Source organism: Phoca vitulina, unplaced genomic scaffold (assembly GCF_004348235.1).
Source record: "Phoca vitulina isolate PV1807 unplaced genomic scaffold, GSC_HSeal_1.0 scaffold16, whole genome shotgun sequence".
In the NCBI taxonomy this organism is placed as follows: domain Eukaryota; kingdom Metazoa; phylum Chordata; class Mammalia; order Carnivora; family Phocidae; genus Phoca; species Phoca vitulina.
In genome coordinates this window covers 22433936-22505314 of record NW_022589719.1, presented here as the reverse complement: position 1 = coordinate 22505314, position 71379 = coordinate 22433936, and the positions used below count along the sequence as shown (strand labels likewise).

At 49.1% G+C, this 71379-nt stretch overlaps 1 protein-coding gene across 1 annotated transcript; it reads left to right on the top strand.

The window, feature by feature from the left end:
• The first annotated feature begins 25037 nt into the window (after positions 1-25037).
• On the top strand, positions 25038-68336 carry SYT13 (synaptotagmin 13). The gene is made up of 6 exons (XM_032413969.1): positions 25038-25342; positions 54395-54620; positions 57558-57692; positions 59192-59493; positions 62828-62957; positions 64640-68336. The coding sequence occupies exons 1-6, from the start codon at positions 25160-25162 to the stop codon at positions 64942-64944; spliced, it is 1281 nt and encodes a 426-aa protein (XP_032269860.1). The 5' UTR covers positions 25038-25159; the 3' UTR covers positions 64945-68336.
• Positions 68337-71379: the final 3043 nt, after the last annotated feature.

The window sequence follows — 71379 nt, the reverse complement described above, 5'->3', positions numbered from 1 at the left end:
TGCTTCGGTTTCTTTAATCCAGTGTTTCCAAGCTTTCTTGACCTCAGAACAATACTCTCCTTTTTTTTTTGTGGAACATAAATTAAGATCTTGAGGAATATAAACTTTGACAAATTACTTTGGGAAACAATGAATGAAGTGATCCCTAAATTCCAGTTAAACTTTAAACATCATAGTTTTGAAAAACAGGAGTCCTGAATTAGGAGATACGATCTCAGTTTGAAATGAAGTCATTCTAAGATACACGGGCCAGTTGAAAACCAGAATAAACATCGGTGCAGAGCCCAGAGCAGAGCCCTCCAGCAGGCGGCAGGAGACACTCAACCCAGCTTGGGGGAGAGCAAAATCCAGCCCACGTGTCCCAGGTCCGCTCCTGGCATCCCGGCCCCCCAAGTCCCCTTCTCAGGCAGGAGTCTGGACGGGGGAAGGAGAGAAAGAACTGCCTTTGTTTCTGCCCAGTGCCCTAGAAAGTCACTTCCTTTCATTTCATAAGAACATTGTTCTAAAAGACCCCTCTTTATTTCAAAGATGCTTTTACAGAGTTGATCTCAGCTGGGCGTGTTCCTAATTGGGCTTCTTTTTTCCAACTGCGAGCACTGTTTTATGCCGATGTGTGAACTAGACCGCTTTCTTCGCTTGTGTCTCTTGGCTTTCTGTGTCGTTGATTTTGTTCATTCCTTCATTCACAGGGAATACTTAATTAGATGTGAAACAAATGGAAAATCATGATGGCTTTGCAGAATCGGGTGGTTGGGGGAGTTATATATACCTTCTGGGCATTAGACGTGAGGACTCAGCAGGAACTGCGGCGGCTAGTCCAGGGTTGGACGTTTTGGTCTGTGATTTAAATCTTTGCCTCTCCCTTGTGTCCGTAGCTCCTCAACCACATGGTAAGTTCCTGGAGCCAAAGCCGGGTTCCTCTTCTCTGATCTCCCACAGTGCCCGCCACAGTGACCTATGAAGACTGACACTTGCTGGTGCTGGGTACAACACCCTCACAGCTGCTGGCTGAACGAGGGGAAAAAATAAATGAACACTGGGCCCCAGCCGACAGCCTGTCCAGGCTTTGACATGAAATCTCTGTCCCAAGAGCTGTGGCCAAGCAGATCTTTTATTGTCCCCAAAGTGGATTTTTGACAGTTACTTGCTTAAAAACCCAAGCCTTTGAACCAGAAAATGTGAGCCTGAGAATAAATTCGAAGTCACTGGAGACAAATTCTCAGATGCCCGCACGGCCTTGTGAGCACGTTATCCAAAATCTGGGGCCTGAAACCCCTGCGCATGCGTAACTAGTGATCTTGGGTGCATTGCTTCATTTCTCTGTCCTTCTGCCTCTTCACCTAAAATGGGGATATCGGTAATCCCTCCACGGAGATTATGGAGAGAATTACATGAGGACTGTGTACAGAAGAGTCAGCATGTTGCATGGATGGGGCATATAAATTCTGCAACTGAATGAGATGAGCATACCAAAAAAGTCGAAAGGAGGGCATGGAAAGAAAAATGCCTCTCAAATTAGTATAAAAATATAATGCAAAAATAGAACAATATAATAGTTCTTTGGAACAGGAAAAGTAATTTAAAAATTCAGATGGAAGGGGGGCGCCTGGGTGGCTCAGTTGGTTAAGCGACTGCCTTTGGCTCAGGTCATGATCCTGGAGTCCCGGAATCGAGTCCCGCATCAGGCTCCCTGCTCGGCAGGGAGTCTGCTTTTCCCTCTGACCCTCCCCCTCTCATGCTCTCTCTCTCTCTCTCATTCTCTCTCTCAAATAAATAAAATCTTTAAAAAAAAAATTCAGATGGAAGAATAAATATTCAAGAGTGCCAAAAAAAATTTTGAAAAATAATAGTAAGGAGGAATTAGCCCTAGGAAATAATAGAACTTAGGTCTAAAGGTACTACCACAAAAATAAGTCTGATTTTGGCACCAAAGTACACAAATATATCACTGGCTCAAAATTGAGAGTCCAAAAATAGACCCAAGGGTATGTGAGCACATAATGCATAATTAAGGTGACATTTCAGCTCACTGGGCCGAGTTGTTTATTTACTAAATGATGCCAACCTAATTGATTCTGCACCTGTTTTGAATAAAGTTAGATCCTTTCTGTCCACTGCCTACGATAATAAATTCCACATGGATTAAAAACTTAACAATCTAAAATTTTTAAAAATTAAATGAAGTGTAGGTGTGGATAATACCTTATTTGGTAAAGTATGGATACCCAGGAACCATAAGGAAAAGACAGACGGATTTAATTTTATAAGTATATGATTTTTCTCTATAAATACTGATACCACAAACAAAGTTGAAAGACAAAGACAATGCTTGGGAGGACAAATCTATAATATATATGCTAGATAAAAGAGTAATTTGTAGAGATTTCCTACCAATTGTTAAGAAGATGACAAATAACCCACTGGGGACGAGAGGAAGAAGAGACTTCCATTTTCAGAAATGTTCTGGAACAAGTATCCAAAAAAAACCCTTTCTCGGTACACAGAGATCTAAAAGTGCTTGAGAGAGTATAAGTAAAACATTTTTTAAAGCATGATTGAGCTGGCAGTAAAGTCAGGGAAACGCCCAGAGGGCAGAAACTACCAGAACATGCTAACCAGAGGGGAAGCAAATGCTGGAGTCAGTGTTTGCTCAAAGTTTCCTCAAAAACTGAAAAATAGAACTATCATATGATTCAGCATTGCCACTCTGGGTAGGTACTCATAAGAACTGAAATCAGGATCTCAGAGAGCTATCTGCACTCCGTATTCCCCGCAGCATTATTCGCAATAGCCAAGGCATGGAATCAACATAAAGTGTCTGTAGGCAGATGAATAAGTAAAGAAAATGTGGTATATACATACAATGGAATATTATTCAGACCTGAAAAAGAGGGGCGTTCTGCCATTTATGACAATATGGATGAATCTAGAAGACATTACGCTGAGTGAAATAAGCCACAGAAGGACAAAAACTACACAACACCACTCATATGAAGAATCTTAAAAAGTCAAACTCATAGAAGCGGGCAGTAGATGATGGTTGCTAGGGGCTAGGGAAGGGGGACATGGAGTGTGAATAATCAAATGGTACAAAGTTTCAGTTATACACGATGAGCAAGTTTTAGAGATCTCCTACACAGCATGTTTCTGTAGTTAACAATGTTGTATTATACATTTAAAAATTGGCCAAGAGAGTAGACCTTTTGTTGTGTTCTTATCACACACACACACAAAAAAGTTAATAAAGAGGGTGGGAGGAAACTTGGGGAGGTGATGGATTATTTATGGCATAGACTATGGTGACGTTTTCATGGATATATATTTTTTTCCAAACTCATCAAGTTGTAAGTACATGAATCATGCACAACTTTTGTTTGTCAATTACACCTCAATAAAACGGCTTAAAAATTCCATTAAAATGATTTTTAAAAAAGATATCTTTTCATCCGTGGTGGCTAGAGCCTGGGTTTTAAGAGGCCAGAAGATGCCCAAAAACAGCCTGGAATCTAGCAAAGAAGTCACATTAGAGACCCCACATGGAGCCAAAACTCCAGAAGGGAGTGTGTGAACCATAATATACCTTCAACATAAGGACACAGAGAGTTTAAATGGAAAATAATTGAAAATGATACAACATGCAAATTGGAACCAGATGAAAACTGATTCATCAAAGTCTATATGTCAGACAAAATATACCTTACAAGAAGTGCTACCAGAGAGAGGGACATTATATAGGATAAAAGGGTACACAGACCAGCAAGATATCACAGTCCTAAATCTGCATGTCCCCATTATCATAACTTTAAAAGGTAGAAAGCACAAACTGACAGAACTCAAAAGAAAGAGACAAATCCACAATCATAGCAGGAAGCTCTGTTGTACCTTGCTCAGCTGCCGATAGAACAGTTAGATAAAAAACCTTAAGAATATAGAAGATCTGGAAAATACCCTTAACAAACTTGGATCCAGTTAATATATAGAGAATACTGAAGCTGACAATGACCAAAGCCACACACTTTCCAAGTGCACATGGAATATTTACCAAAGTTTCACATAAGCTGCTCAATTTTAAAAGCCTAAAAGCATTCAAAAGCTTGGAAGCATTCAGAGTACATTCTCTGCTAACTGTAGAATTGAGCTAGCAGTCAACAACAAAGACAACTAACAAAAAGACTGCTAAGTGCCTGGCAATTAAAGAATAGGTATATTAGAAATAAGAAATTCCCTTCCTGGGTATATGTATCTGTTCACCGAGAAACATGTACCAGGATATTATTAGCCATACTGTTACTAAGAACAAAATACTGGAAGCCACCCAAATGCCCACCATTAACATGGGTAAATAGATTGTGGAGGACCCATGCACCATAGAACATTACACGCCAATAAGGAAAAATGAACTCTTGCTACATACAACAGGATGGGTGAAGCTCACATGCTGATCACTGAAAGAAGCCAAATCAAGAATGAAGAGAAGGACAGGAAAAACTCTTCTAGACTAGGGGAGGCAAAAGAGTCATAATAGCCAAATCTGGCGGGTGGAATCTGATTGAATTCCAGATGTTTTAAAAAATCATATAATAGGTTTTGGGGATAATTGGAGACTTTGGAGTCTGAACTGTATGTTGGATGAAATTATTAAATTCATACCGATGTTCTTGGGTGTGGTAATAATGATGAGGTTGTATAGAAAAAGTCTTATTCTCGGGATATGCATGCAGAAGTGTTTGGAGTGAATACCTTGATGTTTGCAGCTTACTTTTGAATGGTTTGGTAAAGAGGAAGTGTGTGTGTGTGTGTGTGTGTGTGTGTATTTATATTCATAGAGGTGGAACCTATGTGACAAAATGTTAACAGCTGGTGAATCTAGGTGAAAGGTGCATGAGTACTCGCCATTCTGTTCTTTTAACTTTTCTAGAGGCTTGAATTTTTTTCTGAAGAAAATAAAAGGAAAAATGAGCATAATGCATGCCAATTACAGAAAATGTGTAAAATAAAAGACAAAGAAAGAAAAAGGAAATTGAGAATCCAAATAGACTTTTTATGGCTATAACCTGAAAAGAAATTGCATCAGTAGAGAATAACTTTATTCAATATTCAGTTGGAGGTTTTAGCCACACAGTAATGAAAGAAAAAGAAATGAAATAAAGATTGAACAGGAAGAAATAAAATTATCTACATAGAAAACCCCAAGAGAAGCTACAGAAAAATTATTAGAACTAAGAGTTTGGCCATGATTATTGCATAGACGATCAATAAGCAAAAATAAAATGCATTTCTATGTCCTAGCACCACTGAGCTAGAAAAAGTCCTTTAAAAAAATTCCGTTTATAACAGCAACAAAAATAAGTCAACAAAAAATAAATCTAACAAAAACTTTACAAGATCTTTATGTAGCAACCAGTCAGACTTGATTAAAAAGCATTAGAGAAAGCCGCAGTAATGGGGAGAAAGCTATGTTCATAAATGGTAAGGTTCAACTTTATCAGTTTCCCCCAAATTAATTTCTAAGTTCAATTCAATTCCAACCCAAATCTCCAAAAGGTTTTTCACTGTACTTGACAAATAGATTCTAAAAATACATACGGAGGAGCAAGAAGAGCCAAGATAATTTCGAAGTTAGTAGAGTTTGCCCTGGCAGGTATTAAGACTTCATTTACAGCCAGTGCAATTAAGATAGTGTGGTATGGGTGCATGGACAGAAACACAGATCAATGGGACAGAATGGCTGACCCAGAAACATATACAGAAAATTTATATTCCCGCACGAACATGGACACTTTATACTCGCCGAGGTGGCATTGCAAATCAGTATGAAAGGGACAGGCTAGTCAATGAATCAATAACCTAAATGGAAAAAATCAAATTAGATCCTCACCTCCTACCAAACATATAAATAAATCCCAGGTGGATTCATGGCTTCAAAGTGGGGGGGGGGAGTTTAAAACTTCTAGAATAAAATATAGGAAAATGTCATTATTATTTCGAAGTAGGAAAGGTTTTCTTCAACAAAACACAAAAAGTATAAGCCATGAAGGAAATAATTGACAAATTCGACCATCTTAACATTAAAAATGTTTGTGCACCAAAAGCCACCATAAATAAAGGTTTGAAAAGATGATCACTAATTAGGAGAGGAAACCTGCCATATAGATAGATGACAGACACGGAATTAGGATCAGGGACATATAAACAGCCATGAAGCAGGAAGAAAAAAACACAAATTCAACAGAAAAATGAGCAAAATCCATAAAAAGACATTTCTCAAATGAAGCATAAGGGGCACCTACGAAAAGATGATCCGTCTTGTTGGCAATTAAGGAAATACAAATTAAATCTCACTATGAGTTTCCAGTTGACTCCCATTATTAGCAAAAATTAAGATGCGGGTAACACCAAGTGATGGTGAAGATGAAGAGGCAATGGAAGCTCCTCCCCTGCTGTTGGATACAACCCTGCCAGACAGCATTTCACAATAGCTGAAGGGGTGCATATCTTATGACACTGCCATCCACTCCGGGGTACATTCTAGAAGAACCCTTGTGCAGGAGGAAGACACACAAGAATGCTCAACTCAACATTATTTCTCATAGCAAAAATCGGAAAGAACTTCACTGACGATTCACTTTGTGACCAGGAAGGTGGAGAAATAGTAGCAGGTGAACCGAACATAGTTCTTGCTGTCAGGAGGACAGGCGGGAGGGGAGGAGATGAGCCTTAAGCGAGGGAGCAAAGAAATAAGTATGTGTTTCCAGATCGTGACAAGTGCTAGGAAGGAAAATCATAGGGTGCTATGGGAAAGCCTACAAAGGAATGCAAATCGGTTTGGGGGGTCAGGAAAATTTGCTGAGGGAGGGACAGTAGAGCTGAGACACGAAGCTTGAGAAGGAGTCAGCCCAGCAAGGAGCAGACTCAAGGATCCTAGGCAGGGGGAAGGAGGTAGCACCCTGGAAATTGTGGGGGGAGGGAGAGGCAGAGATTTAGCCTGGAAAAGGGCAGGGGCCTGAGGAAGAGGAGAAGGCTCAGAAGAAAACCATGCAAGGTCTCCTGGGATATGTAAAGATCTTTAGCCTAAAAGCAATAAAAAAACAAAAACAAAAACCAAAAACATTAAATCATTCTGAAATAATCAGGTTTGTATCTTTGGAAGTCCCCCCTGTTGACAATATCAAGTGCTGGGCAGGATGCAGAGCCCTAGAAGCCTCCTCCACTGATGGTGGGAATGCAAAATGGCACAGCCACTCTGGAAAACAGCCTAGCGTCTTCCTGTCAAGTTCAGCAGACACTCGCCATATGACCCTAGAGAAATGAGAGCTTGTGTCTGCACACAAACATGAATGTTTTAGTCGTAACAGCTAAGAACTGGCAACAACTCAAATGTCCTTCAACGGATGAATGGACAGTCTGTGGTACACACATACAATACAATAAACAGAATTAAAGGCACAAAGGACTGCTATATGTGATGACATGGATACATCTCAAATGTACTTTGCCGAGTGAAAGAAGCCAGATGCACAGGGCTTCATTCTGTGTGATTCCATTCATATAACATCCTGGGGAAGGCAAAACTATAGGGACTGAAAATAGACCAGGGGTTGGGGGAGGGGTTGATTACAAAGGGTCAAGGGGGGACATTCTGGGGTGATGGGGATGTTCTTTTTTTTTTTTCAAGTAGGCTCCATGACCCTGAGATCAAGACCTGAGCTGAGATCAAGAGTCAGACCCTTAACCGACTGAGCCACCCAGGTGCCCTGTTGGGGATGTTCTTTAGGTTGTGATCATGGCTACACAATTTTATGCCTTTATCAAAACATATAGATAGAAGTGGACACCAAAAGGGGGGAATTTTACTGTATGTAATTATGCCTCAATAAGAAAGTAAGGAGGGAGGGAGGGAGGGAGGGAGGAGGGAAGAAAGAAAGAAAGAACAAACCACTCTGGCCTGCCCATGGGGAAGTGATTAGAGACTTCTGGTCAGTCTGGTGGCCTGAATCCAATGGGATCTCCCCTCGCACTCCACAATCAGGGAGCAAGTCAGAGGAGCCGGTGAGGGAGAACAGAGGGGATGGAAGTGCTATCCAGGAGGCCTTGCTTTATGCTTATTAACCAGCTTCACAGGCATCAGGGGTGGGGCCTGGTGGCCAAGGGGTGTTTACAGGCTGCAGTAAAACTGTTATTTTATGGCTGGGGTGCAGGCAGGAAATTGGGGGTTTATGGTTCACTAAGCATCAATAGCGGTTAATCTCAGAAACTCCACGGCCTTTCATGGGTCCAAAGCACTATACAAACACTAAGTAAGAAAGTCATGTGCTCCACCACCCACCTAGAGAAGCACCTCTGCCAAGCACTCTAAACCTAAGCTTTCCTCCTTCCAGCGGGAGCCGCAAGGCCTAAGTCAGTGTAGTTAAGTTCAGTTCGTTTTTGTTTTCCAAAGAAACAAAGATTTAGCAATTCTTTTGCTTAGAAGAAAATAAAAAGAAAAACTTGACCCCACCAAAGGGTTCAAATAAAAGGATGAATCATTACAATGTGAATTGCTTACATGTTATAGATTTTACAGTTTTTAATAGGGTCGTCCCACTCAGCTTCTCACTTGGCCCTCATCCGTGTCCTTGAGGGAAGCAGGAATCATCACCCTCATTATCCAGATGAGGAGACTGAGTTTTTTTAAAAGGTGGAGGGATTTGGTTGTTGGTTAGTTTTGTTATTTGTTATTTTGTTATATGTCTTTGGTTGCAAGTAACAGAAATTTTTTTCAAACTGGACAAGACAAGGAAAAGAAAATGTAGTGGCTCATGCCATCAAAGACCGGGCTCACTTCAGACATAACCAAATGCAGGAACTGGTGTTTCTCTTCATCTCTGGATTCTTCCTTCCCCTACGGGCATGTGTCCCAGGCAGACTCCCTCTACATGGTGGTGTCTGGCAAGTAAAGATCTGCTTTACTATTATAGACATCTATCCTAGTATAAGGAGCTTCTTTTCCCCTTTGGTTCCAATGGAACCTCCAGAACTGAGTCTCATTGAACCCATCACTGTGGCCAAGGGGTGGAAAATGCTGATGGCCCAGGTCTGTGCTGTGGCCACTCATGAGATTGGTGGGCTCTGCAACCTAGCATTCTGGAGCCTCCCAGTGCAAAGACTAGCTCCTTGACCCATGACAGTGAGACCAGGTTCACCAGTCAATAAATTAAGTATATAGCTCCCCATCAGCTTTTTATTGCTTCATCTTAAAAAAAATAATGAGTAAGCCTTCAGGGAGGAAAAAGAGAAAAATTTATAACAAGGAAAAACAAGTGTAAAATCAGCGGTAAAACTGACTCTAAAGGAAGTAGAGCTAGTTCAGGGGATGGATGGTTTTCAAAACTTCTGCAGAAAGCTTTGAGAATATGTCACAACCAGGAAAACGAAAAGTTGCTATGAAGATGAAATAACAAAGAGCATTTGAAAGGTAAAAGGAGAACTGCCAAAATTAAAAATTCGATGACAGGTTTGAAATAGAAAGTCAGGAAAATCTTCCAGAAGATAGAACGACAACAACAACAACAAAACAGCAGAGACGGAAAATACGAGAAAATTAACAGACATGAAAGACTGACTGAGGAGATACAACATCTGACTGATACAAGTTCCAGAAAGAGTTTTGGGAAAGTGAGGAGCACAAAAACATTCCTTAGGGCTAAGATAACAACTATTTAGATTGAAAGCACCCACAGAATGCCCAAAGAGTGAATGGAAATTTCCAAACACCATATCGTGGTGAAATTTCCTAACACCAAGCATAAAGAGTAGATCCTGGAAACTTCTAGAGAGAAACAAACACACAAAAAGTTGCTATCAATGCAATGGAACTGAGACTGGCATCAAAAGATGCAATTAGAACACTAGGGAAAAATGGAGCAAGCCTTTCAAATGGTGAGAGGACATTAGTTTCAATTGGGAATTCCATGTCCAAGTGGTCAACAGAGTTTAATTGAGTCTGAAGGAAGGAAAAAAGTCGTTTTCAGATTTACCAGGACTCTGACCATTTGTCTCCCACACACATTTTTTTTCTGAGGAAGTTACTTGAGGATGTGCTCCAGCAAATCAAGTCCTCTTTCTTGGACTTGATAAAGGGGAAAATGTGGTGCCCGACCCATGAGAGGAATGAGAGGAAGTTCCAAGATTCCAGCAACACCAGGAGGCCTGGAGAACAATTAATTTGGTTGGGAAGAAGGAGATGGAGGATCCCAAGAAGAAGATACCTGGAAAAACAGGGATTGGAGAGGTTCTATATATCCTGAGACTTTGGTACCAAGTAAAAGGTATATTACAAGCAATCAGTACACAGTAAGAAGTAAGGCAATGAACCATACAAGAACTTTAGGAATATAAACCCCTGAAATGTTTACTATAGATGCAGGAAAATGAGTTCAGAGCCAGATTGCCTAAACTTGTAAAATCCAGTTCTGGAACTTATCAGCTATGTGATCTTACATAACCTCTTTGTGCCTCAACTTTCTCATCTGTATAATGGGGATAACATTAATGCATCATAGGATTGTTACAAAAATTACATGGATTCATACATGTAAAGTGGGTAGTGCAGTGTCTGTCCCATCTTAAGAGCTCAGTAAATCTTAGCCATTATTATTATGGGCTTTTCTGAAAGAATCTACTTGTGGATAAAACCAACCAATCAAAACCAAAACAAAACAAAACAAAACAAAAAAAACCCACACAGAATCAGAAAAACTGTAGTGATCATGGTGTCCATTTAGTAGAACAAAGATACTGGTTAAGGTCATGTTAACTACCTTAACAAGCACAGCCAACATAGATAAGGGCTCAAACATGATGGACGTTTATTTCTGGTTCATATAAATTCCAAAATAGTTGTTTCCTGATTGGTAGGCGGCTCTCCTCTGAGTGTTGAGTCAGGGCTCCAGGTGTCTGTCATCCTCTGGCCCCCGCAGTATCCAGGGGTGTTGGGTTCTCACGCATCCAAGCAGCAGGACGGGAAGGAGCACAGAGCATCACACACTGAGGTCTTCACCTGCCAGGCCAGCGAGCAGCACACAGCAGGGCAGCCCGTGGGCCATTGTCTAGGGCGCAGGCGCCTGTGATCGCAGAGGAGGCTGGGGACTGTAGTCCAGCAGGAACAAAGGGTGAACAATTTGGTGAACAGCTTGTCACAAAAGGCTTTGTGGTGTCAGAACAGGATGTCAATGCTATACACTTGGACGGAGTAAATAAGAATAGTATTCAGAGGTAGGAAGGAAGGTGGGAACATCAAGGGGGCTTAATTTCCTTTTCTGAGCAGAGCATCCATCTATGAGGCTTCAAATAAAAGCGTGTTGTTAAAAAAACAACTCTAATGACTCCAATCTCCTGGTTTTTCCACACTCTGTTTTTTCATCTTCGAAGAATCTTTTAAATTAATACCTTATAGAGAAGAGCATTTATCTGAAGTTCAGATAGCACATAGCCTAACCTCAGTTTCCTTTCCTTCTGTTCAAGTAAGATGAAATTTAGTGCTTCTTGATTCTTTCAATGAATGCACACCTTGATGTCAAAGCTTACTTGGCACTTCCCAAAGCCCGGAAGTCCCAGCTCAGACCTGCATCCCGGAATGAGATCCCATTAGCAGCATGGAAATCCCTCAGCCATCACTTGGCTGGCCGATGCTCCCCACTTCTAAGGCCTCTCCATCAGCAGCTGCACTGCGGACTCCTCAGGAGGGTCATGAAGGTGCGGTTTCCAAGGACAACCCTTGTCTCCGCCTTGCACCCTCCCCATGTGCTGGGTTTTACTGCTCTGTGGGAAGGAACAGTGAATGTTCTCCCCCAACAGGGAGAAGTTGGGGCTGGGAGGACTCAGGCTCTCTGCCGGCTTGGATCCAAGAAAGGATGCGGGGCCAGAGTTAGGGGGTTGCTGGAATTTGCTGATGTGGATTCTTTTTGTCTAAGAATTGCAGAAATGCTGGGAGGTAACACTTTCCAGGGCAGGAAGTAAACACTATACTTAAAGAAAGAAAGAAAGAAAGAAAGAAAGAAAGAAAGAAAGAAAGAAAGAAAGAAAGGGAAGTGCTAGAATCAGCAGACTCCAGAAGGATTTGCCCTAAGTGCTTTGCAAAGCTAACTTAGCACCCCCTCTGGCCCCCACCAGGATAACTCAAAATTGCTGAGGGCTCCCAGGGACCCTGCTTCCAGGAGATAGTGAGGGAAACCTCTGCTCTGGATGTCTATGCCGCGTCTCACTGTGTGAGAGCTTTCTGATTGCTGTCCTGGAACCGTGTGCCTGGGGCGGACAGCACCAACCTTCCACCCAACTCCCAGCCCCCAGAGAGACCCAGCATCCCAGTGCTCACCCTCACCTATCCATCTACCCCCACCCAGCTGGGGGATCCTTTCTCCTGAGTTTGGAGATTCCTCAGGCAGGGAAACAGGTCTGCAACCAAACACATGCCCACCCAGCTCCGCAGACGTCTCCACCCCATGAGAACTTTGACTGTCATTCATTCATGTCGCTCCTTGAGGACCAAGTACTCTGCTAGGGTGTGGGGATCATACACAAGCACACACACACACACACACACACACACACAAGCAGCCGCCCCTGCCCGCGTGGGGCTTAGATTCTAACCAGGACAGGGTTCCTCACCTTTGGCGCTTCTGACATTTGGGGCACATAAACTTGGTTGGAGAGTAGGGGCTGTCCTGCGCATGGTAGGATGTTCAGCCCCATCTCCACAATTTGCCAATTAGATGCCAGTAGCAACTCCCATTCTCCCAATTGTGACCACTAAAAAAATTGTCTCCAGCCGCTGCCAAATGTCCCCTGGAGGGCAAAATTGTTCCCAGTGAAGAACCACTGAATTGGGAAGAAACACACACACACACACACACACACACACACACACACACACACGTCCCTAACAATACATTTAGCATGAGGCTCACCACACAGAGAATAACCTAATGTATTCCTCATGACATGACAACCCTAATATTAGCCATCCTCCCCCCATTTTACACATGAGGAGACTGAGACGGAAAAAAATTTGAAGCGACTAGCCACAGCTCCGAAGTGGAGCAGCTGAGATTGGACCCCAGCAGTCTGACTCCGTGCTGGCCTCGTAACCTCCATGCCCTCTGTGAACAGTGGCGGGTTTGCCTGAGCCATAGCCCCAGGACGCCAAGGAGCAGCAAGGACCTCGCGGGTAGGAAAGCACAGGGAGGATGATAGAGAGAGGCTTGCAATTCAAAGGTGAGCTTTGCAAATTAGGGGCCTGGGCCGGCCCTGACTGAAGCCACGGAAGAAACCCAGGGCCGGCTTTTGTTTCTTTCTTCTCCTGGGGCAATTCATAACACTGTATTTCAGAGCCAATACAAATTTATGGTGGCTGAGAATTCAAAATCACATTACTTTTTTATGGTAAAACTATAAAGGCTTCCAAGAAAATGCATGTTTGCTGCTATTCCTTCAGGTCCTTCAGGCCCATACTAGGTATGGAGGGACAGTTGGAGAAATGCTGATTCATAATAATAATGACAACAATCGTAACAGCTAGGATTCGTGAGCCCCTTTGCATGCAATGACTGCCTTTACTTGTGTTAACTCATTTGATCCTTGCAAGAGCCCATTAAATATGAGCAGGGTTTTTGTATACCAATGATACCTCATTACACTGTAAAAACGAGGATTAAGCAATTGTGCAGTGCCCAACAGGTGCACATGTCTCGTGACGGAGTAATTGTAGTTCTCTAACTATAAAATAAAATACTATCTTTCTTATTAAAAAAAAAAGCCCCATGGGGTTGACTAAGGCAACTGGGGGCTCAGAGAGGGGAAGTGACTTTGCCTGAGGTCCCACAGTGAGACTGACCCACAGAGACAGGGCCAGTTCAGGCTCTGAGTTCAGCAGGTGGCTATGGATGGAGAGCGTGGTGAGCTGCCCGGAATTGAGCCAAGGGCAGTGGTAGCAGCAGGCAGTGGGGGGAAGGTGAATGTGGTCCTTCATTCTCTCCTGCACCCAGGTGACTTTCCTTAGGGGCGGGTCGAAAAAGGCTGGATAGAGAGGCAGGCAGCACCAACAGTGGTGTGCAAAGATCTAATTAGAGAGTTGGCAGCATGTAGGGAGGCAATGAAATGAACCCAAGGCCCTGCTCTGGCCCCGAGGCACAGCCAAGGTAATGATGTTTCTCAAATTATGGTCCCTGGACCGCCCGCACCAGTGCCACCTGAGTCTGTTGACAAATATATATTTCCCATGTGAATTTAAATGACAAAGGACTCTTCACTTATCTATTAAAATAAGAAATCTAACAGAATCGTGGGCTCTTATTTTGTTCCCATTATATATGTGGGAGAAGAAGAAAGCCCAGAAGTTCGGTCCTGATGTGACAGAGCATCTTACAAGTCTTTATGCTCTTGGCGACTGCAGAGACGCCCAGTACAGCATTACCTCCAGACAAATGGCTGGTCCAAATTGCCGGTTTCTATTCGAAAGGTTCTTTCTAAAGGATATGGTGGCAATCTTTGAAGTCTCGTGGCCTCTCCATGTACTTGGCCTTCCCAGTATTTGGAAGCTCATCACCAGTGAGTGTTCCAAGAGGCTCAGGACGAAGCAGGAAGGTTTAGTCTTGGATCTCAGAGGTCCCTTCTGTGCGTTCTGTTGTGCAGCGAATTACCAAGGCCAGCCTGCTGCAAAGGTGAGGGAAACGGACTCCCCTTTTCAGTGTGGGGGTGGCACACATTTACACATTTATGGGGAAGAAAGGGATCAATGGCCATCTTTGGAGATCATCAACCACATCCCACCAGTCTCTGCACTGCACAGAAACCAAGATGGATAGTCTCATGAATGATCTCAATTTTACATCATATCTAATCAGATTGTTTGCAAAAGAAAGACCTTGCCCCGGCTGTAGCTATGGAGAAGAGGGAACATCGCCTTCATTGGTTTCTGAGATTCTTCTGTTCATTATGAACCCTTCAAATTTTGAGGGTGAGACCTGGGATGTAAACAGTGTTATAAGCAATCAATGAGTAACTCTCAACTCCAACACAGAACAAAGGAAGGAGCAAAGGAAGGAAAGGATTTTACTTATGAGCAGTGATGGGAGGCATAGATTTCATTGCTCATCACGACCAGGCCCACTGGTGACCCCGAATCAGCCTCTCTCCAGGGGGGCCCAGAAACTGGCATTTTGTAACTTTTATCCAGGCATTAGTTCTTCTCCTGCTAGTTAGAATCACTTCCAGGCCTGTTGATGAACATAAAGTGTAATGATGATATTGATCACAATAAACATCTTGTCACTTACTTAGCACTTTGCAATCTACAAAGTACTTTTCACTGATTATTTGATTCTGTTTCATAATAATTCCCAAACCTCCTCTGGCATCTTTGCTCCATGACACCAGATTGACCCTGGCTTTGCCTACAGAGCTTCTCAAGTTCACCAACCTCATTTTGCTTCTGAGATTTCCTCTCCAAAAATGCCATTAAGTCTTCTTCAAAAACCTCCCCAATTCCTCCCTCTCCCCCTTGAAGCTCACCATGATTTAAGCGAGGGGAAAGGATATCATCCCTCATGAGACCCCACCCCACCCCCTTGGGCCCTCACTGGCCATCCAAGAAAAACTGGTGAGAAGTTTGGGGGGTAGCAGAGAGCCTGGAGCAAACCCTGGTCGTGGAGTCAGAAAGCCTGGGAACTCGGCCCAGCTTAGCTAGAACAGGTGTGGCCCGGGCAAGGCCCTCCTCTCTGGACCTTGGTGTCCCCAACTGTAAAATGAGGGTGTCGACTACCACCAGTGGTTTTACAGGTGCTTTGGAGTGGCTTTGAAGCTCCTATGGGTGCCTGGTGTGTAAGGAGGGGAGGGGGGCCTGGCGATGAGGGGCCCCAGGTGATTTCTCCCGCCTGTCCGCCTGAACTGCTTGTCTTTTGTGTACAAGTCGGATCTCCACATAAAACTATGGCAGTGACCAATGTTTCTTCTGGATCGTGTGACCTCTAGTTCTGCAGTCTGTCCTCACATTTCTATATAATGCCAAGAATTTCCAACAGTCCAGCTTTAAGCACATGCTAGGCACGTGCCATTATTATTACTTCATTCTCTCCATTTATAGATGTCATGTCAGCGAGCTTCACGAAGATAAAGGGTTTTGCCCGAGGCCACCCAGCTGGTTCCCCGGGGTAGAACCCGGATTCACTCAGGGTAGACTGGTACCACAGCCCTCTGTCTTGACCACCACACAGCACTATGTCCAGCTCATCTGGCCACTGACCCAGGCTATGACACAGATCTGGGCGTCCAGGGGTCCTGGCCACGGCTCCTCCCATTCTCCCCAGCCCTGGAGCAGTTTACTTAGTGCCAGGTGTTTCCAGGCCCCCCCCCTTGGGTGGGACTAAGAGTGGGGGGTGGCAGGAACTTGCAAAGAGGCTGTGCATGAGGGTGCAGCATAAGCCTCAGGGCTTGGGTCAAGGCCCCCCAGGCAGGACTGTGGGACAGGGACAGGGCTCCTGTCTGTCCATTCAACACACTTCTTGAGGTACTATTATGTGCCAAGCACTATTCTAGGGCTGGGGATACATCAAAGGATGACACAGACCCATATCCCTGGGAGACTCTGGCCATCAACAAGACAAACATGACAGGCAAGGAAGCTTACATAGACTATTAAATAATGTTAAAAGTAAGGCAGAAAGGGGGAACGGGGAGGAATGAGGTGAAGGGCCGAGAGCTGGTCATTTTATATAAGGTGGGCAGAGAAGGCCTCTTAGGGAAGGTGATGCTGGCAGTAAAAACTGGAGGGGAGGGTCCATTTCCCCCTACCTCCTCTAGGTGGCAGCATCCTCCCGCCGTGGGGCAGCATAGGCAGTCCTCAGCCCGCCCAGCCGGGTCAAGGATCCCCAGGGAAACTTGCTTAAGTCTGACACCGTGGGAACCAGGGCTGTTCCCTATCGCCCATCTACAAATTCTGATTAAAATGGGGAATCCTAGCAAACAATGCCCTGGGATGTGACTATGTTGTTTCTTGATCTGGGTGCTGGATAGACAGGTGTGCTCACTTTGTAAAAATCCACGAATTTATGATCTGTGGGGGCACCTGGGTGGCTCAGTCCCTTAAGTGTCTGCCTTCGGAACAGGTCATGATCCCGGATCCTGGGATCCAGCCAGGCATTGGGCTCCCTGCTTGTCCCTCTCCCTCTGCCCTTCCCCCCCACTCGTGCATGCGCGTGTGCTCTCTTAAATAAATAAATAAATAAAATCTTTAAAAACAAAGTTATGATCTGTGCACTTACTGTCCTCGGGTTACACTTCAATACAAAGTTAAACGTGACCCATACGCCTTAAACGTTTTCTTTTCATCCAGGTCGTAGTTTTCATTATTTTTCCGCACCTCTTGCTGATTAGCGCTCTGTGCCATCTTTCTTAAAGTTTATTAAATACATTAGAACAGATAAAATGCTCAGAGCCATGCCTGACATGTAGGAAGCGTTTCATAAATGTTAACGCCATTTCCTGTTGTACACGCCATGATGCATCGTCTGTGATATCCAGTCTTGCTTTCTTCACAGTGGAGAAAGAACTTAGAGAAACTTGCCTAGCAGCCTGATGCCAAAATCCTAGACTTTTATGATTTTTCCCAACCTTTCCCAGAGAACTTGCCCATACCTATTTCAATAGACGTTCTAAAACGAACTTACCGGGGCGCCTGGGTGGCTCAGTCGTTAAGCGTCTGCCTTCAGCTCAGGTCATGATCCCAGGGTCCTGGGATCGAGCCCCGCATTGGGCTCCCTGCTCCGCAGGAAACCTGCTTCTCCCTCTCCCACTCCCCCTGCTTGTGTTCCCTCTCTCGCTGTGTCTCTCTCTGTCAAATAAATAAATAAAAATAAAATAAAATAAAATAAAATCCTAAAACGAACTTACCTTTAAGGGTCTTTCCAAAGTACTCCCCTTAGTTTTCACAGAACTAACTCTCCCTCATACTTCTATTTCATTAGTTGACATGTTAATTAAAGTATTTAATTCAATAAGGAGGTCAACTGGCATAAAAAGATTTGGAGACAGGGGCGCCTGGGTGACACAGTCCATTAAGTGACAGACTCTCGGTTTCAGCTCAGGGTCATGAAATAGAGCCCCACTTTGGGCTCCATGCTGAGCGCAGAGTCTGCTTGAGATTCTCTCTCCCTCTCCCCCTCCCCACCATCTCTCTCTCTCAAATAAATAGATACATAAATCTTTAAAAAAGAGATTTGGAAACAAGCCCAACTAACCCTAAATGAGCGTACAACTCAGTTGGAAGGGGAGGGAAGGCTGAGGTCAAGTAGAGAGGCTTCAACCGACAGCAAGAGTTTCAGGAGCGGAGAGCCTGGGTCAGTCTGGAAAGTTGGTTCAGTGGAGGTTGAGTCGGAGAGCTACACTGTATCCTTCTTAGGGGTTGCAGTCCCCAAGATCGATTCTTTTTTTTTTTTTTTTAAGATTTTATTTATTTATTTGAGAGGGATATAGAGAGAGAGACAAAGAGCGAGCAAGAGCACAAGAGCAGGGAGAGGGAGAAGCAGACTCCCTGCTGAGCAGGGAGCCTGATGCAGGGCCCAGGACCCCGGGATCATGACCTGAGCTGAAGGCAGACGCTTATGGGACTGAGCCACCCAGGCGCCCCCCAAGATCGATTCTTACACAATTACTAACGAGCGGGTGCACCCATCAAGCATTACTGGAAGTACTTGGCCAAGCAGGTTGCCTTGGGGAATCGGGAATAATAACCACAGCCATTTACTGTGTACCAGGCTCTGTGCGAGGTGCCTCATGTACCCTGACAGTAACCTGGCGAGGGCTAGATATCATTTAGCATTTGAATCTGTTAATCTTGATGTGTAACGAACACTTAAAAAACCCCAATTTCAATTTACTTTATAATTTTGTGGTTGGCACTTCGTGGGGGCTTGACTGGGTAGTTCTTCTAGATTCAGCTGGCCTCGGTCATGCGTCTTTGATGAGCTCTGCTTCTGGGAATTGGCTAGCTGCAGGCTGGGGCGACAGAGGCACCTGGGCCACTCCCTGGGTCTCTCACCTTCCAGCAGACTAGCCTGAACTTCTCCACACTGGGGCTGGCCAGGGTCGCATGACAGAGAGAGGAAGCCACCGAGGTCTCTTCAAGGCAAGACTTAGAAATGGCACCATGTCATTTCCAATACAGTCTCTCAGGCAGATCAAGTCACAAGGCTCGCCCAGATTAAAGAGCGAAGCAATAGACTGCCACCTTTTTGCAAAGTCATACTGCAAAAGGGTATGGACCCAGGTGGGGGAATAATTGCAGCCATCTTTGCAAACAATATACCTCAGTCTTTATACATGAAGAAGCGAGAGCTCAAGCAGGTTAAGCTACTCATCTACCTAGGGTCTCTCAGCTAATAAGCGACAGAACTAGAACAACACATACCTGTGGGACTTCAATATGAGCTCTTTTCACAAGGCTAGGCAGCTTAATTAAGAAATTAAAGGTGCGAATGATCGTTTTACTTCTTAAATTAACATTAGTTGAGCATCCTCTATTATTTATACAGCACTAGGCTTCAGGTCATCCTCACCAAATAGAGACGATCATCCTCATTTTACAGGCAAGGAAATTAAGGCTCAAAAAAATTAAGGTGGACTCGTCAATGGATCATGAAGCCTAGTGCACATAAAGACAAGGGATTTGAAACTATTTCTTCTGATTTCGGATCCACTATTCTTTCAGTCACACAAAATACTACTCATCTGGGGCCCATGAACTTCTAGAAGGTGTAACATGGTCCTTGAACAATTTAGGCTTACATACAAAATTTCAAAAATATTGCATTCAAGCATTTTTCTTTCTTTATTATAATTATTTTTTAGGAACAGAGAGTGGAAGCAGTGGTGCGGGGGGAAGAGCAGAGGAGGAAAGGGAGCAGAGGGAGAGGGAGAGAGACAATCTCAAGCAGGCTCCACACCCAATGGGGAGCACGACCCAGGGCTCAATCTCACAACCTTGAGATCATGACCTGAGCCAAAACCAAGAATCGGACCCTTAACCGACTAAACTGCCCAGGTGCCCCTCAAGCATTTTTCTGAAAGAAAAAAAAAAAAAGAAAAAAAAGAAGGAACTAGCTCTCATTAGATTCTCAGAGGGATCTAGGTCCCCCACAAAGTTAAGCTCTGCATTCATGTTATATTTCCTCCCAACCAGACAGGCAAAACTCTTTAGTCCCATAAACTTTGTATATTCTAGAAACATGGAGAGAAAGGGAGCCTTCAGGCTAAGTCCAAGAAAGATCGGGTGGGATTGAGAAGCTCTGGGGATTGGAATGTGTCACTTCATCTCGTCTTGAGATGGTGTCAAGGTTGGGTTGTTGGAAATGACCTGTTGGGCTGGTGGTCACTAGCAGTGGTCAGTAAGCGTACTGCAATTTCCTCCAACTCTAGAATATTTTTCTACCTTTTACAGACTTGGATTTCTGTATCAGGGGATCCCAGACCCAATTCCGTTCTCCCTTCTGCCTTAAGATGTGGCCCCAGAATTTCTCAGAGCCAGAGCAGGGTCCTGAGAGTGGGCCCCACTCCTGAGCCTCGACTGAGCTCCTCACCTTCTCACCCAGCTGCTAGCCGGCTCTGTGGGGTCTGCCACACCCCGCGGCGGGGCCCAGGGTCTCCACCCCTTTATCCCAGCTAGCTTCCTCCTGCACATCCCGCCTTCGACAGGGCCTATTGCTGGGGAGCCTCCAGTTAGCAGCGATCTAGCATGGAGAACTACAGTCCATCAAATTGAGAGTGTAACCACACAGAGCTAAAAAGTGGGACCAACAGCGAAAGGGACTTGCCCACCATTCTGCCCTCTCCTCATGCCATCAACAACTTCAGCCCATCCTATGATGACACACGTCCTAGAGAAGCTTAGCATCCCTCTCCTGGATGCCTGCTCTGGCAACTTCTCTGGCCCACCTGCATCCCCTTGGTCCCTCTCCAATCGGTTCTCAATACTGCAGCCAGAAGGATCTTTTCAAAAGACAAATCTGATCATATCATACTCCTCTGCCTAAAAACACCTAATGGCCTTCCCGTATGGTCTACCAGCCCCGATATCTGGCCCCTACCTCTGCCTTCAGGCTCGTCTCTCAGAGTTTCTCCCAGGTGCGCACTGGAGCTGGCTCCTACCACTCCCAGAGCCAACTGGGAAATATTAAGGAACGTGGTGGTAGCTGGAAATTCACTGTAGTGGGATTATTTGCACCAGAGAAATCAACAAATGCTGAACATCAAATTTGCCCCCAGAGAGCTGGTTGACCAGCACACTGCGGCGCCATGCCCACTGTGTGTTTCCACCACGGGGTACTTGTACCTCCTGCTTCTCTGCCTGGAACACTCCCTCTTTGCTGAGTTAACTTTACTCTTTTAGACCTCAAGCCAATTGATACTTCCTCTGGGAAGGCTTCCTTGGTGTCTCAGAACAAGTCAAATCCCAATCTCGAGCCGGTCCTTCTGAGCCCGTATCACAGTTATCATTTCTCATGTATTTGTGTGATAAATGATATTCCTCACTATTGTCACCTCATCAGCCAGCACAGTGCCTGGTACATGGTAGAAACTCAAAACATTTGTTGGATTAATGAAAAGGTTAGAGAAATAAGCACTAGACAGAAATCTAAAGCTTTGGCGTCTATGGCAGGGACTGCTATTACTCATGTTTCCTTTCTACCCAGTCTCTTCTGTTGTTAGCTCTGTCATGTCACCAAATCCTGGCCAGTGCAATGGGGTGAGAACCATAGACTCTTTCCAGCCATGGCCTCCTAAATGGCCCAAGTGGTCTTTAGTGCTCTCTTCTCCATCTGCATGGCGGCAGGAAGCAAAAGCCCAGATTCCTGAGTGACTGATTGGAGATGAGCTGCCCACTTGAGCCACCTGACCCTCCTTGAACTATGATAGGAGCAAGGTGTACTTTTATTGTGTTAATCCCTGAGGTTTGGGGGTTACTTCTTACTACAGTAGGACTGCATCTACCCTGACCTAAAAGACCTCAATGCTTCATTAACTCCTTCTGCCCTTTGGCAATCCACAAGCTCTCTGGGCCTCAGTTTCCCTATTGGTCGAAAGAAAGGATCCCACAAGATGACGTCTGATATCCTTCCAATGTTAAAATTTGGTTGTTCTGCTTGTTTATTTTCCTCCCTCCTGCCTAGCACTATATGCAGGCACGATAAATATGTGCAGATAAGAGAACCTCCTATATTTGAAATCCTTTCCCCCAGATAAAAACATTTTCATACCTTAGAAATTCAGGGTGGTTGCTCTGAATATTTAATCATCCAGCGAGTAAAATATAGATCAAAATAACAATGGTGACATTTTATCCAGAGGCTAGGGAACCTTCTGAGATCTACCCCTCAGCCTTCCAGCAGCTCCCCTAAGCATCTTGTTTTGTTCTTGGCAGTCTGGGGGCTCCAGCATTTCTAATGATTTGCAGGCCTCCTCCTTAGACTGTCCCAACTGTTCCACTTGGCTGAATCTGTCATCTGCCTTTCTCAATAGAGATGGTCCCATTTTTCAAAGGAATCCACTAATGCCTTTTCTTAGAAAGTTGTCATTAAAGGCTACTACTGCCTGGATATTAGTAACCAAGAAGCCAGAGTCGCATCTTTGATGAGGTGTAGCAAAGGGGATACAGAGTTCTTGATAACTGGGTTTCAAATCTCCTGAGTGTATCCTAGCCCTGCCATCGGTTCACTGTGTGCGAAAAAGGCAAAAGACAAGCAGTTCGTCTCGGGCTGGGGTCCCTCTTCCTGTTAAAAATGAAGGTCACTGCAGCTGCTGTCATCCCAGTAACCATAGTAACAATGAACCACATGACAGGTGTATGATCTCCATCAGACAATGTCTAGAATTAAGTGCTCATCCTTCCCTTCACGCCCACCCCAGATCCTGCTAGGTGGTGTTAAGGGTTTCCCAGGGGAGCAGCTCAGGCATGGGAGATCCGGACTGACAGCATTAATTAAACCTCTCATTTCCCTGGAACATTTTGCATTTACCAGGCCCAGGAGCCAAGAAAACCTCCAAGGGAAGCTCTTATGAGAGAGAATGCTAAGTCTACCACCAGGGACGGAGGCATTGCTCAGCAAATGGAGCTCAGTAGGAAAATGTGCCTAGCATACAGCAAGCACAAAATAAATATTTGTGGAAGAGTCGGTTTAATCAAAGGGAGCTCATTTAGCAAATGGGATTCCGTCCAAACCACTGGAAGTCCTGCATGAGATGATCATGTGAGTCATTCACCCTTTCAGTGATTCCTGAGTACCTCCCGTATGCACCCATGGGTGATGGTATGAAGGCTCTAAAGATAGTAGCTTGTTGAATGAATCCCAAGTTCCCTGGGGCTCAAGGGCATGTTGGGAAGTGTGTAGAGGGGAGTCTGAAGGGACCGGCAGGGACCACATCACAAAGGGCTTTCGATTTAACTGGAGGCTCTTGCATTTATTATTGGTGACACTTTGAAGGCTTTTGTGCACGTGAATGATAAGATTAACTTTGCATTTCAGAAACATCCTTTTTAATGCCCTGTAGGGAAAGGATTAGAGAGAGACAATTGCTTGACCAAAGAAATGATGTTCTAGAAATTCTGAAGCCAAGACTTAAGAGAACAGCTTCATCCTCTTGGAATCTGGCTGCCGTGCAGCTCCAGCCACGTGGAGAACCCCAGTGCACTGGCTGACAGCCAGCTGTGCCCCCAGGGGCAGCCAGTACCCGCTGCCCACCCTGTGGTGCGCCATCTTGCACATCCCAGCCCAGCCGTGCGCAGCAGTCCCTGGAGAGACATCACTTGCAGCAGGAAAAACACCTAGTGGAGCCCGGTCAACCCACAAAATCATGAAAGCTAACAAAATGATTGTTCTCAGCCTCTAAGTCATGGGTGGTTTGTTATGCAGGGGTAGATAAGGTTCCAGGTGGCGGTCACTTCTGCAGCTCAGCGCTGAAGGTCTGGCGGGAGCCATGCTAGATTTAGGAGCCGTTGGCTTCATGGGAATTCCGAAGCCCTGTTGTGGGTGAAATTCTCTGCACTCCTCACACGTGCCCAGCAGACACCGGGAATGCTTGCTGAATTCAATGAAACACTCCCCATAACACAATACACTGCAAACCACTGTGTCCTGATCTAAGGCCGTCTCCTCATGCCTGGAATTCTAATTTCACCTTACTCTAAGCATACTTCTTTTATGTCCCCCTCTCTGCATCAGGTGTGGACTCCTGGCTGCTGCACGTGAGGCTCTTTGTTCTTCTAAGACAAGTTCTTTCTCTGAGTGTGGCGCAGGGACTCGGAATCTGCCAACCCGAGTCTGGGTTGAGGATGCCTGGAGTTTTGCAGCTTCCCCACATCCCCTACCGGCCGCACCTTCCTCATCTGCAAATGGAGACCCATAGATCAAATGAGGAGGGAAAGCATGCTGAAGGACATGCGACAGAAACAGAGTGGGTGCGGTGATCTTCACCCGGGCATGGGCACAGTCTCAAGCCCAGGCAATTCCCTTCTGCCCGCCTGCCCCCTGCCCGCTCTGCCCCACGGCATAGCAAACACCAGGCGACTTCGGGAGATGGGAAGTCTCCAGCCCTTGTGTGTTTGAAAATCTCCCGGAGGACCCAAGTGTACAGCCTCCCGGGCCAGAGAAGGTGAGAAAGGAAGGGTTAGGAGTCTGGTAAAGTGACCCCCACCCAGACTGAGCCGCAGGCCCGGGTTGGAGCCGGGGTTCGCCCGCTCACACAGTGCGACCTGGGCGAGCTCCTGCCCTTCTTGGGGCCAAGTGTCCGCGCACAGAAAGCGTGAAGAACGGCCCGAGACACCCCTAAGCTTGCGGGCATCTGAAGGCTGGTTTGCTGTTGGGGTGGGGGTCTGGTCACGTGTCGGCGGGAGGGGGTGCGGGCTGACGTGGAGCTGAGTGCGGGCGCACCCGCCCGCTCCCGGCCAGCCTCCTCCTCTGACGTCCTCGCAGCCGCCCTCCCTCCCCGCCTCCCCCCCACCCCCTACCCCCCATCCCAGGCGGCGGGAGAGCAGCCGGCGCGTCCGGATCCCAGGAGCTGCCGGGCGGCGGGCGGCGGGCCCGGCAGGGGTAGGTGCGCGGCTGCGGGCCGGAGCCCCGCGCGGGGAGCGGGCACCATGGTGCTGTCGGTGCCAGTGATCGCGCTGGGCGCCACGCTGGGCACGGCCACCAGCATCCTCGCGCTGTGCGGGGTCACCTGCCTGTGCCGGCACATGCATCCCAAGAAGGGGGTGCTGAAGCGGGACCGGGACCCTGATCCGGAGAAGGCGAGACCCGGCGTGCTCCGGTCCGCCCAACAGGTGAGCGGGGGCGGCGCCTCGGCCTCCCGGGGGCACGGTGGGGTCTCGGCGGGATCTCGGCGGCGGCTGCAGCGGCGGGGGAACCGGATGGGGGGGGAGCGGTCGCCGTGCTTTGCGCCACCGAGCGTGGCGGGGAGGAGGGCGGAGAACGTGCTCGAGGACCCGCCGAGGGGGTCCGGAAGGCCTGGGGGTCGGGGGGAGGGTCGGGGAGAAGAGTTAGGGGAGGGAGGCTTGGTGGGGGCGCGAGAGGAATGGGGTCAGCGAGCGTTAAAGGGGAGGGGAAGGGACGGAATGGGAAAGGGGACTTGGGGACGAATAGGGACTGGGAGGAGAGTTGAGCGGCTGGCAGGAAACGGGGGAGGGAGGTTGGGGGGTTAAAACCTTACAGAATTGGGGGAAGAGAAATGGGGACGGGAGAGGGAAGAGAAGTTGGGGGGTCTGGTGTGGGGAAAGCACTGGCTTAGCTGAGGAGGGGGCAAGCCACGGAAAAACGAGAGGGGAGGTGGTTGCTGCATCCCTGGGAGCGGGAGAGGGGCAGCTGGGCGGGGAGTGCCTGGGGTCTGGGGAGAGGCTGGTGAATGTGGAGGGGCCTGAAGGACCTTCGCCCCCTCCCAGCAGCCCTCAGCTCCAGCCAGCTGGAGGGGTTTGCTGTGGTGTCTCTGAAGATGTCCCTGGAGACAGGAGGGCTTTTATCCCCTGCATGGGCTTGTGCCCAGAGCCCCTTGGGGCAGGAAATGGGTGGTGTCCCCATTGTACAGTGCGGCAGAAGGGGTCTAGGGAAGAGGTTTGGAAGGAGCCCCCTACATAGGCTGTGCCCTTCAGGACACATTACCGAGGTGGGGAGTGTAAAATGCGCCCTGGAGACCAGGAGGAAGAGTCCTGCTAGGGTGCTGGAGGAAGCCTGGCCCTGGGGCAGGGTCATGACTTAATGACTTCCCAAGGCCCTCTAGATTCCTTATAGAGCTTATAGATCTGGGAGAGGCACAAAAATGCTGCAATTCCACCTTCCTTTTTCCAATCAATTATTCAAAAGCTCTGAGACTCAGTGCCTGAGGCCTCTGTCAGTCACCGGGTAGTGAGAGGGGAAGGAAATGGCTACTGTCCTTGAGGCACTTACAATCCCAGGAAAGTGACATTGACATTGGCAGGAATAGGAGCCAGCCAGGCATCGGAACACGGTACCCTTCTAGAACCATCTGAGGTGGGAGTAGTGGGTTCTCCAGCGGCAGGCGGTTGAAGGGGTGGATGAGTCCTTCAGAAGTTGTGGCCCGCTGCCTCTCAATCTTCTCTCCCACCTGGCATGAGGGGAAGGCCATTGTGCCCTTCACAGAGATTGCTCCTCAGGCTTTAGGGGAAGGCCATTGTGCCTTTCTCAGAGGTGGCTCTTCAGGGGCTGTCCCCTCCCCTTCCCAGAGAGAAGTGCCGGGGAAGGAGTTGGTGTAAATGACCTCTGGGATCCCTTCCAGTAGCTCACACAAGGGCCAAGAATCTGTTAAAGACAACCCAGGTAGTGTCTCTCTTGGGCTCACCTCCCCCCACCCCAACTTCTCATTGAGCTTGGAACAAGTCATAGCAAACCACTATGTGGCATGCACCCTGTGTCAGCCACCATTCTAAGTGCTTTATTCTTAATGCACTTAGCAAGTGAGTGAAGGACATATATGCTGATCCCTACTTAAAGATGAAGAAGCTAAGGCTCAGAGAGGGTAAGTGACTTGCCCAAGGCCACACAATTAGAGAAGTTTTAGAGCTGGATGGATTCTAGCCAAGCTGGTCTGCTTCTGGAATCCATGCTAATAGCCACTCCACTCCCCCCCCCCCACCCCCACCCCATGTGCTTGATCTGGCAGGTGTCTACCTCTCCGGCCAAGCTCATGCCCCTTCTCCCAATCATCTGAAATCTCACCCTCCCTGTATTTACGATCCTTCCTAAAGACCCCCCAATCCCCATGGCCATTTTCCTCCGGCTTTTCATACTGATGGCTCCTTCTCATCCTTGAGGCCTCTTTCTGTTTAAATTTCTCCTTCTCCAGAGGATTTTGTCTCCCACCACATGTAACAAAGTACCTCCTCCTCTATTACCTTCTTCCCTATTGTTCTTACAATTCTTTCATAGTACTTGTTATAACTGGATGTGATCTTTGGTGTCCACTTATTTGTATGTTATTTATTCCCAGTACCTCCTCAGTGTCTGGAACCTAGCAGGTGTCTAATAAGAAACTGTTGACTAGTAAAGGTATCCCTGTGTCCACTTGGGATTGTTGCTGGAGTCATTTCTCCCAATGGGAGCGCACGCACCAGGCCTTTGTAACCCCGTGCTAGCCCAGTAGGGCCACAGTAAGCCTTTGTTGATACATGAGACCCCTTCCTTCACATCCCCTCATCTGGTTCCCTGAGTGACAAGGATTTGGGCAACCGGGGCTGAATCAGTGGGCACGGATGTGGCGCGGGGGAGATCTCACAAGGTTGGTTGGGCTGCCATTGTTCTCAGACTGATTCAGCCACTGACCCAGATTGAGTGAATGGAGGAAAGAACACAATTGTCATTTCCAAACAAGTAAAGGAGGTGGTGTTAGGGGTGGCAGGTGACAGCAGGGTGTTGGAAGTGACGCGTGTTGACAACGAGGGGAGGACTCGGGGAAGGCTTTCTGAAGATGTTCCTGGAAGGGAGGGCACAGGGCTGCAGAAAGGGGTTCCAGACTCCTTTACACTGAGAACCGCATGTCTGTAGGATGCGGAGGGACCGCCCATGTCTCTGAAAATAACTGGTTGTGGTTCTTGGAAAAATTCCTTGGATATTCAGGCCTTGTATGGTTAAATGAAGTTGAAGTTTGTAGTGATTTTGAGAAGAGCTTGGAAGTTCCCCTGGGGGGTTCATAACCTGAGGTCCAAAGACGTCCCTATGGGGTCTGTAGATGGAATTTAAGAGGTTCATGGTCTTGGATAGGAGGAATATCAACCACACAGCACAGGAGTGTTAACAATATCTGTGCCTTGGTCCCCCAGGGAAATCACAGGTAGTTTCGAGGCAACTACAGCTATTGTGGATACTCCACAGGATCATTTATGTTCATCGCTAGTTCTAAATCATGGTACTTATTAAATGTCCTGCCAGATCCTGTTAGCCAACGGGTGGATGAAGAGGCTCACATAGAGCCATTCCACAAGCTGATTTTATTAGATGTTCCTCTGTAGTCCGATGTCTTTGATTTGTAAACATTCTGAGGAAGTGTCCAGAGGGCTTCTCTGGAGAGCTAAAGGAATCCGTGGAACAAAAAAAGGGCCCAGGATCTCTGCTAAGTGGGAGGAGGCAGAGGGCAGAAGCACTCCGTCATCCCTCACCTCACATGCCTCCAGCTGGCTTCAATTCATAGTTTATCTCTGCTTTTCCAAAACACACACTCTGGACCCTTTATCCTGCCTTCGTAGACAGTCCCTCACCCTCACCCGGGTGTGGTCCTTTGGGGGATGCAGGGGACTCAGTCTCACTACACTGCCCACTCATGGTCTGGCAGGCTCAACTGGGACCTCCCTCACTGCTGTCAGCCCAGCTTTCGAAGCTTGGTGGCAGCTCGAGAGAGGAGACAGGGCAGAGAGCAGCAGAATGATGTGCGCACGCATGCATGTGTGTGTATGGGCATCTTCCCTTTCCCACTGCTTCAGAATCTACTAGTGAATGGCAGCCAGGCCCCTTGGTTCCTTCCCCCTCAGTTTCCTTTTCACACTGGTCTGCACAGGCCTCCACTCACCTTATCCTGGGTCCCTTCAGAAGAAGCGCTGTTTTTGACTAACCTCAGTAATAAAGAGTGAGCAGGGAGAACCGCTCTTTCCCACTGCTCAGACCCCCTGACACCTGTCACTTAACAGGAGTTGGGGTTCCTATTTTCAGAAAGCTTTGGTTTTCGTGTCAGCTTTTTCTCCCCGCACGGTGCTTACTTTGTTGTATTCTTGAAGTGAATCTGCTTGAATGTGTCTTGGAGGTCCCTGGGGTGACCCGGGTGCTGTCCCCTTGCAGCTAACATGTAGTCCAAGGCTTTAGCCAAGTTGCTTGGACCCTCGGCAGAGGTCCCCGTGCCTCTTCTCTCCACATCCCCCAGGTCCTCACCGCCACTTCCCACCAAACTAGACAATCCCACCCTCCTTCTAGTAGGGTGGGCTTCCATGGAATGCCGTCTTAGTCTGTTTGGGCTGTGTAACAAAATACAGACGGGGCAGCTTATAAGCAACAAAAATGGGCTTCTTACAGTTCTAGAGCCTGGGAAGTCCAAAAACCAAGGCTCCAGCAGATTCGGTGTCTGGTGAGAGCCCATTCGTAGACTTTGCTCTATCCTCACCCGGGGGAAGGGGCAAGGGAGCTCTCTAGGACCACTTCTGTAAGGGCATAGATTCCCTTTATGAGGGTCCATCCTCATGACCTGATCACCTCCCAAAGGCCTGCCTCCTGGTAGCATCTCCTTGTGGGCTAAGTTGCAACAGATGAATTTTGAGGGGAGGTGGGACACGGACATTCAGATTTTAGCAAACATGAATAAATTAATTCTAGGTTCTTATGAAACAATGTAAACAAATGCTGAGTTTGTATCCAACACTATAGGTACAGAAGAATCTTTTCTGGCAAGATCAGGGAGTGTATTTTTCATTTTTCTTGTGTCCCCGACGATATCTGGTGTGATGCTGGGCCCGTGATAACCCTTGAATGTATATTGTGAATGGTCGTATTGCGACTCACACTCACTAAGAGGAAAGGCGCAAAGGAGGGCAAAGTGGTAAGGTTTTATTTCCACCAGATTTGAAGTCAAGTCCAATGTATGTTTGGTCTTGCCGTTGGGGGGCAGGCAATGGCCGGGGCGTGGTTGGGCAGCCTCTGCAATGTTGTTCATGTTCCGCCTCTTGGTGGGGATGCTGGTCACCCAAGCGTGTTGGTCATTTTGTGAAAGAAAATTCACCCAGCTCTACATTTATGATTTGTGCACTTTTCTCTATAGAGTTAGACTTCAGTGAGGTTGTCATTGAAATTTTTCATGTTGTGATACAACGTTTGTAAACACTAACTTAGTAGCGAAAGTCACTGTTTTTGTTCCCAGGAGGACTTCTGGGCTATCATCAAGAGGCATGGCCCTCCTTTGTTGTGATCCATCCCATACTCCCTGGTCCCTGGCTCTGTCTGCCTTCTGCCGCCACTCCTGTGGCCGCCTCCTTCTTGGGACTGGGACCTCGAGACCATCAGTGTGGCCCTATCAACCCTCCTGCCTTGTTCTCCTCTTCCTTAGACCACTCGAGCCACATCCTCCCCGATCACCTGCCTGTATTCATACTTATCAGAGTGTGGATGCATCAGGACCCATATGCTGTGTTTCATTTGCTAATAAGTTCATTCATTAAAGATTAATGTGCACCTGCTAGGCACTGGGAGGGAGCAATGAAGAGACGGACGTGAGCTCTTTCTGATGAGTGGGGAGACGGACAATGAAGCCATGGAGCGTGTTACACTGCTATCATGATGGGGCAGGTGCAGGGGGCATGAGAAACCCCTTAGGAGGGGCACCCCCACCTTCAGCTCAAAGAACTTTCTCTTTTGGCTCACTGCTCTGCCAAGGTCTCCTCGGCACCCCAATGGTCACAGGAGGCCCCATGAACTGCTAACCCCGCTCCTGGAGCCGATGTGCCCCCGGGCTTCTCGAAGGTCTGCCCTTCATGGATTCTTACCCTTTTAAAGGATTTATTTCTCAGCTCATCTCCTGGCTGGCAGACTCTCCTGTTCACATTAACGAACAGACAAGAAATTGAGGCATTTCCATAGAGTAATAAACAGTAGTGATAGCACAACTAACATTTTTTGGGTTCTTTATGTGTGCCAGGCCCTCTTTAATCATATTAATTTTATCTTCACGATAGCCCTATGAAACATGTGGAATTATTATTTCCCTTTTACAGATGGGAAAAGTAAAACACAGCACACTTAAGCAATATTTTAGTGGCAGAGTTGGAAATCAAATTTAGAAAGTCTGGCTCCTGAGCCCACACTTTGACCAGTAGGCTGGAGGTTAGCAGAGAAAAGCTAGTCAAAATTACACTCGAACCACTGTGTTTCCTCAAATGTGGCATAAAAGTCTCAAAAATACGCATTTTTGCAGGTCAGCTTCAGAAACCTTTCCCAAAGCTTGGGATGGCTTTGTTCCTCTTATGTCCGTCACGCTTCAGACCCTGGGTGCAGCCCAGGGCCCTCTGGAGAGATTTACACAGTAAACATGTTTGGGCTGGCTGCTTAGCAACACAGAAGGCAGTATGAATTTTTCATCAAGAAATTAGCATAGATTATTTCAGAGCGATGAGCACACACCCGCCAGAAACACCAGGCCCTTCCGGATACAATGTGGACCCTAAGTCTGTGTCCACAATCCCTTCCCAGTGGTAGGCCCCAGACCCATCACATCTCCCTCCCTTCTTCATTTCTCCTCTGATGGAGCATGTAGATAATTCAGGGGCCTGGCTCTTTTTTTCACGGGACTGACAGTTCACTAGCACCTTGTGTTGACTGCAGGAGAAAAGATTGCTGCATCTTTAGACATTTTCCGAATTTCAGACCCTGGCCCCAGTTACTATCAAGTACCTGGGGTGCAGGAAGAGAAATAGACAGGCCATTCGAGCGTGATGGAGGAAAGTACCAGAGGAGAAATCAGACAGGGGTAAGGCAAAGTCCGAAAGAAGGGGAGAGACCAGTCAGATGGAGGAAGCAGCAGACCCAGAAGACAAAGAGGAAGCAGGGTAAAGAGTGACTGCCCGGGGTGCCTGGGTCTCTCTCAAATAAATAAATAAAATCTTAAAAAAAAAAAAAAAAAGAGTGACTGCTTGTCCCAGGGTGGGAGATGGGCAAGAGAAATCAGGACACCCTGAGACGATCCACGCTATTTGACCTTCAATCTCCCAGCAGTCAGCAACCATGCATAACTCAGCGTCATTGCCTGCACTCACTCCAGAGCTGACTTCTTACTAACAAACATTAGGAAACCTTGCTTTGAGGATGGAGGAGAATAGCTTCACGGGGATACATGTTAAGAACTGAGGGGTTCTGTATGTGCACGTCAGAATCAACATACACATGCGTACAAAGGGCCTCTCTAGCCAGTTTGTTGAGAAATAATGTGTTAGTAGATTTCTGAAGGCAAACAGATGGAAAGGGTGGATAGATTCCTCCTTCCCTCCCTTCCTCCCTTGATTATGTTTATTGAGCACATACTATATGCCAGGTACTGTGCTTGGGGGCAGGGGGATACAGTGGTAACTGCTCCCTCCTCAACAACATACTCGCCCATCCTCAGCCCTCATGATATTCATGTTGTAATGGGGGAGACCAGCGTTAATAGAGAAGAGCACAGATAGATGAAAATGCAATAGTGGTAAGTTACCTAAAGAGAAAGTTCTAGTGCTATGAGAGTGTAAGGTGGAACTGACCCAGTCAGGAAGGTCAGAGAAGGCTTTCCTGGACAGAGTGATGGCCAAGCTGAGAGCTGGATTGGAAGGGAAGTAACTAGGGCAATGGGGAGGAGTGTGAGGGGCTCCAGACAGAGGACTGAGGCCGTACAAAAGTCCTGTGACAGAAACTTAGCACCTAGAAGGACCTAGCGAAAGGTCAGTGTGCCCAAGAGCAGAGAGCGAGGCGGGGTCTGGTGTATGAGGAGGCTGGGGAGTGGATTGGGGTAAGAAGGGCATTGTAGACCATGGACAGGTTCACTCATTCATTTATTCATTCATGTATCAAACTTGATCAATGCCTATGTGAGGGGCACTGATAATACAAAGGTTATAGCTATTTTCAAAACTTTCTTTTAATTGAAGTGAAATTCACATAAAATGAACCATTCTAAAGAGTACGAATCACACTGACACGTTGTTCTAGCACTTTGTTCTCACTTTCATGGAGCTTTAAAACATCTTCATTCACCCCCTAAGAGAACTCTGTACCTATTAAGCAGACACACTTTCTGTTCCTCTCTTTCTTCCAGTCCCTGGCAACCGCCAGTCTGCTTTTTGTCTTCATGGATCTGCCTATTCTGGACATCTGACATATTTGGAATTATAAAATACGTGACCTTTTGTTTCTGGCTTTTAATCATGTTCTCAAGGTTCATCCACGTTGTGGCTTATATCAGAACTTTATTCTTATGGCTGAATAATATCCCATTATGTGTATTTGCCTCATTTTGTTTATCCATTCATCGGTTGATGGACATCTGGGAGGACATTGGCTAGAGAGGCCCTTTGTACGCATGTGTATGTTGATTCTGACAGGCAAATAAAATCCCTTAGTTCTTAACACGTATCCCCGTGAAGCTATTCTCCTCCATCCTCAAAGCAAGGTTTCCCAATGTTTGTTAGCAACCCTTCAGTTATTGTGAATAGTGTCGCTGTGGACATTGCTGCACTCATATTTGTTTGACAACCTGTTTTCACTTCTTCCAAGTAGATACCTAGGAGTGGAATTACCGCATCATTTGGTAATTCTATGCTTAACTTTTTGAGGGAATGCCAAACTGTTTTCTACAGCAGCTGCATTGTTTACATTTCCACCAGAAATGTCTGAGGCTTCCAGTTTCTTCACAACCTTGCCAGCAGCTGTGAGTTTCCTTTTTTTTGTTTTTTTGTGACAGCCATCCTAGTGGGTGTTAAGTGGCATTTCACTGCAGTATTTTCTAGGCTTTTTTTTTTTTAGGTATTTTTTAGGATTTTTAAAAAAATCCAAACTCTCAAATTTTTTTTTTTGAGAGAGAGAGCACATGAACGGTGGAGCAGAGAATAAGGGAGAGAGAGAATCCCAAGCAGGCTCCAGACTTAGTGCGGGGCTTGATCTCACGACACCGAGACCATGACCTGAGCCGAAATCAAGAGTCAGACGCCCAACCCACTGGTCTACCCAGGCACCGCCCCTCCCCCCCAAAAAACTCTCATTTTTTAAATACTCATCAGTATCTGGCAAGTTTTTAAAACATTTCCTCTTGGAGTGGAATGTTCGTGACAATGAATCCACAAGGGCACACCTGTGCAAACATTTTGTCGCTCTGGAGTCTTAAGGAGGAGGCCGTGTGTGGCAGGCCTGGCTCCCCTGTTGTACTAGCACGTACCAGCATGTTTGCACCTGCTGCTTCACCACCCTTTAAATACATTGCGTGTTACACTGCCACATTCCCCACCCTTCCCCCTGAGCTTTAGCCCTCGTGGGTCCCAATCTCCTTCACCCACATACCTGCGGGTCCTACAAACCCAGGTCCCACTGAGGGTATTTAGTATCTTTCACTATTGTTTCCTTATGTATCGACATTATCAGACCAGTGTGATGCCAGAAGGGGGAGCCTTGCTCCCCCGTGGTGTCAGTGCGCCACGCGCACACGCGAACCTTCCCACCGAGGAGTTTCCGATGTGCTAATTAAGTGGAAGGTGTTTTAATTGATTTATATTATAGAAAATTCCTGGGAGATTTTTCCATGGTGTTTAAGGGTGTGATATTTTGGGAAGTTGATTGAGGTTTTTGGGTGGACATCAAATGCATCATGATATTTCTCATTTAAAATAACGGAATATGAGTAACCGCGCTCTGAAATTTGCTAGCTAGCATGTTTCCATGAACAGATCAGAGTCAGATAGTTAGTAGTTGCATGCATGAATATGAATAAGTAAAAAGGGGAGGAGCGTCCTATGAGAATTTTGTCAAAGTGAGTCTTCGTCCATCTGGCATAGACCTCAGGGTACTTTGACATATCTCCTGGGCTCCCACTGCCCTCCATTCAATAAGTCCAAGATGGATTGTTCATAGAGCAACTGAGCAGGGCTGACAGATGGCCAGAGAAGTGAGGAGAAATGTTGAATGGCTTCCTGAGTCAGAGGATGGATGGATGGTTGGATGGATGGATGGATGGTTGGATGGTTGGATGGATGGATGGATGGTTGGATGGGTGGGGTGGAAGGGATTCACGGGGTTACCACCTCTTCTTGCAGCCAAAATAAAAATCCCAAGCACAGCAACAAGCTTGCTGAGGCTTCTCCGTGTTCTCCTTTAGTGACCCAGCAAGGAATCAGGACAAGCCTGGAGGGCATGGTGGCCTCACCTTCTATTCATTTCCCTCCCTTCTGAGTCTCCGTTCACTTGGCTAACATTGGAGACAATTTAAAAACTTTCAGCTGCGAAACCAACGGGCTAATGCCCACGGAGACCACATTTTACTTGGAAAAGCATCATCCACCACACAGTTTTGGATTTGCTGCTGAGAAAGGCGTGATGAGAGGGGTATAGCTTATTGAGGCAGGATCATGGAGATTTGGCTTTTCAGAGTGAAGAAAACTGCTTTGGAGAGGACAGAGTTGGAAGATGAAGGTAAGGTTGTGGGACAGCCGTGTGGCGGGGCAGGTAGGAGACGTCATGGAAACAGCTTTAAGTGTAGAGTGGTTTCTGCTCGCTCTCAGCTCTTTCTGTGTGTCAGATCCCCTCGTCCCTTCCCACAGTCCACCTGCAAACATCCTGAGATGCATTTCCGTGTTCAGCTCAGTCCCTTCATTTAGAAGAAAGGGCAAGTCCATCAGAGAGACACAGCGATGGCAGCGTGGCACAGCAAGGCACAAAACTCCGTAGCAAACCAGCGACGTGATCTGGAGGGCTTTGGGACACCGTCCTGCCAGCACGGCCTCTGAGGAGCACATCTCTTATCTTGCAAGTGAACAGATAACCCTTTAAGTTGCCCTTTGCTCAACAGCCTCATTGCAAACCATGCAGAAACAAAGAACAAAAAGGAATGGACGTGAGATCTGGTAACCCATTTGGAACCGCTACATGGTAGACTTGCATTTGATTTTGGATATCCACCAGGATTAGAGGACTTAATAATAATCTAGTTTTTTGAGATCACTCGAAAGAGGAAATTGTCTCTTAGAATGAAAATGTTCATTTTATGATCAAGCTGCTGAGATAGAGTAACAAGCAGATTAGACATAGACCCCAAACCTGAATTTGAAGGTAGCCTCCACCATTTTCCAGCTAAATGAGCTTGACCATTGTGAATTGCACTTTTCTCATCAACAAGCAGGGGTGATGATCACAGTCTCTAAGGTAATATTAAAGACTAAGTAAGGTAACTTTTGAAAGCACCCAACAGCTCAACACCTGGCAGTGCTCCGAGTATATTTTAAGTATCTCGAAATCATGTTCTTATTGATCTCTTACGAAAGCAGTGACTTGTGTGTGTGTTCGCTATGCAGGAAAGAGAGAGTCCATGAAAACCTTCCAGGTGTGAAAAATGAAAAGGCTTCCATGAGGATGGGAGGGAGAGCATGAACATACCGCTTCTGGGATAGTCATTCATTTTAAAAATATTTATTGATCACCTACTGCATATAAGGCATTGAGCACTGGGGACACTACAGGAACCAGACAGACAATGTCTTTGACCTGCTGTAGCTCAGATTCCAGGGGTAGAGATGCTCATCACACAGTTGTACACATGAATACAAATCAACAGCTGTGTTAGGTGTGGTAAGGGAGGTAGGAGTCCTCCCAAGAAGTGATAGCTGATTATTGCTCTGCTCTTCAACATTTTTGGAGACTCTTTTCATTTAAAAAAAAAATTGAGCATGTATATTGTACATGTATATTTAATTCTTTATAAAGCATATATATACCTATATATTATATATATGCTACTCTACTAATATATACATAATAAAACATGCACAAAATGGATCTTTTAAAACAATGAGATAAAAATAAATTATAAAATGAGATTCTGCTTTTTTCTTCCCATACCCCAAATGAACTCTCTTGCATACCCCTAGGACATACAGTTAGTGATATTTACTAGGTAAAGGTGTTGGGGATGACATTTGCAATCTTCTAGGCATAGGGCATGTGCAAAGGCCCTGTGGAAAGAAGAAATATCACTCAGGAGGGACTGGATGAAGGTCGAAGTGGGTAGAACACAAAGAGCACAGGAGGGAGCGAGGTGAAGGAGCCAGTCAGGCCAGGGCAGGGCCACCCAGGACCTTCTGGGCCACCAGAATTGTTTGGATATTTATCCCAAGAGCAATGGAAGCTACTGAAAGGTCTTCAGTGAGATGTGACATGGCTATATTTGGGTTGTGAAGCCATCCTTCTAGATGGGGGAAGAGTGGAGAGACCAAGGGAAGGCCCGGAGGAAGACTGTGATGGTTTGGGTTGATAAGATGGCAGCAGTGGATTGGCAGGATGTTTCGGAAATAGATCGACTGGTTTTGCCTATGGGTTGGGTGTGGGCTTCAGGAAGAGGGAGGAGTTAGGGATGACATCTGAGGTTTTCACTCACTCAACTGGGCGGTGGTAGTAATTAACAAAACGGGGAACACTCGGTAAAAATGAGGTTATGGATTTGAAGTCATGAGTTCCCTTTTGTGCAGGGAGAGCACGAGGAGTCTTTGTGCTATCTGCATGAAGATGTTGATCATGCTGGTGGTTTGGCAGGTCCAGAGCTCACAGTATGGCTGTGATGTATATTGGGGAGCCGAAGATGTATGTTGGGGAGTCATCTGTAAGAGGTAGCAACCATGAGCATGGCTGAGACCACCTAGCAAAAGGGCAGAATGAGAGGGAAAAGAGCCTGGGAAGTCCTGATCGACACCAGCATTTCATGAGAAGGAGGAGTGGCCAGAGAGGAAGGAGTAGAACCTAGAGAATGTAATGTCAGAGGAATAATAATAACAGGAGAAGAAGCTTTTTTAAGAGGAAGGGAATCCTCAAGCGCGAACCTGCCACTGAAAAGTCAAGGAAGAGAAGACTGAAAAAGTCCATGGGAATTAGAGGGTGAAGGTCATCAGTGATCTTGGAGACCAACAGTGACCTTCCGGTGGCCTGACAGGGGCCCTTTGGGGATGGCTTGTCACACGGATGGAGAGTAAGGAAGTGAGGAGGGCACCAAGTCCTGGCGATTCTTTTGAGATGTGTGGCTGCCAAGGGGTGGAAAGGGCGAGGACAGCGGCTGAGCAGGGGACAAGAAGCCAGTGGAATGTTGAGCACATTTAAAAGCTGGTGGCGGAGGAGCCAGTTGAAAGAGAAAGGTAAACATTCAAGAGAGAGGAAGAGAGAGCTGGCAAGTAACGGGGGTGAGGCTCCCACAAATGCTGTGGGGACAAGTGCCGGGCTCGGACCGAAGGGCTGGTCCCCGAGGCGGAGAGCGAGGGCTGCACCTCCCGCGGTGTCACAGGGCGGGGGCGGCCACAACATCCCTCCGGCCGAGGGAGAGCAGGTGTATGTCCGTTAGCAGGACACGAAGGGGCCTCTGTTCTCTTGGCTTCCTTTTTGTCTGTGGAAGAAGCCTGAGGCGATAGACAGATTCCAAAACGTGGGCTCGGGGAAGGAGTTAGGGAAACGGTAGGATTGCGGGGCGGGGCTGGGAGCCAGTTTGAGGTTGCTGACCATGAATTTGTCACGGGACCACCCCCCCGGAGCGACCCTCCCGCAGGGCAGGACTGTTGGGCGCAGGCATCGTGGTGTAGCGGGTTCATCCAACGTTGGGCTTTTGCCACATGGCGTCAGGGAAGGGCTGGAAGGCAGGGGGTCTTTAGACTCTGAAAAGGTGTTGTTGAAACGATGGCCCGTGGAATCAAATGGGGAAGGTTGCCAAGGGAAGAAAGGGGAGAGAAAGCAGAGGGCTGCCTGGTCTGAAGGCTCCTTAGGGATGGGAGAACAGCAGTGGGGGGGGGCTCTGGCCGCGGCTGGAAGAGGGGGCCGTGGCCACGGGCGCCCTGAGGGCTGTGTCCCCCAGGGTCACAGGTGCCAGAAGCATCCTTCAGTCCCCCCACAAGGCGGGGAGAGGCAGGGTGAGGGCGCCGAGGTACGGTGAACAATTGACAGACTTGAATTCTTAGGAAGACCAGACGAGTCAGCAGCTAGTTAAGTCAGCAGTTGCCTGCCCTCGGGTGTTCCTGGAATTCTTCATTTTAGGGCAACGCCAGACTCTAAGGAAGGGGCGCCTTGAATCTGTGACTCCTGAAGGCCACAGGGCGGATCAGGCCAGCTGCGTGCTGCGGTGAGCTGTACCTGCGGCTTAGTGTCTGGAAGGCGGGGTCGAGGCCACTGGTGTGTTTGCAGTTCCCTGGGCCACTGCCTGAGATCCCGGCAACCGCCCCAAGTGCACAGGGTGTCCCTGCAGAGTCACGCCAGGGCCCTTGGCCTCCTCAGGAGCAGAAGGGTGACTCTGGCTGCCACCGCCGCGGGAAACCCAGCTCCTGTGACTCCTCCAGGCGGCCTTTGGGAAGCCTCACCAATTGCAACAGCCCATGAGATGGTTATTGGATTAATATATAGTATTAATAATTAAGTTGTCATTAAAATGACTCTAGTAAACTGATTGGATGTGACGCACGAGATGAGTGGAGGCCATGAAGCACTCGGGCTTTGGGTTCCAGTTTCAGTCTGCCCCTTGCTTGCTGTGTGGTGGCCGCCTAGTGACTTGACCTGTCTGTGCCTCAGTGTGGCTGTCTATGAACCGTGTCATTGTTACCGAATGGTGGGGATTCAATCAGATAATCCGGGTAGGGCCGTGCCCAGAACTTAAGGGCCACGCTGGATATTGCCCCTTGGCATCCAGACCACCCTCTGCATCCTCCTCCCCTCGCTGCCACTCCCGCCCAAACTTACCCCCTTTTCCTAACCTCCCCGTCCCCGTGCCCCAGTCTTAGAAGGCCTGGTCTAGGGCTGTGAACAGTGCCCAGCTACTCCTGCCTCCAGAAGAGTCTCCATTCCATATTGTTTTCCTTTGTCTCCCCCACCTTTGTAAATACCTGCTTTATGAAACTCTCCTCAATGGCCACTTTGGACGTGCCTTCTGTTCCTGCCCAGACCCTTGCTGATAGGGTTTTCAATCAATGTTAGCTATTATTACCAACCCTGATAATTAATAATAACAAAGGGAGAGTCTGCGGGGGATACAAATTGGCAAAGGTCAGAGTCAACAATGATCAGGCCCTGTTTGCACAAGGCTTCATTGTTTAGAAACCGCTTTCATTAGCCTCTCGCCTGGTTTCTGTTTGGTCCAGCCTCTGGCGTAGTTTCCATTGGGTCTAGCCTCTAACGGGGTGCCCTGCCCATCTTGGAGCTTGTGTGGGTAGGAAAGTTCAGCTGTTTTTCTCAGTTCAAAAGGCTTGACATGAGCCGAGGAAAACTATTTGACATTGATAGTAACTTGGAGCCCAACACTCCGGTATTACTGACCTTCCATAACCAAATCCCAGTTTTGTGACAGTTGGTAACCTGTTGGAATGTTGGCCCGTGTGACACAGAAGGGAAATCCAGTGGGTCTGCGGCCCATGTAAAAGTGAGCATATGCCTAGGGCTGATCCTCCGCAGCTTGGGGTTGGCCCGGGTGACCGCCCGGAGGGGACGTCAGAGGCAGCTCTTTGGAGGTTGCGCCTTGCAATCTCTCACGAAAGTCACACAGAAGAAATGATCTGTTGCCCAATCGTTTCTGTGGCTGTAGACGTTCAGTGACCCTCAGAGATAATGCTTTTTCAGGAAAGGAGCCCTGATGGGTAGTGAAGGGGGTGCCTTTCTCTTAATGCAGCTCTCTCAGGTTCCTCCCTCTGCCTACACGCCGCTCCACCCGTGAGCACTGTCGAATCTTCCTTGGGGATTTGTTGCGCATGCTGCCTCCCTCTCTCATCGAGACAGGTAGACCGTGGTCCAGCCCCTCGCTTCCTCTCACCTGGCTCTGGGCTGGCCTTCTCGCCTCCAGTCCCTCCTGCATGCACCTGCTACTCTGATTTACTGAAAGGAGTGCTCATATCATTCTCCTGTTCACCATCTGGCTGTGTCTCTCCACTGTTTATTAACTAGAATTCAAAATCTTTTGCTGGGTATTCGAGACCCTTCATGGCCTGACCTCACCATTCCTTTGCAAATCAATTTCTCTGATTTCGCAGACCCACTGGATTTCCCTTCTGTGTCACACCGGCCAATATTTCTCTTCAGCTGGTTTGCCAGACTCCCTGGGCCCCAGATGTGCACCCCTCTGTCCACATTGTTTCACTCTCTCCATTTGAGCTACCCCTGCCTTTCCTGTCCATAGTTATCCTTGAATGTTGGGCTGAAGCCTCTCTTGCTGGAAGCCCCCTCTGACCTCACAAACGATGAGGACCTCCTCCATAGACTTTTGCAGCACGTAGTCAAGACATATGGCCCTTTGAAATTACCTTTAATACTTACTTACCTTTTTATACGCGTGCATCAGGGAAAGCATCTAGCATCTAGCTTTCATCTTGTATACCAATTTTTATTCATTTCTAGTGGCTTCCCGGAGCCCTGAGCAGAACAGGCCCTGTCTGAGCAGGGCAGTTAAAGAATGTTTTAACCAATTAGTCAGGTCTGCCAGGGGCACAGGAGAATTCTAACATAAGCGGTTCGTCTTTCTCATGTATGAAATATCTCGTCTCCACCATGGCATAGTGAACTTCCTGATGGCAGGGACTTATTCACGTATCTTGCGTTGGTTTAAGGGTGGGTGAGTACATAGTGGGCGACAAGTGCGTGCAGATTTCTGTGTTACTGGCGAGAAATTGGAGGGTTTGGGCTTAAAACCAAAATATAAGGAGGATCTGGTAAAACAGTCACTGTCCTGTTTTGAAGCCACTTTACAACTGGGCTGTTTTCTAAACCACCGGGTTGGAAAATGAGGTGCTTTCCAAGTGTCTGCCCAGAAGTGGATGGATGTCCTCACTTAGCGGTTCTCTGCACGTGTGTGCAGCAAGGAATCACCTGTGATGGATGGCATCCCCATGCTCAGGGGTTTTACAGAATTTACCTCCTTTCCCTCCCACTCCGAAAAGCTTATCAGAATGCAAATGTGTGAAGGAGGCATTATTATGAGAATAACCTTGAATGTGCTCTGATTTTTTAAGTGGGGAAAAAAAAAAGTATCAAATGTCAGTACCTTAGCTCATGTTTGTAATGTATCGGCTTAACAACAAGGTTAAACACTGTTGCCTTTGTCAATAGTTTCATCAATTGTCAAGCATCTTAGAATAAAAAAATCCTGTAGCTTGTTCTGAAAGATGATCCGGAATTCAATGTCAAGGAAACTGGCGTATAACCAGATTTCTCAGTCTTTCATGCCAAAATGACGTTCCAACATTAGAGACGTGGCCCCCACAGATAAGAAACTGAGAAAAAAAGTCTTTAAGTATTCAAACGGACAGTTGCTTAAGGCCACAGAAACCAACATTAAACATCTGTGTTCTCATCCTACAGAAATTGTTGATGAGGCAAGACTGAGATCTTCCTTCTAGACATGGACATGGTTTCACAGAAAGACTTTGAAGGCCCCGGGAAACCAAGACGGTGGGTGTGGGGGGCAAAAGTTCTGACAGTTAAAGTTTGGCTGAGATTGGGCTTGGAGTCAATCCCATTGGCACTATGGCCGCAGCCCTGCTATGGCGGCTGGAGATGAAGAATGAGGATGGGCTGGATGGGGTGGCAAGACTGAGTTTGAGCCACAGGCTACTGACCAGAGGGGTTTTCTCTGACCTTTCAAACATCCTGGCTTCGAAACAACGCTTAGGTTGGATGCTGATGAGCTTACAACATAGTCTTGCCATTGTCTTAGCTCCTGTCACAAAGACAGAGACAGACACATTTTCGGCACAAAGAATGTCAAGCCCATATTCAAGACTGAGAGCGGTAACAAAGCTGCTGCCCAAACATCCAGACACTTCATTAAAAAACCCCAGACAACTGGGTGGGGAGGGGAGTGGGGTTATCAGTCTAATGATATGGCACCTGCCAGCAAATCAAAAGCAAACTCTCTGGACATCTCCATTTCCACCTGTTTATGGGTGGTATCCAGAGACGGCCCCCAGGGAACCATGTTGTGTCCTGTTGTGGTCAGCAGTCGTGGCTCTGGGGGGACTTGGCTTCCAAGTCCAGAGCAGTCATACATTAGCTGTAAGATCTTGGACAAATTTCAAACTCCCTGAGCCCCAGTTTCCTCCTTTGTAAAGAATTAGGCTGTTTTTATTTATTAATATGAAGGTGTAGAGTAGGGAAACTATTAGGCACTTATCTATAGGGTTGTGTGAGGTTGTGTGAGGTAATGTCTGTGGTGCTTCGAGGAGCATCTCGAAGTCCAGAGTGGTCCAGAGGTGGCAGCCATGCTGCCCATTCAGCCATTGTGATTGACTGATGAAGTTAACGTGGGGACCCCCTAGGAGAAGGAAATCTCTAGGCAGGGTCTTGCCACTTTGTGGCTTTTGGTCCCACAGAATGGTTTTGTTTTTTGAATTCTGTTTACGCTGGAAATGTTGGGAGAACCGCAACACTCACCGTCCCTCCTCTGCTCATGGGGCTTTAGGCTTTAGTTGTCCCCACTGTTTTCTGCACACACTGTCGACTTTCAAGCCACAGCCTCAGTCCAGAATGCCCTTCTCCCACCCCTCCACCGCCAAACCACTGTTCCTACTTGGGGGAGTGCCCAACCCAAAGTTAGAGCCTCAAAATCTTCCTGAAAATCTCCTCCTTTCAACGCCTACCACCCACCCTGAGATCCGCCCCCAGGTGATGTGATGTGCTCCTCTAAGAATCTGTCTCGCACTGCTGATCTCATCACAGTGTTTATTATTATACGAACCCCCCACTGCCCGCTCCTCTCCCCACACACAGTGTGCAAGGGCTGGGACCCGTGTCTGCTGTGGGCTCCGTCACGTCAGGTTCTCAGTCTCAAACAGTGATCGATGGAATGAATGTACGGATAGCTGGGGTCAGAGGGCAGGGGTGGGACATTGTCCTCCGGCCCCGGTGCCTTCTCCTTAGATCTGCCCAACACCTTAGAAAGATAACAGACCATCGTTATCTTTGGTTCCTTGGTCTCACCCGGGCAAGGAAGTTCATGGTCAAGCTGTAATGCCTGCAGGCTCCATGGCCATGTGCTGGGGTTCGAATACCAGCTCTGCATCCAGGGAACTGTGGGACTTCAGACTTTGGCCCTCTGTGCCTCAGTGTCCTCCTCTGTAAAGTGGGGATAATTAAGAACACCTTCTTCAAGAGGTTGTGAGGTTTAAATGGAACCCTCCAGGTAAACCACTTATACCTGTATCCGACACATGATTAGTGCTAGAGAGGGTTTTTGCCCCCCAGTTTTAACTCAGAAGGCCTTTCCTGACCCTCACATTCTAAGTGGACACCACTTCCCCTCCCCCCACCCCCCATAACCATTTGTCCCTGAGATTGCCTTTTTTGCATCTAGTGACTTCTTGCTTTCTACTTCCCTGGTGATGCTCACTCCACAAGGGAAGTGACCGGACAGTGTTGTTCCTGCTGCTGACCAGCATCTAGAGATTTCATAGATGTTGAACAAATGATTGGATAAATGACGACCAGCAGAGAAAGGGTCGGCACTGGGCTGGCTGCTGTTTTCAGTTGAGTCTCGTTCTTGTCCGGCCGAGAGGCACATTTACGCAACCGACAGCGAGGCTAATTCACGGACAAACCTTGTCTGTTGCACCTCGTGGTCGGTCTGTCATTCTGTACCAGCAAGGGGTCAGGGCATGTTCTGGGTGGACCACAAACTAGCCTTTTTAGATTTTAAAATAACAAAGGAGGGGAAAGAAAGTAGCAAGTGAGTCCCAAGGGAGGGGGAGTTGAAAAGGGATCAGGGACACAGACTTGCAACAAACAGAAGAGGAGGTGTTGGAAGGGATATTGAAAGATGGAGCGGTGGCTGGGTTGCCATGGAAACACTGTGTGGCGCCTGGACCTGAAGACGAGCTGTTCCTTCAAACTGAATTTCAACCTCGCAGCTGGAAGTATGCCTCCCCCCCTACCCCACCCCACCCCACCCCGCCCAGAGTACAACCTCCCCCCGGGGACCTGACCCTGTGGATTTGCCCATAAGCCTCTAAGAAGTAGAGATCTGGTACCAACAGTTCCCCTGGAGTGGGAGATCTATCCGACAAGGAACTGGGGAGCCCAGGGGACTTGCTGAGAGACAGGGAGGTTGTGCCCAGGAGTGGCTCACCGCACAAGAGGACATTTCTACACCTATCCCACCCAGATTTCTGAGGCCTTTCTGAAACCAGGGTGTTCCCACATGGGCCTCAGGGACCACCCACATTACAGTCATGCTGGGGAGCTTCACAGACATGCAGGTTCCCCAGGCTGTACCTGCCACCACGGAATCAAACCCCCGGGCCTTGGGGTTTCAGAAAAATCAGAATTTTTCACTCCTGCAGGTGGGAATTATGCACATCCACGTGCGGGAAGCAGCACTTACAACCCTGTTCCTCTGCCTAAAGGGTGCGTAGGGGCCAGAGTTGGGGTCCCGGTGGCCTGGGCATCAGGCTCTGTGGCAGGAAAACCCCGGTGAGCTTTGGTAAAGTATGACTGGAGATGAGAGGAGGTGAGAAAGGGGCCAGGAGCAGGGCAGAGCAGTTCAGTGTAGGGCTCTGGAGTGAGTCTGCCTGGGTTTGAATTGAGCCCCTACCACTCACCAGCTGGTGGTGCCTCCTATCTGGAAAATGGGATTGATCCTAGGAATACTTCCTGATAGGGTTATTGTGGGGATTCGGTGAGCTCATATCTGAACAGTGCAGGGCACAGGGGGCAGACCCACAAGGTGGAAGAGGCTGGCATTCCGAGTTTGGAGAAGGGTCAGTGGAGCCTTTAAGACTGTAAGAAATCAGCTTTTATTGTGCTCAGCCATTTAGGTGTGGGGGTTGTTTCTTACATAGCGGTGGCCTTGCCTGACTAATACGGGGCTGTTAACAAGCAGCTTGTTAACCAGGAAGCTTCACCCAGTTGTAGGTGTGTGTGAGGATGCTCTCTAGAGGGAATGGGCAGTGGGGATCAAGCCTTTGGGCTGGTTAAGAGCCTCTATGGCTGCACCCCAAATTCTCTCTGGGAGAGTTATCTGGATAGCTGGAAGGACTTCCCACTCACAGACTCAGCCTCCAGGAGTTGGTCCTTCCCTAGAGGCAAAAATGACTATTTCTGTTAGTTTGACCTAATGGACTTACTGCCCATTGTCCAGACATTAGGGAGAGAATCCTGCTTCTCCACTAGGGGAGAGCGTGCATGTGTGTGTGTGAGCGTGTGCAAGAGCGTGCGCACATGTGTGAGCGTGAGCGTGTGCAAGAGCGTGCGCACGTGAGTGTGTTGGAGGCGGAGCCGGTGTCCTGGGAAATATCTCAAGTCACAAAATAAACAAGGGCAACTTTTCCTTCCTGGTGATAATTTAAAACATTTTTGTCCTTAAACAATCACATGGCGCCAAATACAAAACTCACAGGAATTTTAATGATAGAACTGGAGATTTCAAGAAAGATTCCCAATTGCTCCAGAAGACTTCCCTCTCTCTGGGGTATGTGTTACTTTCTCTGCCTCTGGAGCTGCTTTGGAAGGGAAGTTTGAGAAACGCTGATCCAGAGACCGGTGGATCCTATGTATAAGTCCACAGATAGTTCTGAGCTGGCTGTATGTAGGAATCACTTGGGAAACTTGCTGAGCATTCAGATTCTTTCTAGATTTTATTTATTTGACAGAGAGAGAGAGAGCACAAGCAGCGGGAGTGGCAGGCAGAGAGAGAAGCAGGCTCCCCGCTGAGCAAGGAGCCCGACGTGGGGCTCGATCCCAGGACCCCAGGATCATGACCTGAGCCGAAGGCAGATGTCTAACCGACTGAGCCACCCAGGTGCTCCTTGAACATTCAGATTCTTATACCCATCTCAGAAAGCCTAATGCAGCAATTTGGATTGAGGTGTGTGTGTATCTATATCCACCTCTCTCTGTCTAAATTATTAGCGAGGTACAGTTCACATGCAGTGAAATGCACATATCCTAAGTGTATAGCTTCATCTGTTTTGACAAATATTTATCCTGTAGGCTGTAACCACACCTCTGACATGCCTCTTACCTCTCGCTTCTCCCAGAAGCACCCACTCTTCTGATTTCTATCACCATTGATTAGTTTTACCTGTTCTAAAACTACGTGTAAATCAATGTTTCTCAGTCAGCACTACTGACATTTTGGGCTGGATAAGTCCTTGTTGTAGGGACCTGTCCTGTGCGTTGGAGGATGGTTGGCAGCATTCCTGGCCTCCACCCAGGAACAGCCTCCACCTGCCAGTTGTAACAAGCAAAAATGGCTCCAATCATTGCCAGTGTCCTCCGAGTTAAGCACTAGTGATATAAATTGAATTACGCAGTATATATTCTTACGTATGGTGCCTTCTTTCCTTCAGCACATTTTTGTGATTTTTCTCTGTTGTCGAGCGTACACATAATTCATTTCTTTTTATTTTTGAGGAGTAGTCCATCATGAAAATAGGCCGCAATTTACTTATCCATTTTCCTGTTGAAGGACACATGGGCTGATGCCAGTGTGGGGCCAGTATGAGTAAAGTTACTACCAGTATTCATGGATAAGTCTTTGTGTAAACATATATTTTCATTGTCCTCGGATGAATACCCAGGAGAGCAATTGCTGGGCCATAGGGTAGATAGAAGTTTACCTTGTCCGAAACTTCCAGTTGTCCAAAGTGGTTTCCTATTTTCCCTTCCAAACAATGTATGAACATTCCTATTGTCTCCCATCCTTGCTCGTACTTGATGTTGCCATTTTTCATTTTAGCCATTTCAGTGGATGTGTAGTAGTTGCTCATTTTTATGCCTTCTTGGAAAAGTCTCCCAAACAGATGTATTAGTTATATAGTGCTGCCTAACAAATCAACCCCCAAATTACTGGCTTAAAATAACACCAGGCTGCAGTGTCTGAAGGTCAAGAATCTGGTCCTGATGTAGCCGGGTTGTCCGGCTCAGGGCTGCGTCGTCCAGGGCTGCGATCATCCCAAGGTCCGACTGGGGCAGGGCCTACTTCCAAGTTGTTGGCAGGATTCAGTTCCTCATGGGCCACTCTCCCTCCCTAGCCAGCCGGGTTTCCCCAGGCTCCCCAGGCAGCTCTCAACATCACAGTCTGCTTGTCAGAGGGTGCAGACAAGATGAAATCTAATTCTGTTGCAACTTAATCTCCCATGTGATATCTCATCACATACTCTCTTCATCAGAAGCAAGTCACGAGGTCCAGCCCACACTTAGGGGAAGAGAATTTCACAAAGCGGTGCAATCCAGGAGGTGAGGGGCCCAGGAGGCCTCTCGGGCCCCCTGCCCCAGTGGCTCTAGCTTGGTCTACACCAGAGCTCACACCATCTGGGGGAGAAGAACCTGTTTTGTTTCATTTTAACATCAACTCATCTCATCACAGAAGAGTTCATGGGCAGACCCCAATGCACGAACCCCACCTTGCATAGCACTGGTCTAGACTCCAGAGTCAAACGAGTATTTCTAACGTTTGTTGAGGGGTTGTTATGCTCACCTCTGTGCTAAGAGCTTTACCCCGGTTCACTTAGCTAATCCTCCGTCCAACCCCAGGAAATAGGTGTGTTATTGTCAGCATCCCCATTTTACAAATGAAGAAACTGGGGGCACAGAGAGGTTCATGAATCAGACCCAAGATCATATGGCATGTAATTGGCAGAACGTGGGCTCCAGCCACGCTCTTGTTCTGAAGCTTGAACACCTGACCACCAGGCCCCATTTCAAACTCTGGGCTGCATGGCAGTGTACATAACCAGCAGCGTCAGGGTCCAGAGGGACAGAGGCTGACGGGCTCCTTTCTCCGACCCCGCCGGAGGGGGGCTTTGCTCTGCTTAGCTGCAGACCCCAGATGCAGTGATCTGTGTTTGACATAATCCAAATGCTCTATGTCTGACTCTCTCGCCTCTGTCCTCTCCCTTTTTTAAGTTCAAGTGTAAGGGATGAAGCCAACCATCCCCTTTCCCTGCTGGGGTCTGCTTCGCCCACCCGTAGCCCACCCGTAGCTTCCTGGGTGCTGCAATGCTTTAGGATGAATGCCCTAGCACAAAAGCCCAATTTAATAAACAGTCTTAGGTGAAAAAATTAATCATGTCACGAAAGAGGTCTTCTAACGGCTCTGGTAAGGTTAAGCGTTTGTTTACAGATCATTAACTGCATAATAAATTTCTCTTTTTCCCACACAGGCCCCATAAGGGAAGGACAGCATCTGTCTTGTTCACGTCTGTGTTCCTAACACTTAGCATAGGACCTGGCCTATAGTAGGGCTCAATAAATATTTGTTCATTAAATGAAGGCTCGCCCCCCTCCGCCTGCCATCTGTCTTAGGCTGGATTAGGGAAAGCTGAGCCTGCCCTGAGGCGTCCATGCTGCTCTTCAGCAGGAAGTGCGAAGAGATGTAGGAGGGAGGGGAGGAGGAGGCCACACGCAGGGGCGTGACTGAGCTGGCCACCACCTGGCATCAAGGGCGATTGCTGGAGTGTCATCTTCCGAGAGGTGACTGAAGATACTTTTGGGAGGTGTAAGAAGGAGGAGAGGAGAAGAATTCAGGTCTGGCTTCCAGCTCCCCATGATCAAGCCCCCCTGGGCCCCTGACCCTGTGGAGTGTTAATTCTTGGCACATCGGGGTTGCCCTTGGGCGGGCCCAGAGTGTCCCTGGGTGTCTCACACGCCTCATCCACCACCAAGAAGCCCCAGGACAGGTGGCAAGAGGGGAGTGGGATGGGCGTGACACAAGACCTGGTGAAGCCGCTTAGAGTCCATGGTGGGCAGGAACAAGCAGCCTGAGGCCCCAGAGACAGACGAGGCCAGGAGGATATGCAGAGACCCATCAGAGGGGCCTCCTGTCCCCATACCTGTCATGCCAGCACATGGGGCCTTCCCTCATTGTTGAACGTCTGCCCCGCGCCCCCAAAACTCTCCCTGATTCATTCAGCACCGATATTTCCACCCTGGATTCAAGGGACAGTGGAGGGAGGATCCCCACTTCCAAATGCTGCTCCTCTTGCCATGTGGGGTTAGGCTGGAGCGCAGGCCCTTCTCTGGGGGGTCTGCTCCCCCTGGCGCCTCCCTCCTGGCCATTCTTGCTTGCGCCCCACTCAGGGTGCTTTCTCAGCCCCCCTCCCTCACTCCCAAACCTCTTTCCTGCTTCTTGGGCACTGAAGTCCCAGCTGTTAAAAGTGGAAACATAGACGCACTGGAAAGATGTGGTGGAACAAGGCTTTTGAAATGCAATAAATAAGGTTGGACGAGAGAACGGGATAGGTAATCAGCCGGTGCTTTTCCTACCTGGAGAGACCTATAGAGGCCATCAGACTCTGCTCTGGGCCCAGTGAAGGCCTATAAATCACTCTGCACTTCAGGGAGCTCTCGTCCACACGGGCTCTCACCGAGGCGGGGCAGGGACTTGCCTTCGGCCGGATGCCGCGACATTCAGGAATCGGGAACGGTGCCTTACCCGAGGCATTTCTCTGCACCAGTCGTGGTGTCCTGGGATGCTCATGAACAATGCAGTGCCTCAGTTCAGGAGGCTCCCGGCTGCAAATCCCAAAGACCCCGATCCCAGCCAGCGTAAACAGTAAGGACCATATAGCTCGTGTGACTTGCGGTGCAGAGGTGAGATACCAGGCTTGGTTGACTCAGTGGTTTGAGGACACTGTCACTGGAAACACAGCTTCCTTTTTTCTCTCCATCCTGCTGTCCACCATGTCAACTTTGCCCTAAGGCTGGCTCATCTTGTCATCGCTAGATAGGGCCACGGGCTTCCTGTCCTGCCGGGGAGAGGATCTCATCTCTTACTGTGAAATGCAAGTCCTTCCATTCTGTCTGGGTAGGCTTTCCAGGACAGGTGCCAACCCGTAGTGGAAACAGCACCCAAGACCTGATAAGATCAGGCTAAACAGGTACCCCCACCCCCCGCCACCCCACAGCTGGGGCTACGGTGGGACTCGGAAAACCTGGTGATCTGGAGGAAAGGCAGCATGGAGGCGGTGGATATTGGCGGACACCCAAGAAAACCCCAACTTTGTGCCCTGGGGCTGCATCTTAAGCTCTTGTCACAGGCTCCTGAGCTCATCAGAGGCACACAAATTAAGACCCACTGAGTAGGGAGGAAGGCCGACCCAGGCCCTGCGGAGACTTGAGGCAACACGGAGCGAACCTCACTCAGAAATGAGCCCGATGACTATTTTCCCATGAAAAATGCAGAACCAGCCAAGTTTGATCAAACTGGAAATCAATCAACATAGGCCTCTTCTGAAATGATTGAACTGGGATGAAATCGAATATAAAACCATAAAAATATCCCCCAAACCAGCCAAACAACCTTAGTCCTGGACCCAACAAGTGACAGATAGGGTGCCTCCGAGAAGGGGCTGGGTGTCCATCAGCCAGTGGGAAGCTGAGCGCCTTCGGGCTGATGAACAGGAGGGAACAGCAGGGGCCCGTACCTGGAAGCTGCCGTCACCACTTAGCGTTCAGCGTCCAAGACACGCGGGGACTTTTTTTTTTTGAGAAGCAGCTGCAGGGCTGTGGAAGTGACGCAAATTTGGAGTCAAAGTATCTGGAGGCCCAATTATACGCCACTTGTAAGTTATATGACCTTGAACTTCCTCGAGCCTCTGTTTCTTCATTGTGCGATAGTATAACAAAGATAACCCAGACTTGGATGAAATATTGGAGGTGGGCGCCACTTTGTGGAGGATAAAAAGACATGGGGACATCAGTCATTGCTCAAGTCAGGAGCACAGCCTCCCCCCAACCCCCCGACTCGCCACCCCGCTTTCCAATCGCCCCTCCTTCAAGGTCTAGCTCATGCCCTAACTCCTCCCTGACGCCCTCCCTGGCCTCCCAGACCCCTGCTTGCCCCCTGCATGCACCATCCGCTCCCCCCCTCCCCGTGGCCACATACACAGTCTGCCTGCTGCCCACTTCGGTAACTGCTGCCCCAACTGCCAAATACACCTGTTATTTACTGTCCAGTGGGTGATCGACTCCCCAGATCACCTGCACCTGCAAATCAAGAGCTGTGTCTCCCACCTCTTCGGAGCTCAGAATGTGGGAGTGGAACCAGCCTTGAAATCACCTGTCCCTCGAGGGGACCCCTCAGAGAGGTGAAATGACCCGCCAAGAGTTGCTCAGCTCTGGCGGTCGAGTCAGCACCAGGAGCCAGGCCCCTTGATGCCCAGTGACACGGTCAATGGGATGGGGGTGCAAAGGGGACCTGATTTTGCAAATCATACGGGTCCCACTGTGTCTAACAGCGACAAACGTTTCTGACGGGTGGGTGTTGGGCCTGGCAAAGGCTGGAGGGTGGGAAGGGGGTCGGGAGCCACAGTGGCAGTGGGCTTTGGGGCCAGGCTGATCTAAGATAATCCTGCTGCCACCCCCACTGTCTGCTCATGGGCAGCTTCATTCCACTGAAGTCAGAACTGCTTTTCGAGCCCGCCCGTGGCAGGCACGCTCAGCAGAGGTCGGGATAGAGGTGCCCTGCTTGGTTGTACTGTCATCGGCTGGAGAGCGTTTCCGAGAGAGGAATGAAGTGTTTCACCCCCTCCAAGTCCCTTAGGGAGTTCGGGAGAAAAAGGGCAGCGACCTGCATGGTGGCCAGGAGACAGCAGCTCCTGTCTCTGGCCCTTGGAGCCCTGGTGCTATCCAGTGCATGAGTTAAGAATGCCTTGTCACCAAGGTCCAGCCTCCCTCGAGAACGGTCGGGGACAGAGTGGCAGTGAGGGCAGAATGTCCAGGATTTATCCCGGGATAGTGGAATGTAGAGTGTGCAAACACTGTAAACACACTCTTTGAAACAGTGTGAACTTGTAAGTGCTGTCCCCCTCCAGGACTGCATTACCCCCTCCCCTCCTCTTGCCCCCACGCCCCAGCCCCTGGGTCACCCCTGTCACTGGAAGAAGCAGCCTTGACCCCTGGCTGGCCCGTCCAGCAGCCACAGAGAGGGGAGAGACAGGAGGACCGGCGAGGGAGGCAGGAGGCTTCTCGGGGGACTCTGCCTCGGCTCTGTACCTGCCCTAACCTGAGGGCTATTTTGTGGGCTACCCAGCCAGCATTTTGAGCTCCAGGTCCGGCCCTCAGTCCCTGATTTCCTGGGGACTGGGCAGACCTCTGATATTGCTGCCTGGTATATAAGTTTGAGTCCCTCAGGTAGCAGATATCTCAAGTCCCTAAGGGAGGCAAAGATGGAAGATTCCACTCGTCTGTGTGAGGCAGCCCTGCAGACTTAAAGCTTCACAAGCAAGCGGCCCTTTGTGTAAAGAAAAAGATGCTTTTCCTTCCCCGGGGACTAAGCCCCTACTTCAGGGTGCACAGCTGGGCAAGTGGTGCACAGACTGCATTTTGACCCCCACTGGCCTCTCATCTAGGCTCCTTTGTGCAGTGCACAAACCATGCAACTAAGCACGGCGGCCCTAGCCAGTTTCGGTATTGCATACTCCCTGTGAGCAGACTCCGCAGGCACCAGGGGCACAGAAGGAGCAAGACGACATAATCCCTGGGCTTACGGAGCTCACACAGGACTGGCTACGAACAGGGCAACCTAAGACCACAACAGTATAGGGTGAGCTGAAGGCTATCAGGCAAAGAGCAGGGTGTGGGGAAAGGGAAGGGACAGGCGTGGGGGAGGGACTTCATTTACAGCAGGTGTGGAGGGGGTGGTTTCGTTGGAGGGGTCGGGGGCCAGAAATCAGACCCAGAAAGAGTTCAGCCTGTTCGAGAAGCAGGGAGGTCAGTGGTTTGAAGGGAGGATTCTGGGGCAACGTCAGAAAGGTGAGTACGGCTGGGTCGGGCAAGGGCTTCTAGGTTGCTGCTGGGAGTTTGGATTTTGTTCCAAGTGTGGTGGGACCCCTGGCACCTCTAAGCCACCGGGTGGAAGAGGAAGGGGGAAGCGACCAGAGGCAAGTGGCCCGGGTGATAACCCCTGGGAGCACAGCAGAGGATCAAGGGACGGGGAGGAGGGACAGCTGAACAGGGCTGCCACCACTCATGATGTCGGGGATTCTGGTGGGTTTGGAGGTAACATTTCGGCTTCCGGGGTGGCACCCCTAAGAGCAGAAAGGAACCACAGGCCTCGCTCTGCCTCTCATGACAGGTTAGGTCATGGGGTCTCCTCTCTGTGTGGAGCACCCAGGCGGGAGGTCCTCTCGTGGACTAATCAGAGTGATGTGTGTTTGTAGTTCAATGTTAAAAAGTCCACGGAGCCCGTCCAGCCCCGAGCCCTCCTCAAGTTCCCAGACATCTATGGACCCAGGCCGGTTGTGACAGCCCCAGAGGTCATCAACTATGCAGACTACACCCTGCGGACCACGGAGGAGCCTGCTGCACCGGCCAGCCCCCAGGCCCCGAATGACAGCCGTCTCAAGAAGCAGGTCACAGAGGAGCTGTTCATCCTTCCTCAGAACGGTAGGGGTCTCCTGCCTGTGGTTCCCCTCTAGCCAGCACGGGGGCGGGGGGCGGGGGCTGGACTAAAGACGTCTCTGTAGATGCTGGGCATGGCCAGCCCCCGCGTCCAGAGCATTTGACGCTGGGCAAGCAGGTGGGCCCAGGGCCTCGGAACCACAGTGCTTTATTCCTGCAGACATATTGCTGCATTGCTTCCCTCCAGGGCCCCCGGCTTCTCACTGGGCAGCGAAGAGTCCTTTTCAAGTCGTGTAGAGGAGTCGAGATTAGATCACGGGCTTCCGGAGTTATGGGTTCAATTCTCTACCCTTTCATGTACTTGTTGGGTGGCCTCGGTCACGTTGCTAACCTTTCTGGGCCTCCGTTTCCTCATACATAAAATGGGACTGCACTATTATCTGCCCCGGAGGGCTGTTGTGAAGTGCGAATAAAATGATGCATGTAAAGCGCTCAGCCCAGGGAGTGGCTCACGATCACAAAGGACGCGATCACAACATGCTGTTACTATGGTGTTTCTCTTCTCCTTCTCATCAGTATGGACTTCAAGATGTAACACCTTTAGGGGTAAAGTGCCATGCTGGGCACTGGGGCAGATGCGCCAGGCAGACACTGTCCCTAACCCAGAGGAGCATGCTCTCATAAGGAGGCAAGAAATACAGCTGGGAGAACGGGGTGTTGTGTGGTTTGGGGGTTTTGTTTATGTGGTTGGACAGGGAGATGGCAGAAAAGGAGGCAGCAGAACTGGTTCTGACTTGGACCCCGATTTTTATGCATCTCCTGGCCTGGGTCCAACTGTACCCCATGCTAGCCAGTGAACAGCACCCCCCCAAAACCCACCCAGGACCACAGTGATTAGTCAGGAATTTCTTCAAGAACAAATTCACAAAGTGCCTGTGGCATGAACGAAGCTGCTTCACTTTTAGCCTCCAGTCTACATTTTATTTTCATTTTAAAGATTTTTAAAAATTTATTTATTTGAGAGCGAGCGAGCATGAGCAGGGAGAGGGGCAGAGGGAGAGGGAGAAGCAGACTCCTCGCTGAGCAGGAAGCCCGATTCGGGGCTCGATCCCAGGACCCCGGTATCATGACCTGAGCTGAAGGCAGATGTTTAACCGACTGAGCCACCCAGGCGCCCCAAGCAGCCTACATTTTATTTATTTATTTATATTTTATAAAGATTTTATTTATTTATTTGAGAGAGAGAATGAGAGAGAGAGCATGAGAGGGGTGAGGGTCAGAGGGAGAAGCAGACTCCCTGCCGAGCAGGGAGCCCGATGCGGGACTCGATCCCGGGACTCCAGGATCATGACCTGAGCCGAAGGCAGTCGCTTAACCAACTGAGCCACCCAGGTGCCCAGCAGCCTACATTTTAAATAGATGAAAACAGACCCATTGAGGACTTGAGAGCTTACGCTTGATGGGTGGGGAAGAGCTTGCCTGAGGAGCCTTGAGGGTGGGTGATCAGAATCCTAATTCCTCCAGAGCCCAGATGAAACCAGGATTGGATGCTCTCCACCAGGAAGAGCAGGAGAGCGTGTCGGAGTCTGGAACTTTGAAGAATTCAGAGCATTAGCCCATCTTCTCTCTGTCGTCATTCCTCATTCCTTTTCCCACCCCAGAAGCCAAGCACTGGCCCCACAGAAAGCTGTCAGGAATTGAGTCTTCAGCAAATACTGACCAGAGGCAAGGGCGTGCAGGAGAGGGGGGTGCCAGATCGATTGGACGTTGTCCCCATGATGCTGAACATGTCCTACTCCCACCTGTGACGGTCCTCAGCCCCTGTGGAGCTCAGCGTCCCATTTCTAGAAGCTGAATCCATCCCTGCCTTTCCAAGTGGTGCCGGCTTTGGTCTGGTTTTGATTTGGTTTTGAAGTTGAAGGCTGAGGTCCTCTGAGAGCGGAGAGCTCTTGGCGCCAGGCAGACCCCTTCTGGCACCGACCCTGCTGTGGTCCTCCGTGTGGCACCCTCGGAAGCCGCGTGGGTCCTGTGTGCGTGTTGGTCTCGCTTTACGCGTTGCTTACAGCCTGGTCAATCTGTTCCTGACTTAGATGCCCAGGGGAATTGTTCACCACTTGCACGAGCCCCCTAACAAGCCATTTTGAAAGTTCAATAGTCCTTCAAGTATCTACTCCCTCAATTTGTTCTGAAAATCAAAATTTTTACAATTCCAATTTGCCTCAAGTGGAGTCTGCTACAGCTGCTGGACCCTCTAATTCTTGTAGTATGTTTGACTGATGACGGTCTTCCAGATGTTTGGTTCCTGTGCAAGGGGGCAGAATGAGCAATCTTTGTGGGTTTAGGAACTTCTGAACTAAGGCTACGCTCATTCATTCATTCCACAAGCATTTACTCTACCTGCACTGAAGTCACGTCCACGACCCCTGACCTTGCCCTCCCCCCCCACATCTCCTCCTGACTCATTTCTCTCACATTGATCTCCAGCCGTGAACACCTGGGGAGCAGGGATGAGACTCTGGGAGAGGCAGAGCTGGAGATGGGCTGAGCTCAGAAACAGGGCGCCTGGACCACACAGGCTGTGACAGTTTCCCTTCCTGAAAGCTCACCAGGGGCCGGGCCCTGGGCCAAGTACTTTCCCTGCTTTATTTCATTTCGTGCAAGTAGCTCTAGGAAAGAGGAACTACGATCACTCTCATGGTAAAGATGAGGTAACTGCGAAGTCATTTGTCCGGGGTCACATAACTATTACAGGGCACCTCAGGTATGACACCAAAGCCCATGTCTTGCCCACTGGGCAGTGACAGTCCCTTACAGTGTCATCCCAGGACCACAGGTGTCACCCTGGCATGGCCACCACGACTTGGCCCCCAGCTAGGGAGCTTTCGGTTTGCATTCACAGCATAGGTGACAGGTGGGAAAGATGTGATCTGGAAAACGGGACCCTAGCGTGGGTGGCAGTGACAGCCTTTCCTCTCTTAACAGGTGTGGTGGAGGATGTGTGTGTCATGGAGGCCTGGAACCCGGAGAAGGCCGCCAGTTGGAACCAAGCCCCCAAACTTCACTACTGCGTGGACTATGACCAGCAGAAGGCAGAACTGTTTGTGACTCGTCTGGAAGGTATTACTTTTATTTGACTTCCACGGGCTTCCATGTGCCCGTCTCCCCTGGAGGAGCTGTGGCTGGAGGGAGCACTCTGTAACCAGCAGACCCTGAAATGTGTGGGGTTCCCCCCTCCTCTCCTATAACATCCAAAGTGGAGGATCCTGGTTGGCAAACATCTTGGCTCCAAGTGGTGATTCAGGGGCCAGGCTCCTTCCATCAGGGGCCCCCCAATCCTCTCAGGCCTCCTTGTCATCTGTATCTAGCAGGTGGGAAGAGAGGGAGAGAGTGCAACCGCCCCTTAAAAGCCATGACCTGCACAGAACATGTATCAGTCCTGCTCAATCCTAGAACTCAGTTGCATGGCCACTGACTGCCAAGGAGCCTGGGAAATGAGGCTCAGCAGGTGCTCAGCAGAAAGAGGAAAGGGGGTTTTGGGGAATAGCTAACTATCTCTGTTGCAGGTGCCGTTGACGTTGAATGGGGCTTTGTCCTAGATATGGAGGAGTTCTGAATGCGCAGCAAAGTTTCTGTAATCCAAGAACTGGGCAGTCTTTCCAAGGGGGTCAGGATGTCCCTGGTCTCTACCCCAACAATTCACTTTAACATCAGCAAACAAAGCTGAGACTTTGCAAAGGACTTGGGGGCTAACAATGGGCCATTCTATGGCTCCTGGGAGTTGGGAGCTGTGAGCAGGAGAAATTAGACTTTTGTATTAAATTTTATATTTTTAGGGGGTGTTTTTCCTTTTTATTCTCTTTCAAGATTTTTTTAGCCTGTTCATATAGTTTATTACATTTGGTCTTCACAATAGTCCCATTTAACAGATTAGGTAACTAAGGTCTAGCAACCTCAGGTGACTTGTCTGAGATCACTCCAGCTATTGGTGCTAGAGCCAGAACTAAACCCAGTTCCCCTGGAGCACAGTGGAGAGTTCTAGCAGGATACATGGCCTCAGTCCTTCACCTTCTCTTCCTGGGAAAGATCAGCTCCCCTTTCCCAGATGATCACTGAGCAGCCAGCCATAAAAGCACCGGGGGTACAAGTTTCTGGAATAAGTCCACTTTGGGAAGCATTAAAAACACCGAAGTTCGGAATAAGAAAACAACAGAGGTAGGGGCCAAGCGATGCACATCACAGATGGTTGTGTGGTAAGTATTTAAAGTACAGAACAAACAAGTACAGGATCAGAGCACAAAAGGCATCAGCCATTCGTTCGTGGGCCCTGGCATCTTGGGGACACCTCAGGGGCATGAGGCGGGGAGGGCTCCGGGACGCACCCCGTCCCGTCCCGTCCCTGTTCTCTGGGGACCAGCGGGCGCTGCCATGGGCCGCCTCAGGGGAGCTCCAGTTTCTAAGGCGATTCCACAAAGCCACGGTGGTCAGCCCTGGGGCTCTCGTACACCTGGGGTCATGACCGTGAAGCTGGACGCGGCCGCTGCAAGCGGGCCCGTGCCGCTCGCCTCCCCTTGTCCTTGCCAAGTCCCACGTCTGTGTTGCTGTCTCCTTGGCTGCAGCTGTGACCAGCGACCACGACGGAGGCTGTGACTGCTACGTCCAAGGCAGCGTGGCCAACAGGACCGGCACGGTGGAGGCCCAGACGGCCCTGAAGAAGCGGCGGCGGCACACCACCTGGGAGGAAGGCCTGGCGCTCCCCCTGGCGGAGGAGGAGCTCCCCACAGCCACGCTGCTGCTGACCCTGCGGACCTGCGACCGCTTCTCCCGCCACAGCGTGCTCGGGGAGCTCCGCCTGGGCCTGGACGGGGGGTCTGTGCCTCTGGGGGCCGCCCAGTGGGGTGAGCTGAAGACTTCCCTTAAGGTAGGGTAAGCTCTTGCCAGGGAAGCTGAAACCCGTTGGTGGAGCTTGGGGTGGCGGGACTGGGCGGGACTGGGCAGGACTGGGCATTCCTCACGGGCCGGGCAGGGAGGGGTCGGAGAGGTCAAGGCCGTAGGACGGTGTGTGGCTATTCAGGCCCTCGGGTCAAGGCCTCATCCAAGGGCCTGCCACAGGGGAGCCTAGAGGGAGTCTTCTGGGGGACTGGTCTCAACCAGCTGATCAGTGCCTTAGGGGGAGACTGCAGAGCCTACAAAACCCCAAGTATTTACTACCTGGCCCTTTACAGAAAACATTTGCCGGCTCCTGTGCTCGAGTAATAAAAATACTACAAAGGGCATTCATTTTTGAGTACTTACTATCTATCGGTTGCTGTGCTTAGAACTTTACTTCGGTCCTTTCTCAGAGCGGCCCCGCAGAAACGACACTGTGACTCCTTACAGACGTGGGGACTGGGGCTTCGAGTGGTGGGGTAACCCACGCAGGGTCACCCAGCTGGGACACCGCCATCTCGGCCTTGCGGCCAGGTTGGTCTGGCTCTAAGTCCGGTGCTGTCCCCTCACCACCGAGCCATGTGCCTGTGAGGCGCCCTCCGCCGGGACCTTTCCTGCCGGACACTTTCACTCCCCACCTGCCCCCCCCGTTTGGCTATCCTCTCTTCCTCGCCTTATTTTTCTTTCTTTCCCAGCCTCTGAAACTTGATAAAAATTGACAGCTACTCTCAGCTGGAGCCCCGCTGTTCTGCAGCAGGTTCCCTAATGAGTGTGTGATTTGGAATCACAGCTGGGGGCCCTGGGAAGAGGATGGAGGCTTGTGGTTCATTCAGCTGGTAAACCAGCTTTCTCTGGAGGGGGAGGGACGCCCCCAGGGCTTCGGAGACTTCTAGCTGGAAGTCTCAGACCTGCTGTCCCTCCCCCTAGAAGAGCAAAATGCATCCCTTCATCCCGGGAATACCGGATTTCCAGGGTGTGCCAGGCCCTGGGCCAGGATTTGGGGACACAGTGGTAATTAAGACTAAGCCCTGCCTTCAGGGCACGTGCCTTCTCATTAGCATCACAGGTACCGTGTGCCTCAAAGATACCCCCACAGGTGAGCGATGTCAGAGGCCCATGCTGGCCAGCCTAGGAGCTGGTGCCCCGAGGCAGGTGCGAGGGGCGGAGGGGCCCTGGCCCCAGCTGGGGGCCTGTGGGCTGAGGTGAGCAAGGTGGGTGGAGTGTTCCGTGGCCAGAGCCCGGAAGCCTCTCTCCTCTAGGCCAGAATGCGTTAACACAGGGGCCGTCCGTGCCCCAGTTCTCACCGGAAGATGCTCAGCCAAACAGTGGCATGTGCGTCACCACGGATCATAGAGCACCCCACTCCAAGGGCATCTTGGATGATTCATTGAGAGCCCGAGAGAAAGTTGGGGGGCAGGGTGAGGGTGAAGAAAGTTATTTTTGCAGACAGGTACTTGAAGCAGCAGAGCTGAGGAGGCAGAGGCTGCTAAAATTATCGGGCTGGTACAGCCAGTGGGGCTCCTCCCGGGCTCTTGGCACCCTACAGAAAGGTGACGAGCCCTTCACAGGCTGACGGGCCCAGGTTCCTCTCGCCTGGCTTCGGGGGAGCAGGACGCTGAAGCCGGATCACCCTGTGACTACAGCCCAGGCCAACCGTGGACCTCCAAGAAGTGATCTAGAATCAGGAGGCTGGGGCCCATCCCTCTGGGTGCCCGGACAGGTCCCTGGGCCTCGTTCCTTCACCGGGGAAAGCTCCGGGTAAGGAACTGGGCTGCCGTATCAGACCAAACCTCCATTCAAGGCTCAGCTTTGCTACTTCCCTTCCTTTGGCTATGTGACCTCAGGCAGCGAAGTGCCCTCTCCAACGTCAAGGTCTTATGCTTAAAATGAGAACAAGATTAGTATTGCTAGGGTTGTTGTCAAGATTCAGTAGGAGGTCTCACCCTGCTTTCTCACAAATATTTATTGTGTGTCAGCTGAATGGCTTTGTGGGGCTTCCAGCCTAATGGGATGGATAATGCAATTGCACCTAGCACATAGTAAGTGTTTAATTAGTCTTCGCTGCTGTGACTCATGTCCTTGCCAAAGTCCCTGGTAGCTCCCAAATCATTTTGTCACGTGACTAGTTACTTAGGACCAGTTGAATCATTGGGGTCACGTTGAAGACATTCCTTCCCCCCCCAGAGAAAAGGGGTGACCCGGGCAGAGGGCTGGCCAGCCTCATCCAGCCTCACTCCCAAAGCCCAGACTGGCTCTTATTCATCCAGAAACAATATTCCCACTTAATCATTATCTCGAAAAGTGCTGCTTCTCCTTCCTTGATGACCAATGGTGATCCTCAAAGTGCTTCACGTGGGCCAGGCCCTTTGGGTGGTTGTATTCCCATTTTACAGATGAGGCCCTGGAGGCGTGGGCAAGTGAAGTCACATGCCGGAGTGCACACAGCGCGTGAATGGCAGGATTGGAGCTCAGACCCGGATGGTCCGGTGTTAGGGTCTACACGCTTAGCACCGCCTTGGGACTGTGACATCTGCCTCCTCCTGGGGTCGGGGGGGGGGCGCTATTTGGGTCATTTTTGTCCCTCGGGGGTTTTGTTGAAACTCCAAACAAATGCTTGTCGGAATTTCAGTGGAGATGCTCTGGAAAGCCACGGAAGGAGGCGAGGCATGCTGGGCGCTTGGCGGAGGCATCCACACCTCCTGCGGATCATACTTATTGCCAGTGGCCTCTGGTGCCCTTCCTACCATTGCGTGCCCAGCTTTTTTGTTGACACAGTTGGCCATTCTGTTGACCAAGCAAGGCCCCGCTCAGCATCCGTACATCACATTATTGACTCTCAGCCCTACAGGGGCTGGAAGGAATTATCTTCTCAAACAGAGTAATGAATCATACCTCCCCGTGGCTCCCGGCGCCTGACCGATTGATTCAGTGGTTCCCAAACTGTGTCCCCTAGAACCCTAGTGTTCTATAAAGATACCCCAAGAACGTGTTGGGGGTGCTGGTGGAGGGTGAGAAGGGGTCCTGGCCCTCTGCCCCTGCCACATCCTAAGTGGCGTCTCTTCAATCTGTTTTATATGTCGGGTTTGAATATATGATATTCGGAAAATCACATTTTGTGGCAAATGAGAAACTCTTATTGAAGCACACGCTACATACAATTCCTCTGTGTCCTCCTCCCTTCAGCAAGAAAGCAGCGTTGTGGATAAATGGTTTCTAGGATGCCTGACAGATGCAAGTCCAGTGTGACCCCAGCCTCAGCATTAGCCGATGGGTCAGAAGCCACCCCTAAGTGAAGCCCCCTTCCTTCACCCTCTTTTCTGTCTCAGGAGCCCTCTGCGGGAACTGGAGAGGTCCTTCTGTCCATCAGCTACCTCCCGGCTGCCAACCGCCTCCTGGTCGTGCTCATTAAGGCCAAGAACCTCCATTCTAACCAGTCCAAGGCACTCCTGGGGAAGGGTGAGTGAGAACACACTCCCTTCTTTAAATTCATTTCCGTATACTCCTGGGCCAGTCCCTTCATCGGGCCCGGGTATGAGCTACTTGCAGCTCCTGACCTTGCAGATCCGCATGCGGAGAGCCGGTCTCACCCGTGGGTCAGAGGAAGCCAGGGATCGGGCTGTAGCCACGAAGGGCGGTATCTGGAGGAAACTTAGCCCACTACCCACACCGGGCTGGACTCCCCTCACCGGCAGGTGTCGGGAAGGCCGGCTGTCCTCCTGTCTTAGCTCGCCATCGCTGTGTGCCCCACACCCAACCCCAGTCTCTTCTGTCTTCTCAGTCTCTGTCAACCTGCCACCCCCACACCAGCTGAGCGTGGGCACGGGCAGAAGGTGTGTGGGTGCACGGGTTGAGGCGGCCTGAAGCTTCGGGCATCTGTGCCCCATATATCCAAGTAAGCATCTCCTCAGCATTCTGGAAGCCTCAGTTTTTCCTTCTAGTTACCCCAGCACAGACAGACCCCCTGAGTCCTGGGGACCAAACAGGCTCTCTTCTCAGAGCAGGAGAACGGCACTGGCTAGCAGTGGGGTACCTGGACCCGACGCCAAGTGCTCAGAGCAGGATATAAATAACCCGGTATTTATAGCAGGATACAAATAAAGAATTACCACCGCGTTCAGAAGCTCTGAGCAAACAATTTTGGGCAAATGAAATCAGAAGGGCTGGTCTTGCCGACAGATCCCCCAGCCGAAGGCCAGCATTCAGTGCTTTTCCTCGTCCCCTCCAGACAATTCTATGCCTCCTGCTCTTTTTTAAAGCTCCTGTCAGGACAATTACGACACAACACTTTGTCTCTCAACTCTATCTGCTGAAATAAACTAGCCGCCCCGGGGGTGATAATTATAGCCATAAATACCGAAGAACAATTATTCTCACATTAGCTTGGGGAACCTTGACTAATGAAAACATAATCCGACTCCTGAGCCTGGTGATGTTCCATGCAACCTTGTCCTGTGACCCGTGCCGCTATCCTCGGGCGGGAGTGGGGGTGGGGGCGGGGGGCAGCTCTATTGGCCCAGGACCCATGGGGGTCCAGGCAGTCTGCCCTCACCCTCCACATGAAGCCAGGGTGCGCCAGTAAAATTTATAAAACAACAGAGGAGAAGAACTCAACCAACCAGCAGGAGACCTTCTATCTTAATAATCAACAAAAGTGCTCGGAGGGAGAACCAAGGGGATGAAGACGTGGGGGTGGCTTCGTTCTGCTGGTCTGAGGTGAAGATCAAGCTGCAATACATCTGAGCCATTATCCGGGACCTGGGTTGATGTGGGACATGAAGACACTTGGAAGGGCTCATGGCAGGGAGTGGTTCCAGCTTGACCCCGTCATGGGCTACCCAATGACCACCTTGATGTATTGTACTATTGCGGGTTTTCCACACTGTGGCTTAAGTTCTATGGAGGCAGGAACTTTTACTGTATCCCCATGTCTAATGCCTCATGGTGGGTATTTACTAATTGTTGAGTGAACGCATGGCCCGCTGAGAGGGAGGCACAGTGAAGGGTGGGGGCTGCGGAGAGAGGGAGCCTCAGTGCAAATCTTCAGCCAGAGACCCTGTCTCTCCAGCCCTAAGAGGGAGCATCATCCTGGGCCCACCACACCCCACAGGCTCACCTTTCCGTCTCTCTCCTCCCCCCAGATGTCTCTGTCAAGGTGACCTTAAAGCACCAGGCGCAGAAACTGAAGAAGAAGCAGACAAAACGGGCCAAGCACAAGATCAACCCCGTATGGAACGAGATGATCATGTTCGAGCTGCCTGATGAGCTGCTGCAGGCCTCCAGCGTGGAGCTGGAGGTGCTGGGCCAGGATGAGGAGGGGCAGAGCTGTGCACTAGGCCACTGCAGCCTGGGCCTGCACGCCTCGGGCTCCGAGCGCAGCCACTGGGAAGAGATGCTCAAGAACCCTCGCCGACAGATCGCCATGTGGCACCAGCTACACCTGTAAGCAGCCGCCCGGGCTCCTCCCTTTTCAGGCCCCGCCCCGCCCCTCCAGCCCCGCTGTCCTCAGCGACGTCCTCTTTGTGCCCCATCCTCATTCTGACACCCAGGAGACAGATGTGTTTGCAAAGGCCAGGACCCCTTCCCTCTCCTAGTGCACCTTTATTCCCAAAACATGAGTAGGGCAGGGCAGTGTGTGGAAACAGGACATTTGGGTCACGCCGAGGAATGCATTGTGCTCCTCCGTGCTATTGAAGAGACACTTGTCAAATACAGCCCATGTGCAGGTTCGGCAGGTGGGGTCAGGCCCGGCGCAGAGAACGCTCAATGTGGGGAAGAATATGTGCAGAGAATGCGGCTCTTTAAAAATAAGCATTTCAAAAATGATGGAGGAAATAAAGTATCCTAGATCAACTCGTAGAGTTAGGGATTGGGATGGGTGGGATGACATCTTAGCCAGCATCACATTGTGCCCCTGACCCATGGCAGTCACCCAGCGGTTCTCGAACCCTAGTGTGTGAAGAATCACCAGCAGATTCCCCGGGCCCACCTGTTGACATTCCTGGCCGCGACCCAGGCACCTGCATTTCTACCAAGCACTGTGTGGTTTTGATGGAGAGATTGGAGCACCGCACTGGGAGAAATGCCTTCTACAGCATTCCAGACAGGTTTTCCCAGTCCTTGTCGGGACTCCTGATACCCTGGGGCAGCCAGCTCCGAGGCTGGACATCTCAGTTGTCAGTGTGAAATTTGGGAGGCCTCTCTGGGTCTTTTTTTTTTTTTAATTTATTTAATTACTTTAATTCTTAATGTTTTCATTTGTGCTCTTCAGATCCTGTTCTTGGACTGAATTTTGTGCTTTTTATTGAAGAACTCTGTTGTTTTATCTCAAAATCAGTTTATGTTATCCTCGGGGGGATCTTCCTTAACAAAGTGTAGGTGGGATTCCCCTGTTTGTCACGAGGCGCTTGTTGTCACACCCACCAGCATCACCAAAGTGACCCTCTGAGACAGATCCATCTTTCTCAGCGTTCCAGCCATTGCAGGAGGAATTCAGTGGGAGGCGCATACTGATTTAGTCTATTACATCTGGCTGCGTCAAAGTGGCCGAAGAAGGGAACTTGAAATAGGAAAGAGTCTTGTGCGAATGTGTCTCCCTTCCTCAATTTTCAGGGCCTACCACCTTCATCAGTAAGTTACCAGCAGCTAGGCTTCAAATTCCTACCTTCTTATTCCAAACAGCTGTCCGCATGGTCAATTAGATGCTGAGTCTTGCTGTGTGGGTATAATATTTGCCCAGGAACCAGGATTCCCAGGTTCTGTTATTGGCCATCTGTAAAATGGGGCCAATGACATGGCAGCTCTGTCTCTGTGAATGATGTGGTAGATGAAATAATGCTCAAAAACCGTAGGCACTCTCTGGCTAAAAACAAACTGCGGCCACCTGCAGATCATCTTTAAGCATCAAGATGGCAGCTGACGGTGACTGGAAGGGGCCAGAACCATCCCAGGCACTTCTGGAACCATGGATTCTGCATTTGGGCTCCTCGCTACTGACACCCAAACTCTGGGCTTTCAAATGTTACCCAGTCTTGTGATCTACAAGGGGACCCCTAGGTGAGGTGGGTAAGGGCCATGCTTCATGCCTGCAACATGGCAGGCCATTCTTGGCCTCTCCCTGAGAATCGGAGCAGGGGCCTCATCACCTTTAGTCATGACTTTCCGTTTTTGTGCAGAAGTAGAAAAGCATCCGAAGAAAGAGAAAAAATATCGAATCCCTGTTTAATTGGGAAGTCTTTCAGATAATTGAAGATCTTGCTCATTAAGGCTGCACCTCCTGCCAAGTTTGTTTTTTTTTTTTTTTTTTTAGGCAAATCATTTGTTAGTGATTTCCTATAACATGTTGCTGAGGCTCCCCTCACACTCTAGCCTCCTGGTTTTGGTTGGCATGGCCACAAGAAAACAAAACATTTCCAATGTGGGCTGACCGGTACTCTCCTCTCGGTAACGTCGGCTACTCCAATGTAGAAAAGTCTGGATTCTAGACTTAACATCAGGAAACACAGGTTCTACTTCCTTATAAACCTAAGCACCTGCCTCACAGTTATACCGAAAGATGTTTGAGGTAGGCTGGGGGGCCTCTGATGTCAGAAATAGCAGCCCTGCCTATGGTCATTCCATCACGAGGCATCCATTTCTTTGTATCTCAAGGGTTTCGTTTTCCAGAATCCAAGCTCAAGATTGTCCCTGATAGGAGTCAGATGCCACCACAGAACATCTCAGTGTTGAGCACCATTTTACTTAGCACGCCTGCCCAGGAATGAAGGAGGTCTTGCATGGGATTTTGTCCGTTGTGTTCACTGGTATGTTCCAAGAACCTAGAATAAAGCTAGCTCGCGGGCCCTCAATAAATATCTGTTGAATGAATTAATGAGTGAAGGATAGATAGGGGACTGGATGGAAAAAGAGACCAGAAGTGGCATAAAAATCACTCTGCCCTGACTTCTCAATGGTAAAAGCATCAGCCGTCTCAGCAGTCGGCCTAAACGTTCACAGGTGAGTACTCCCATCACCTAATGACCACTCATATCTCTCCATATAAATGTAACAAACGATAAAAGAGAATATAATTGCTATGGTTTTCCACCAAAACTACGTCTTGGTGAATTTTAAATTGCCCAGAGACCTCAGACCGCCAAATCAACAAACTTCAGTAATTTTCCCATCTGGGTATCTTGTACCAGACACATGTGCGATTTACAACCAACTTAGAGTGATTGAGTCTGTGTGAAATCAACTGATCGTTTTTGAAAGGCACCCCTTGTCCTTGGCCAGGGAGCATTTTCTAAGAAGGGCATGGAGCAAGGTGAAAATAAAGGGAGAACCCCATCGTAGACCCGGCTAGGTTCTTTCCTAGATACGGTGACGGGGATAGAGAACTGGGAGTCCACCCTCATTAATCTGTGACTCTACTTCTCACATCAAATCAGAGTGTATCTGCCAAGTGCCCATCAGTCAAGACCTTGCACGTGTCTGTCCATTTCACTTTGAGATATGATCCTTGGCGTGGGTTGAGTGACCCATCACTCCAAATGACGCTACGTAGAGAGGGTAAGATGAAAGAGAGACTCTCCAGGGGCAGTTCCTTTGGGATGTAAAGGAGTCTTGAGGGGAGGTAGCTGCAGCCTAAGCCAAATCGAGGCGAGGACCCCCAAAAGAGATACCTAGTCCTTGTGATTTGTTTCTGCCTCCCGTGTTTCCTGTTGTCAGTGCTAAGTGTGTATTTGTTTTGCAATCATGAACCGAAGCACAAAAAGACGCATGAGACATTGTAGTCATATGTCTGGTGTCACACTTGGGAGCAAAAACCTTTCCGTGGTAAATAAATCATTTCCAACTGGGTCAGGTGCCCGGTGTTTTCTTTTTCCTTTTCACTTAATATTTGAGACACATCAAATGCACAAACAATAATTTGATAAACACTCATAAGCTACTACCGCGTTTTATAAAACTTGATGAATGCCATCGAAGTCCCCTCGGTTTCACTCAGGAGAGCGCCGTGTTTCTCCCCGCCCCAAATGTGTCTTCACCCCTTCCTTCCACGTATACATAAGCTCTGAGCAGCATAAGAGTATCTTTGTGTTTTGAACTTATTTAAATTACATCATCCCACTATTTGGGTTCCACATTAAAATTTTGAGCTTGACCCATGCAGACATATGTAGCTCTAACCCGTTTGTTTATTTATTAACTTATGTATTTGTTTGCTGCTGTATAATATTCGATTATACGGAGAGGCCACCATCCCATTCTCTTATTGATGTACATTTAGACATTTCTTTGTTTTTTCTATTACAAGACTGCTAGGAACATTCTCGTGCATGTCCCCTTGTTCCCGTGTACAAGTTTCTCTAAGGTATGTCCCTAGGAGTGAGTAGAATTGCTGAATGGTAAAGTGCTCTTTGTGCGTACACGTGCATGTGCGTGCGTGTGTGTGCGCGCGCGTGCGTGTACTCATGCCCCCGGTGGCTTTGCTTGAGCACCAAATCCAAGGTATACACAAGTAGGGATGCAGGCAACGGGCATGGCCTCTTGGGGCTCTGACTTCATTCTTGAGAAAAAAATTAGGTAGGAACTAGAGACTTCTTTCTCTAACATCCCCAAAAGAAATACTCCTATCCCTGGAAGGTCAGTGCATCAGCCAATGGTTCTCCTGCGCTCCAGAAGGTGGGCAGGGACAAGGGGAGTCCTGGAGGCCTGTCACCCTAGGTCCTCCTGGTGGCTGCTGCAGCCCTGGCCTCTGGAGGCAGAAGCTCTGGCATCAGGCAAAGGGCAGGGCCTGAATTTTATAGTCAGTAGGGAATTAGCCAGGGCTGATTAAAACTGAAGTTCTTATAATGGAGAAATGATCCATGAAGAAAGCCTTGAGATGCCTTTGCTTTCCAAGTGCATGCGATTCCTTATTTTATATTACACACATATTTATTATATTGTAAGGACAGCCAGGATTTTTAGTTTCATAATTAAGTAGAAGTAGGTCCTGTCCCACAGAGAGCTGAGTATACAGACATGTTTCACGGGTACCTATGAATATGGCCCACCAGAGCCTAAAACTAATATCTGAGAGTCTGGAAGAGAGAAGAGTTCATTAATCACAGTATATGGGGCTTTCCACTGAACTGCCTTAAATAATAAGCTCTGCCCCTGCATATAAAATTGACTCAAGTCTAGAGCACTGCAGGTAGGAGCCAAGAACCTACAACCCAGTGTGGCTATGTCACTTCATGGCCTTGGGCAAGTCACTTGCGTTCGGGCTTCAGTGTCCCTATCTGTGAAATGAACTTGGACCAAATGATCACTCACTTTAAGGTGTTAGGATTCTTTGACCTAGACTGGCAACAATGTACTTTTCACACATAGTTTCAGTCTCCTGTCTCGTGCATAAAACAAACTAAACCCACCTACTTGTGTACCTGCCCTCTCTGTCCCATGCCTGGTAGGTCCACCTAGCATCTTCTGACAGTCACCCACTCCTTGAGGCAATATACAATGTCACCTGAGGCTCTGAGTCAGCCTCTCTCGTGTACTTCACTGCTAATGAAACTGGTGGTAATTTTCCATCCAAGAGTTTCTATTTTTTTTTTTTTTTTTTTTTTTACCGACAGTTGGAAGCACCACCATTCCAGAAGCTCAGAACCCTAGCATCTGTTCTGTCTCCCTTCCAGGGCAGACACCTGGCAAGGCTAGAGCCACAGGATGTGCTATGGATAGATTTAGGCGGTTGGGCATTTTCTTGGTGCGAGTGTTGAAGAACTGCCCCCCCTTCTCCCCTCTTCCTCCTGCAGGTGAGCCAGCACAGATGGTTCTTGGCAGGAACCTCAGAAGCTTCCCCAAGCCAGAGATGGAGGCAGACACCTACCTGGGGGGAGGTGGGAGGAAGTTAGTCTTGGGGCTGGAAGCCAGGCGTTGCCAAGGAAACCTGTCTAGTGGTGGCCACACTGTGCTCAGGGCCCTGGGGTGGTTCGTCTCCATCTGGGTGTGGTCTCCTTGCAAACAGCCCAGGCTGGAGTATGGTTTCCCATTCCAATTTCCCAGCATTCCTTCTTGGTGTTTCAGGACAGCCCATTGGCAAGTGGGTGTTGCCAGAAATCCTGCTTCAGACACCCGGGGGCTCAAACCGGGGACAAGCAAGGAGAAACTGGTTTTTCCAGCCGAAAAACAAACAAAACTTCTCTGCGGCCCCCTTTCCCTTAAAAGCCGGGTGGGATGAGCTCTGGAAGCAGAAGAAGCTGCCCTGAGGGTCTTTAGGCTGAGAAGGGAAAGGCGAGCCCCATTCAGGCAGAGGTGTCCAAGTCTGCAGGCAGGGGAAGTGTGGGTGGCTCTGTATTACAAGTCACAGGCAACCCCTCATCGAGGGTAGCGACAGGAATTCCGGGTGAACGAGGACCACAGTGGGAAACCACACAACTTCCTGGCACCTACTCCATCCTAAGAGGCTCTCCATCCTACTCTATCTGAGAGGTAACTATAATGAGAATGATGATACACAGTCAGCATGTAGCAGCCCACTGCTCTGTGCTAAGCACTGAAGACACAGACTCAGATAAGTGACTTGCCCAAGGTCTCACAGCTTGTAAGAGGCAGAGCGGGGTACTGAATGGGGTGTTCTCTAACCCTAAAGTCCAGGCTCTGACATACGGCCAGGGACCAAGGGTCTTTATGGCTAAGGTAACTTAGATGCGCTCACAGTGGCTTTCAAATGTTGCCTAGAACCTTGGACTGAGAATTGCCAAGCTGGAAGGAGCTCAAAGTTCTCTTTCCTGGGCAAAAGAGGAGACACCTGCTTGGACTGGGAGGGACCATTATTCAAGGGACAAGAGCAAGTTGGAGTGGAGTATAACTCAAGGAAGCATCTCAGGGGCAACCTCTAGCTTTGTATAGA

Coding starts and splice junctions, on each gene's coding strand:
- SYT13 (XM_032413969.1), top strand. CDS start 25,160: ATGGTGCTGTCGGTGCCAGTGATCGCGCTGGGCGCCACGCTGGGCACG. Junction 54,621..57,557: donor GTTCATCCTTCCTCAGAACG/GTAGGGGTCTCC, acceptor CTCTCTTAACAG/GTGTGGTGGAGGATGTGTGT. Junction 59,494..62,827: donor AGCTGAAGACTTCCCTTAAG/GTAGGGTAAGCT, acceptor TTTCTGTCTCAG/GAGCCCTCTGCGGGAACTGG.